At 32.9% G+C, this 72,089-nt stretch overlaps 2 long non-coding RNA genes across 3 annotated transcripts; both read left to right on the forward strand.

Annotated features, from left to right (window-relative positions):
• The first annotated feature begins 2,428 nt into the window (after positions 1 to 2,428).
• LOC120354448 lies at positions 2,429 to 10,421 on the forward strand. Its single transcript, XR_005573034.1, has 4 exons — positions 2,429 to 2,707; positions 4,011 to 4,135; positions 5,076 to 5,195; positions 10,291 to 10,421. It is a non-coding gene; the product is annotated as an uncharacterized LOC120354448 (long non-coding RNA).
• Positions 10,422 to 19,688: 9,267 nt separating this feature from the next.
• LOC111051140 lies at positions 19,689 to 38,478 on the forward strand. 2 transcript variants are annotated; one of them, XR_005573035.1, is made up of 3 exons: positions 19,689 to 19,936; positions 34,866 to 35,058; positions 38,173 to 38,478. It is a non-coding gene; the product is annotated as an uncharacterized LOC111051140 (long non-coding RNA). The 2 variants fall into 2 exon arrangements; XR_002606095.2 differs by lacking the exon at positions 19,689 to 19,936 and adding an exon at positions 33,862 to 34,041.
• The last annotated feature ends 33,611 nt before the right edge of the window (positions 38,479 to 72,089 follow it).

The raw sequence follows: 72,089 nt of genomic DNA on the forward strand, positions 1-72,089 counted from the left end.
ATTGGATGGAATACTATCTAAATTTCAAATTAAAGACACTTGTATTTTAATAAATAGAAATTTTATTGAAATAAAAACACTATTCCACAAATGCAATAATTTATCCATATTTTCAGATTGATAGACATAGGCCTACTCAATTCAGTGATAGAGCTATTGATAAATTCATCTCAACCAAAAATACTTAATAATAGCCTGTATCAGAGTCGAAGGAGAGGTAAATCAAAGATAAACCAAATTTCCTAACTCTTTTTAGGAAAGAGGCTCCCACAAACTTGATCACAATTGATCTGTAGTACAAAGAAACTCATCAGGAGATGTTTTTCAGTTAGGTAAAACCTTCAATATTTTGATGTTATGGGCAGTTCCAACACTTTGCATTTACTTTTTAATTTATTAATTCAAAAGTTCTTTCACACACTTTATTCACACTGTTCTTCCACACTCTAATTACACTGTTATTTCACATTTTATTTACACTGTTCTTCCACACTTTAATTAAATTTTCCACTCACACTTTATTTACACTGTTCTTCTAAACTTCATGTAAACCGTTGTTTTGTAGAATTGAAGCTCTTTCTTCTTATCGCTCGTATCCATTTTCATTTCAAAGTATCATCTTTCGAAAAAGTAAAAAAACTGTTTTAAACTTTAAAACCGTACGGAAACTTTTGGAATCTTGTTATAATTCCCGCAACAATTAGGTACCGGTACACAGCAGTATCCCAATGATTTAAAACCCCAAATTCATTATTACTTTTCACAAACAAATATTAGAAGAATGATAAACAAACCATATTCATTGAAATGGAACACCGTTAAAATTGAATTTGTAATTCCAATTTTGTTGATTACCATATCAGATGTGATAACAAGCATCAGCGCCCTTATTCAATACCTACTATTACTTACTCGCTTGCTTACCGCCAGTAGATCATCGATGATCTACATGTGATGACGTCATAGTTTGTTAGAGATCAGTTGTGGGGCCTGAAGTAATAGTAGGTATTGGTTAAAGCCGATTTGAATCAATCTTGAATATAGCTTGCTACGCATTCCCTTGAATATTGTTTCTATTGTGAGTGTTGAACAATCCTCGAGTAGCCTATTTTACATTGTCTTCTTTACATTGTCTATTTCTCATTGTCACTTGGAGAAGAGATCAACCTGTAGTGTTCATCCCACACAGCACAAAAAGTTTAAAAAACGTTTAATAAATTAATAAATGTTTAAAATGTATAAGTCCGATAAACGTTATGAAAACAACGTTCAATAAACGTTAGGGAATTTTACTAAAATGAACGTTTACTCTATAAACGTTTAATAAACGTCTAGAATGTATATTGCTGATAAACGTTATGAAAACAACGTTTGATAAACTTAGAAATGTTTACTAAAATAAACGTTAGAAAGGTTGGTACAGTATGGAATTTCTACAGTACCTACCCAGTCAACACACTAAGTGAAAATGTTATAAGTGAAAATCAAACATTTTTTTCAGAAGGTGTCTCCTCCCCCCTCACCAGTGTATCTTAATCCCTAAAAATGTCTCAATTTAGGCTTTCTGACCAATATTCCTAAGTGGAATTGAATTCCAATCCCTTTCTATCTTCTTCAAAAATCGTCTCCAACTCACCGTTATCGAGATAAAGAAAATGTTTTACACAAATTAAGACTGAAATTTTTTTGAGTTTTCCAAAAAGTCTCATTTTAAGCTTTTTGTTAATCAATTCAGGTGCAGAATTGCAATTCAAATACTTTTTGTCTTCTGCGAAAATCGTCTAAAATGCACTGTTAACGATATAATTGACCTTTTGCACTAAATCCAGAGGGACTTAATAAATTTGCCAGATGTTCAAGTTTCCCAAAAAAGTCGAAAAATTGTATTTTTAATCAATAGTTCGGATGCAGAATTGAATTTCAAACACTTTTTGTCTCTTGCGAAAATTGTCTACAACGTACTGTTGATAGACCTTTTGCGCTAATTTTAATCCAAATAGGGACTTGGAAAAAATTTGATCGATTTTTAAGTTTCCCAAAAATGTTCAAAAAAGCAGTCTTTTATCACTTATTCGGCTACAGAAGTAGATTTCCAGCACTTCTTCTCAATGCAAAAATCCCGTCAGACGGGCCGTTGACGGGCTACTAACGTTTAAAATTTTAAATAATTGGTAATTGATGATGGAAAATTTTGAAAAAAATAATTAACGATTCTGTTCATGTTATAAACATTGTCCTAGAATTTCAAATGTTTTCATCCAAAATTGAGAAAGTTATATCATTTTTTCAAATTAGATTCCAGTTTGTGCTGAAAATCATGTCACACACCAAGCCTAAGAAATAATTTTCAAGTTTCAAATTCAAATAATAATAATCTAGGTACTATTTTATTGATTCCAACATTCTTTCAGTGGAAGCACAAATGTCCCCATAAAGAAATCATTAATCCATCCCAGAAATATGGACTGTTTTAATGTTAACAATAAAGATTGTCTATATCAATAACTTTGAAACTCCCGGGGTGATTCGTGCTTGTGCACTACTGCGCTTGAGCGACAGCCATTAAAGATGTCCTCGTCCTGTCTTCTTCAGTTTTCAGTAGTTGAAGGTGAAGTATTGCAGTATTGGTTTGTTGTTTGTTTATCCTTTATTTTATCGCGTCATCAAGTTGATGATGATTTTTGATTGCTGAAGGTCTTAAATTAAGGTAAGATCATTCATTTATGTCTAGGATATTTATTGATAAATTTAATAGCATGAAGTTACCTACTAAAAAAACTGTTTAGCCTAGTGATGGCAAAGCGTTCCCCAGACAAATTTGTAAAGCACATGTTGTTTTAAAAAGCACTATGGTAAATAATTATTATGTTAGGCCCTATTAAGAACCCTGATACAACATTAATTGCAATTTTTAGTGTGTATAAGTTAATTTTTCCATTTTTAAACCCAAACAGTTGATTTAACCAACTGTTAACATTGTTGGTACCTTAAACTTGTAAAACAACTATCAAGTGTGGTTTCGATTTTATGATTTAGTTAATAATTTTTAAACTAGTGATTATATGATTCAGTAATATCATAATAGATTGATTTAATTATTATGAATGTTTAAGATATAAGAAGCTATTGTAAAATGTTACAATAATAAAGCTAATAAGAGAATAGGCCTACCCACTAATAATATTAGTTATTTATAGGCATATTAGGGACTATGGTTACATTTGACCTAATTAACTTTTTGAATACAGTATTTTGATTAGATAAAACATTATTTCAATATGACTAGTAGCCTATCAAATCAACCTCTTGAGAAATACTCTAAATAAACTGTAAATAGCAGCAATCATTCTTATTGATAGGCTACAATTTAATAATTAGTTCAGTACTATGTAAGGTCCTTAATACTCCCTTGTATTGGTTTATTGTTTTAATACTATCAATTTATTAAAACCATACTAAATTATTACTTCGAAATTTCGGTGTAAATGCACGTCCAGTGCCAACATACCTGTCATCAAATTTTTGGTTGGGATTGATTATTAAGTATGCTATTTTGAGCACAAAATCACAAAAATTAAACGGCGGTCACTATTGTTTTTGAAATAAACTAAGTTCAAAGTAGCACAATTTTACATGCATTTAACCTATGAGTAGCAGCCATTTTGATTATTGAAATCATCAAATTATGATATTCCTAATCTGAGTTTTCCCAACCCTAAGCTTTTCCTAACCTAAGCTTTATTAACCTAAACTTTTCCTAACCTTAGCTACTTATGGTTGCTACTTATAGCATAGGTTAAATGCATGTAAAGTTGTGCTACTTTGAACTTAGTTTATTTTGAAAACAATAGTGACCTCCGTTTAATTTTTTGATTTTGTGCTCAAAATATCATACTAAATCGATCCCAACCAAAAATTTGATGACAAGTATGTTGGCACTGGACGTGCACTTTAGCCAAAATTTCTTTCAACTAGATAATTGCTTTCATACATGTTCCATTTGATTTCAGACGAAGGTGGGAATAGAACTGCAGATACATATTATACTAAAATCCACCATGACAGATGAATATGATGCCAAGGATTAGATTTGAAAAAAGTTCTTCTCCTTTACATTTGATGAAAGCCATTTTCAGTAAGTTGCACTCTATCTCGTTCAATGATCAAATTTTTCAACATAGCCTACATAAACAAACTTACTTGTAACCTTAACAAACAAACTTAGGCTACCTACAATAGTCTATATTCAAGAATTACTGGAGCAGTTTTAAGATTTTATGTCAAGCCCTATTAATAACCCTAATATAACAGTAATTGCAATTTTTAGTGTTTATAAATTGAATGTTTATCATTTTCAAACACTAAGGCCCGGTTGCACAAAAGCCGGTTAAATTTTAACCGTGATTAATTCCGCGAGAGCCAATCAGAGAAGCCGTTTTATCAAAAACGCATTCTCTGATTGGTTCTCATGAAGTTAATCACGGTTAAAATTCAACCGGCTTTTGTGCAACCGGGTCTAACAGTTGATTAAACTGTTACCATTGTTGGTTAACTTCAAACTTGTAAAAAACTATTAAGTTAGTGGTTTTAATTTCATGATTCAATACATTTTAAGCTAGTGATTATATGATTCAGTAATATTATAATAGATTGATTTAATATCATGGATGGTTATGATATAAAATAAGCTATTGTAAAATGTTACAATAAGAGAACTATTCATAACACCATTATAGGCCTACCTACTAATTATTAGTTATATTTATTAGGGACTATAGTTACATTTTTGTTAGGGACATGAACTAAATTTTTTTTAATATTTTGATTAGATTAAACCATATTTATTCCAATATGACCAGTATAAAATAACCCCCTTGAGAAATACTTTAAATAAATTGTAAATAAAAGCAATCATTCTCATTGATAGGCTACAATTTGATAATTAGTTCAGTACTATGTAAGGTCCTTGAAAACTCTCTTGTATTGGTTTATTGTTATATCATTCACTATCACTTATAAAATTCCTTTCAATTAGAAAATTGCTTTCATACATTTAATGTATCATTTGATTTCAGGCAAAGGTGGGAATAGAACTGCAGACGCATATACCAAAATCCACCATGACAGACGAATATGCTGCCAACTACAGTTTTAGATTTAAAACTCCTTTCTACATCTGATGGAAACCATTTTCAGTAAGTTGCACTATACTATTTCCTAATCACTAAAGCAGTTTTAAAATTTTAAAATGATAACTTTATAATTGAATAGGCTCAGATTTTTAATTTCATATGAAGCAAAAATTTATTGTAAAACAAGCTGCAAATTAGTATAGTAATTTCCAAAGAACCATATTGGAGACTTAAGTCACAATAAATCTCAATAATGTTGGATATGTTACAAGAAGTTTGACGAATGAGTGAACTGGCAGAAGTGTGAACCGCGGCTAGAGTCGGTTTAAGGTTGTGCAAAGGCTAAAAATAAAATTTATACTGGTGATATTTTTCAAAGTTTTTCGGTTTGTATATCATCAACCTATCAAAATGAAAAGGTATCCTCAGAAAAACATTTTTTCCGATCATTACTTTTTGAGATATGAGAGCCTAAAGTTTGAATTTTTCGGACAGAACATTTAAAATTCGGTTAAAGATAAATCCTTGAGATTTAGAGGATAGATTCTTCATAGTATTGTTGAACTATTAAAAAAATATTTTCTGAAAATATCCATTTTATCGAAAATACAAGGTTTTTGGGCCACTCTGTATCTATATAGAACAAGACAATTATTTATCATGCAAATATTGATTGGTTCTGAATTTATTTATCCTTTTGTGGATACAATCACAAATCATAAAAATATAATTTTGAAAGAATAGCAGGCTTTGCCCAAAACTATTTTATTCCCAAATTTTGATAATGAATAATATGTCCCAAAATGTTTTTATAATATTTTACTGCTGAAAGTTCTAGTTTAATTTTCATTGATGTTTAAAAAAATATAGGTATAAAAATCAGAAATAAAATATAAATTACTAGCAGGCCCTCTTTTTCATGTCTATATTGACTGGACTAATATGGTTGCAACTTTGAGTGAGTTAGTGTGAACGCATTACTGGGATAAAACATACCTATAGTCTTTTTTCTTTAGGGCTACTCTTGAATAATACTTGAGAATAGAAATCAAAGAAAAATAAAAATAATATTATTCTAATATTTTTATTTCTAAAAAGAAATATGCCAATTTTAAAATGGGTACTTGAATTTCTGTTTTTATTTACATACCTACAGGTATGGTTTGAAAAACAAATACGGCTATCTACTACAGTGCAGTGTAAATATTGCCTAAAACGCTAACCTTGCTAACATATAAAAATTAACATACAATAAAAATAAGTAACATCCATATTTACATAACCAAAAATGTCATATATTCGACTAAAAAGGAATAGCACATTCGCTCCTGGGTGGCACATATATGTGCGACATGACTAATCAACTCCTCCCAATAAAAAATTAGGTTTACTTCATATATACCAGTCAATTAATACAGAATACTCCACACATTCCAAATCATATCACCTGTTGAAATGAATATTTCCTTAACAGTAATTTGAATTACTCTGGAAGATCGTTAAATTCCTCAAGTTTCTCAAATTTCAGGGTTTTTTCACTCGTGACACATATATGTGCCACTCGGTCTTTATATAGAATGGGAGTGTAAACCAAGGATAGTGTATAGCAGGTTGCCTCAATCGCGTTTACATACGCGGATGAGATGGCATGAGCCTACGTGGCAAACGCCGGCTTCCCATAAGAATTACATACAAAACACCGCGTCAAATATCACTTCCTCACATAAAAACCGCTGTATTGATAAAAAATATGAATATGCTATTCAATTCGGAAAGAAACAAGCTCCACATCAATGTGTATTTTGAAAACATTAATTCATTTCGAAAAGTGTAGAAAGTCCTTGAATCTATCACTATATTCAATCGGTAAAACCTATTCATATTTGTGAAAAGGCTGGTAACTTATTTGTTTTGGACTTATTTTAAACAATAATATGACAAAATGAAGCGAACTCATTTAATTTTATGCTGGTCGTCCAATAATATTTAAAAATGATTGTTCCTTATTTGACAATTGTTTGTGAAAATTGATAGTTGTATCGTCGCCTGGAATGCTAGTTGCAAGCATTTGTATTAATGATATTTGTTTAAGACTTTATTAATTGACATATACCTAGAACCAATTTAGCGAAATCATGGAACTGTTCACCATGGTTACAAGTTATTTTTAGAACGTTGAACTGTCTGGTTACTAATAATTATTTCAGTTGTCTACTGGAAAGCGTAGTGCCAACACATTGCTCTTGTATTGTGTTTTTGTTTCTGCTCAGTGCAGTATTATTATTATTGACGATTATTAGTATATTTTATCGATTATTTTCATGGGACACAAATTTACAAAGGAAATACCATATATTATTCACGGTAGTATGATATTTTTTATTTCAATGTGTCCATGGGATACTTATGAATGCAAAAAACACTTGTGTAAAGCAAGAATAGATCTTAATTATAATTTAAATAGCTCATCAAATTATGACTTCAAATAATATAACATTAATTATTCATGAAATTATTCAACTACTTTACAGTACAGTAGTGTAATGCGTTTTATTTTTTGATAAAATAACAGCATTAAAGTCATTAAAAGTCATGATTATCTATTTTTTTATCATAATTGGGATAAATAAAAATCTTTATAATGTTTAAATGATGTTCATATATTCTTAGGGCTTATCTAGACTGTTTATTTTTGTGATAAAGCTAGGCAACCGTTGATGGGTTCGCATTGCTATGTTTCAGGAGTTGTTGATAAAATAACGTTAATATCCTGAAATTCCTAAAGAAGCTGTTAGTTCTTTCCACAGACTTCATAAGGATAAAATTTCTAAATGAGAATAGAATCTGTTTAAGAGAAAGAACTAAAACGATGCAGAAAAAACTAAAAGAAAGTACAAAAACGTATTTGAAATGGTATTATCAAATCAAATTGTGTGTTCAAACGATTTGCTTTAGACTCGCCGGTAACATTTATAGGATTTTTACTGAAAATTAGTTTGATATTGTTTCAAAGGGGATAAAATGCTGAACATTTTGATGTCAATCACTCCTATGTAAAGTTGATGGTTGATTTGCTATGAGGGCTCAAAGTTTGGCATTTTTACATTTGAATGCATGTTAAGCCGGGGCGAGAGGTCGCAGCATGACGTCACACCATAGCAGGCTGCGTTCTCCACGCGTCTTATGTGATCAAGGCAACCTACTATTATACTATTCTTGAGTGTAAACCACCTGAACCAACCCATTTTTTTTCAATTATAAGGAAATAGCAGTATCATCAAAGGCCAATGACATACATATACGCACACAAAATTCATCATTAGTAAATTATTATTATTGATCATGTTTTCAAAGTATAAAAATAAAAATCCAAGAAAATATTTGACTTACAGATAGAAAATTGAATTGTCCAATATGTTGTGAAATGAAAATAGTTCATTCAATAAACTTATTTGTGAATAGAACAATCATGTCAAAAAGGCTTTCTTTTATGAAAGTATGGAATAATCATAAATTAGTAGTCCCAATACATGTGGAGAAATTGCAAATCAGTTACTTGAATCAAAGAAGAACTCATCGTTTCGTACACTTCACCGCTTGCTCCCAATACTCTTTTCAAATTTCTTCTACATGTTTGCCTTTTTGCAACCAATGTCCAATCACTGCTACCCAAAGACGGAACCTCCTTCAAACAGTTTTTGGCGGCTGATTGAAGTTTTAGTTTTTGAAGAAATGAGGGTTTGTAACTCAAATATTTAAAATGTAAACACCCATTGTGTGGTACATAATTTTAAAGGCCTTTTTAAAACAAGAATGACGACATCAATAAAAATGTTCTATGATACTTTTATCAAAAATGGCGGCTGATTGAAGTTTTAGTTTTTATAGAAATGATTGATAAAAGTAATAAAACTTAAAACATCACTTTTTTGATGAATAACGAAACACATTGAAAAACTGATTATTTATTTAGTAATCTGTTTGGTACTTTTTACTTTCCTTGCCCTATTACCATAGGTAAGGAAAGTATTGCTTTCCGAAAAAAATTAAGGTACCCCAATTTCTAAATTTCTATACGTTTGAAGGTCCCCTGAGTCCAAAAAACTGGTTTTTGGGTATTGGTCTGTGTGTGTGTGTGTGTGTGTTGTGTGTGTGTGTGTGTGTGTGTGTGTGTATGTGCGTCTGTGTACACGATATCTCATCTCCCAATTAACGGAATGACTTGACATTTGGAACTTAAGGTCCTTTCACTATAAGGATCCGACACGAACAATTTCGATCAAATGCAATTCAAGATGGCGGCTAAAATGGCGAAAATGTTGTCAAAAACAAGGTTTTCCGTGATTTCTCGGAAACCGCTCCAACGATTTTGATCAAATTCATACCTAAAATAGTCATTGATAAGCTCTATCAACTGTCACAAGTCCCATATCTGTAAAAATTTCAGGAGCTCCGCCCCATCAATGCAGATAGAATCCCAATTATCAGGCTTCAGATACAATTGAAACAAAAAAATCAAGTGGAGTAGATTGACCATGAAAATCTCTTCAATTAATGTTCAGTAACATTTTCACCTAAAATTGAAAATAAGCTTTAAATTCGAGAAAATGTGATTATTCAATTGCAAATTATTGTTGATTCTATTAAATTATTCACTATGAAGAGATAGCAGACCTCATGTGTGTCTCCAGCGTTATTACCCTGTCACCAGCTGGCTCAAATCACTGAATAGTAGACTTGAGATGCGCGGGAACAATAGCGTCAGGTGATCAATTTTCATAACGGCAAGGAAAGTTGTGTGAGTGCGCCACACCAGATTTTTACATTTCATTTCAAAAGATGCTCCCGAAATGCTCGAGACCCTTTATTCTCTCGTTTGACAGTGTGCCAAACTGTCATAAATGTAAATGAGATGTCCTTATGAAGGTCTAAGTCAACCACTTATGAGGGGTTGAAATTCATTTATGTATGTCAAAAGGTAGAGTATTCGACCAATAACTTATCCTGAAAGTTACAATATGTATATCAGTCTCCAACTTATAAAAGTTTTTAAGCTACATAATCAGCATTCTGAGAATTGATTACCGAGAAATTTTATATTTTACTCATAATAACCTATTAAGTTATCCCACTAAACTGTACATTTCATATTTTACAGGACCAAGAGCAGAGAGACTACGCCTCATGAAGCTCAAATCGAGGACGATAGCAGTTCAAAGTAAAAATATATAATTAGTAATAAATTGAAAGTTCAATTTTTGTAATATTTAATAAAAATCATTGCATTTTTTTGAAAATAATGCTTTCTTATTTACATTTTTTGCTCATATAGATATACTCTGAAGTTAAGCTTTAAAGAAAATAAACTAATATAGATATTAATATATAATATATAATATTTAATATTTTAATAGATATTCAAAGTAATAATTGATGTGTTACTCAGATGTATATAAACTGTATTCCATTTGAGGTGTTGCAAGCATAGAGGGCTGTTGAACTAGAGCAGATTTGATTTAATTAATTCATCGAATGGCGAGTGACTCATGCACTGCTCCCTCTCAGGACAGTCTGCAAGCTGTTATTGGTTAGCAGAGGTCGATCTCGACTCAATCAATACAACTACAGAGACAGTTACAGACTGCCCTGACAGGAGAGAATGAATAAGTAATTTGCCATTCACAGGAGAATTTTAAAGAATAATTCAATTTGAATAATATTAAAAATATAAAATATATATTAATAATCTGATTCAGTGCAATCCAATATAAATGCTTAATCATAATTCAAATTTCATCCCGAATTTGAAATAAATCTGTAATTCTTATTATTCATGATTCAATTATTCTTCCAAACTAATGCTCCAATCTTACTATTGCCTCAATACTCTATTTCTATACTCAGTGGACATCCATAGATTCTATATATAGATGAAATCTATATAATATATATATATATTATATAGTCTATATATATTATATAATCTATATATTATATAGATTTCATCCATATAATCTATATATTAATGAAATCTATATAATATATATATTATATAATCTATATATTATATATAGATTTCATCTATAATTATATAGAATGTATGGATGTCCACTGAGTATAGAAATAGAGTATTAAGGCAATAGTAAGATTGGAGCATTAGTTTGGAAGAATAATTGAATCATGAATAATAAGAATTACAGATTTATTTCAAATTCTGGATGAAATTTGAATTATGATTAAGCATTAATATTGGATTGCACTGGCCTTGAATCAGGATTGATTCACTCTAAACATCCAGCTTGAATCCGACTCTAATTGATCTAGAATCACAATAGAATCGAGCTTGAATTTCGTGAAAGGTGTGCCAGGTGGCCTTGAATGGACGGATTGCATCCAGCATGCGTTTCAAGCCTGAGTCAAGACTGCATCTCAATCCTGATTCGACCGTGCATCTCGGGCCTGAATCGAGCTCGCAACGCGACCTTGATTTTAGCTCGCAGCACCAGCCTGATTAGAGCCTGCATTTCGAGCTCGAAACTGGATTGAACGATGTATAAACGGGCTCTTGAATTTAACTCATTTCGAGCAAAACGCATGCGAATGAAATCTTGAATCAAGCCCTCACGTTTGACAAAACGAGCTTGTTTTGATTTCGATTCAAGTTGATTTTGCTGATTGGGTTATTGTGAGCTCCTCACAGAGCTCAGATTGCAACGATCTCTGAACGGCGACAAGTACTCCTCCTCCCCTCCGAAGACCATCACCACTACCCCTATCACTTCGATAAACAGCATATCGTTCATCAAATATTTCAGAACTTTTTATGCCATCATGTAACCATGTTTCAGTCAAAATTATCAAATCATAGTTGCTGCCCAATAACGATGCGTACAGACTTGAAGTTTTAGTACGAAGTCCTCTAACATTCTGATGATAAATGGATAAATTAGAATTCAATGACATAAGATACAATAATAAAAAATAATGAGAATAAATATAAAGCCTAAACAAGAAAAAGAGAATAGAAATTTGAAGTTGAAAAAGAAAAAAAAGTATAAACATAATAAAAATTTTTAATAACTTTAAGCTATGCCTCAAAAAGATTACACACTACTTCGCACTTTAATTAATCTGTGAAATTGAATGGCTGCTAACAGAAACCGCATCATTCATCACCATTCAATACAAGAACCATAGACTGCGAAAAGGGCAAGAGCATTATCACCCAAACGCAAAGCACCAATAGAGGAGCGAAAAATCTAGATTAACTCAATATATAAAGAATAAAATAAATGATTACTCGACAAACTAGTCGACTCAATAATATTATCAATCGATACTTTCAAAACGACTAGGTACCGTACTGTAAACTGTTGCTGTAAATTATCTACGGAAAACATGGGAGAATACAAAGCAGGAGCGGTAACTAAAGCTCGATAAGATAGCCTGGTACCTAGTTGGAGATGCACACGGCACTAGAGAAATATAAAAACGAAGAATGATTGAAAGGGAAACCGAGAATGAATGCTTTAAAAGGAAACCGATAATGAAAGGAGATGACAATAACCCGTAGCGAGCTCTAACTTCTCCTCAGATAAGATTATTTGAATTGTTATTCACCATGCTAGGCTCACCCAACAAAGATTCCCGAAAAACGGTAGATAATAAAAAGATTAGGTTCAGCAAAGCTACAGAGTTCGCATTGATGAGACTATTGCATGGAAGAATCAAATCGTAGTAAGAAAATGTAAACTTTAACACGAATCGTGTTAACATCAATGCATGCGGTGAAAATGACACTCCCCTCAGTCCATCCCCCCTGAACATAATTGTGTCAATAATAATAATATTGTACAATATCGCGAAAAGTAGTAGAAGTATGTGCTAAGTAGGTCAGTATTCAAGCAAGTGTATAGTGTACTGTAGCATTGTAATAGAAGAAAAAAACTTCTACAATAATTAAATTCAACAGGAATAAAAAATAAATGATACGATTGAATACTATTAAAATTAGGATTCAATGTTATTAGTTGCGATTTAAACCGAAATATATGTCAAAAGAAGCGTAAATTTGAATTGAAAATTCATTATTGAAACATGAAAGTTAGTGAATAATATAATCATAAAAATTAATCATGATTCCCAATCATAGCCCAAGCAATACCTCATTCTCACCGCATACACTTCAGTATAACAATTTACAAGAATACATATTGATAGAAACAATCAATAGAAGAAAAAAAACTGTCCTCTCCGAGAATGTAAAAGATAAACAAAATAATTCAGCTTATTACATAAATTGAACTGCTTAAAATAAATCACGAACTGCTTACTATTAAATCACTTTTTTGTTATTAAATAGAACGACTAGTAGTCAAATTTCTTCAATAAATGAATTCATTCACCATGAGATTTTTCTGCAGGTCCACCATATCTCGTTATTTTCACAATACGTGAATAAATTAATTTGACTGCTAGTAGTTATATTTAATAACAAAAAGTGAAAATTACCTTGATCTCTGCACTTAATTATGGCTTTTCTGATGGTCATATAATGAGTTTGTATAGATATCATCGCATTCTTCTAAGCTTTTCAAGGCGGTATAAAAGTATGATTGAAAAATATATGTCCAAATTTATCTGGGGTTTTCAACCTCTTATTTTTTCAGCGAATAAGATAGCCTATATATAGCTTAAATAAACTGTACCCTACTGCTTATCTCAGAGTCTCTCAATGATAAGACATTTTTTATGATCTAAAATTTTGTAGCTGTTTTGTGTTGGAAGGTTTTCTTGTGTTGTTTTTCTCAAGGTTTGACACGTTCGTTGAAATGAAAGAAACAATTAGAGTTCAAATTTCGTTTTCTGAAACTCCATCTCTGAAATGGTAATAATATAGCTACTATACCCATTCATTGGGAAAGTTGCAATTATTTAAAAAAAAAAACATTCAAATCATTCTAATTTTTTGGTAAAATAATATATTTGGAAAATTAGAAATGAAGATGACTTGTGGAAAAAATGTCCCTCATCCAAGGGAAATGTTTCCCTTTATCACTGCATGGATAAGATCAGCATTTTTAAGTTTCATCCAATTGAAACATTCATTTTCATCAATCAAAATGATCAAAAGCCTCTGAATAAAAATTGAAACAAGATGAAAAGATCTATTTGAGGTCAAATTTTGAATAATTTAATCTAATAGAAGCTTGGTTGTTGTATATCATTCATCTCCAAACTTTTTTCAATCATAAATTCATCAGGTAATTTATCAGATTGATTTTCAAGTATCTGCTACATCAAATTTATTTGTTCAACATAAGTTAGGTGGATTAAAAATTGAGCAATTATTCAAATAGTTCAGATTTCCAAAAATTAACCTTATATTTACAATGAGCTTAAATTCATAGATTGTCTACTCGTCAAGCTGAGATAAATTCAAGCGAGCAATAGTTGAAAAAATGTATTTTTCTTCCCTCAATCGTGTGGATACCAATCTATCTGACAAGGCGTTGGTGAGTGAAACAAAGAGGACAAGCTGCCGTTCATACTTTAAAACGCTAGAAATCCTACTATTTCCAAGCCTTTTCATGTTAGAATATTTGTCTTATTAAAAATAACGAGAATAGAATGATTAGGGGCTCTGCGATACACTCTTATGATACATGGAGACGTCACCATCTTAGAGATGAACAGCATAGAACCACATTATATGCTAAGGGGGTTGAAAGTTTAGGTAATTATCTCTATAATGTCTTACCTGATAACATGAAGGAGCTGGAGTCGAAAAGATTTAGAATGGAATTGAAGAGGGAGCTGGTGAAGCATTGCTTCTATTCCATTTCCGAATTCCATATGATCACTTTTCCGGCACCAGACAATCGACTCTAACTCAGATTCATTACTTTTATTGGGAAAACTGAATTTCAGAGGATTTGACAAATCCTCATACCCCTTCCACAGGAGGTCACTGGATTGAATATATATATATATATATATATATATATATATATATATATAATATATATATATATATATATATATATATATATATAATTAAAAGATGAAAACGGTAGAAGGAAGGAGGAGGTTAACTAGAGCTTCCATTTAAAATTCTCCATACATGGCCCCCTATGGTGATTATTACCACTCTATTATTACCCCATATATATTGATATTTCCCCCCCCCCAAAAAAAAACCGTAATACACAAAATATTCTATGTACCGTATCTTTCAAAATTATGGTGGAGACAATATCTTTTATGCGTTCCAATTGTTCTAGTTGGTCATAAAAATGCTACAATAATGATAATAAATAATATTTTTTTTCAAATATCAAGAAGAATTTTTATTTGCAGGTATTTTTAATCTATGCCCCTGATCGTACACTTTCCTTGATTGTGGAAAAATGAAATATGAGTATAAGCGCTACACAACTCAGTAGAAGAATTAATATTAGTGATGGCTGTAAGGCAGTTATAATGTTTGATTCAAAAATATCAACAATAGAAATAATGATTTCAAATTTGATAATTACCAATATTGGTGCCTTCAACACATATATATATAAATATATTTCAATTTTATGAGAAATGCCATGAAAAATGTTGGTATCATTTCAAATATATGCAATTTCTTACAATTACTGTAAACAATATCAGAGCCAATTTTTAATCTATCGATGTTTATCAATTTCAATAATTGCGACCATACTGCGCAGTAAACAGATAGTAGTTGAGGTTGAGTTAGTTTAAATAGTCAACTGGTACAATCATCTATCATGGATCTTCGATGATTTATTAATTATTTATATTTCTTCCCATTATTAAAGTACTATGGAATATGTTATTACATAGAATTATCATAAACATTTCATGATATTGGTTGCTCTAGTAAAAAAGTATCATGCATGTCTAGTATATGTGTAGCTCATAATCCATCACCTAGGCATCCTTAAAGATTTTGAATATTATACAGTATTTGCACTACCAGATTATTCTAATAAGTTCAGTGGAAACTTGATGTGTTTCCCTTTAAGCAATATCAAGGCCCATATGCACCACCTCGGTTTAAATGGAGAAAGGCTAGTATATAAGATGTTGGTTTAAAACTGGAATGAATTGTAATAATTGCGACCACACCTTCCATGGCCGTAGTTTTGCATTGAACGTTGATGGTGCATATGACTTCAAATGTATATTTTAAAATACAACTATACAGTATAGAAACAATTGAAATATAATTTTAAAATAATTTCATATGAAGTATATACAGTATTTTAAAACTAATTACAATAGAATTATCAAATTTGCAGTTCCTTTTTTGATCAATCATGATGCATCATTCTAGCTATGTCATATAAATGTTACATTCATAGGAAGAAAAGAAGCAGTGCATTGATATTCAGACTTTATATACCAGGTTGCTGTTAATTGAAAATAAATAATCGATTGCCAATGGAGACATTCAGGATGTGAGTTACCATATATTTACTGTATTTGCACAATTATTGGTCAAGAGTGAAGTTGAAGTTTTCAATATCTCTGTATCGAAATGGCTCACCAAAGCAGAGTACTTGCCAGATCCCAGATGGATAACATTTTTGTTCATATGTTTTCCAAACACTCAATAATTTTTTATAGAGGTATAATCATTGAAATAAAATACTAATAAAAGATGTAACTTTGAATGAAAAAAAAGTTCCTTTTGATGGTACTTCATGTGCAAACTATTTATTGTACATCAAGTTGTAAGGAGAAATCTGATCCACTGCACATGCTTGTTTCTCTCACTATGAAAAGTCATGATTTGTTTTTATCAGTTGAAGAAGATAAAAAATTAATGGACACCGATTTTTAGAAAATAGTTTCAGCTGTGTTCTTACAGGACTCAGACTCGCTCGGCTGTTCTGAATGGGAAGAGTCCAATCAGGACTCATAAAAATTATATTTTCATTATTTTCCGGTCACTTACTCTGTCTCTGAAATGTGGGAATACAGATTTAGGGCTAGATCATATAATTTATTTATGAATACATGGAAGCAAACAGGATTTTTCCCAAAAATTGCTTCCATAACACAATAATTCATTATGCATATTAAGCGTTTAATAAGTATGTTAGATATTATACATATCAAGCGTTTTTAGAGTCAACAGGGCAGGAAGCTCTTCAATTGGCTCATTGGGTTGACCAACAAAAAATTCAAGAAATATATAATGCCTTTGCAGACGTTGTGGCTTGGCATCGGAGACAATACAGCATATATATTCTATTTGCATGTCAATCAATGGCAGCCACAATAATCAAGAGACAAAATAAAATTGCTGGCATACTGCACCAGGACCTTTTGCTTTGGAGTTTGAGCTGATTGAAGAGAAAGTTCCCTATTATCAATATAATCCCAAACCAGTAAGAGAGAACAACGCCTACAAAATATACAGGGACAGATCAGTGCTGACTGACAGGACAATTCCACACAATAGGCCAGATATAATTGTGATGAATAAGCTGACAAGGTAAACAGTAATAATAGATGTGGGCATTCCATGCTGCCACAATTTGGTATCATACTATAATGAGAAAATTACCAAGTATCTTCCCTTGTTAGCTGAGATAAAGGATATCTGGCACCAAGAGAAAGTTGATGTTGTATCGATTGTATCGAACCCCAACCAATATTTAATATCGATAATGTAATATTCGATAGTTAATGTATCGATGAGATGTACATTCAAGATGGCTACTGTTCGTTCTCCGGGTCAAGGTGACTCCAGTTTGTAATTCAATTTTGTATTTGATTATTATTTAAATGGTGTTAATTAAATAGCCAGTGAGTTTGCAAACATCGTATTTATTTCAATTCCACTTTACAACAATGGCGACGAGGATTGAAAACCTAAGGATGGATGACGGACGGGTTCCTGTATTCAACGGTAGTAACCTATAACTTCACGTGTTCCTGCAAACGGATCGAAGTTTTTCATCATGAATGAATCCACGGCGGGTTCCAATTCTAGTCATGAGACGACTACTATTTTCTCAAATATCGGATCAATGGCCGAATTTGACGTTACCAGTGATTGGAAGTTTTATTCAGAAAAACTTGAGATGTTTTTCGTGGCAAATGGAATCGACAAGGACAGGAAAGTTGCAGTGCTTTCAACAGTCATCGGAGATGCAGCTTTAAAACACTTCGAAACCTGTGTGATCCTGAGTCTCCAACTTCAAAAACGTATGAGGAACTCTGTTCTATTCTTGAAAAACAATTTTCGCCCTTCGTTTCGGTCTATCGGAAACGAATTGATTTCTACAATTTGAAACAGCAGTCTTACTCTAGCTTATGGAGTTCTAGCTTATGGAGGAGGATACAGATCTATTTTGCACCCACTATTCACCACCCAGAAACTTATAATAAAATCTGCACTTGGAAGGCGTCGAGATTACCCATCCAACGCAGTGTTTGAGGATATGAAGGTGCTTGATGTCAGACAATTATATGTTAGAACCTTGGCATCGTACATATTCAAGAATCATGCTAGCATATTCAATACCATTACACATAGTCATGCAACTAGGAGAGCAGTACAGTATAATATTCAAATGCCTAGAGTAAATAGAACTATATTTATTACCAACTCCTACTATATAGCTCACGTTTTGGTGAAACATCTTCCAATAGCTCCAGCGGATTTCGCCAATTATACGATATCTTCATTTAAAATAGCTGTCAAAAGGTGGATTTCGAGTATTGGAAGAGATGAGTGCTGTGAGAGATTGATCACTTCGGAGTACAGATTCTAGATTGTAATCTAGATGAATTCAGTTTAGTCTTAAAAATAATAATTGTTATTAAACAATCTTAAAAAATATTTTAAATATTTTTTTTTTATTCAAAATAATCCTATTGAGGCTTCATGTGTGTGTGTGTGTGTGGTGTGTGTGTGTGTGTGTGTGTGTGTGTGTTTGTGTGAATGTGTCTCGCCGAGTTTTTTCTATGTTTCTTCTTCTGCAATTGGGGTCGGGGTTTGGGGGGTTAATCGGGGACTGGGATAGAGTGGGCAGGTGATTCATTTTTAGTACAGCTTAAATATGAATAATCATTTTATTTATTAATACATATATAATATAATTATTACTGTACCATTTTATATATATTTATATATGTAAAATTACTACATATTTACGAATACAATTTTTGATAGGGAACGGTTAGGGATTGGGGCTTATTTCTTTCCTTCATTTAATTTTTTATCATTTTTGTAGTTATTAGTAAATGAGTAAAAAATAATAAGTTGATAAGTTAATAAGTATATATTGTACAAGAGTAACCAATAAAGATACTACCTTGGACTCATTTTCGCACACAGGCAGCAATGCCTATGCGAAAATTTTATTTCCTATTCATATTAATTTGTATTTAATTTAAGACTCTTTTTAGTGTACCTTATTCATTGTCAAGTGTATGATTATTTTGTACAGCTGGAATTTGTTTTTTATTATGTTTCTTTGAAATAAAATCTTTTTTGAATTGAATTGAATTGAATTGAATTCTTACGAATCTATTGGGAATTGGTTCTTACGTCTCAAACAGCTCGCTATGAACTGCAAATTTGGTGGTGAGTTGAACAACATTTTGAAGGACAAATTTATTGCTGGACTTTTGCCTGGTCCTATTCTAGAATTTGCGAGGAAGATGAATCCAGAACTCTTCAAGAAATTATCGAAATTGCAGCTAAGCGGGAAGGAAGCTTAAGGGAAGCTAGAACGGAAAATCCAATCAATTTGTGAATAAAGTAAGCAAAGGTAAGCATGCTGGTGCACAGCAGGTAAGATCTTTTGTAAAAAATGATTTCAAGTCTAAGAGTATTAGTAACAAGTCTGATAGTGTAAAAAAATATTTTGCCTGTGGTGAAACAAATCATGATTTTGTCAAATGTAAGAATAAAACTTATAAATGTAAGAAATGTAGCAAAGTTGGTCATCTGGCTAAAGTTTGCAAGTCAGAAAACAAGTCTACTAATTTTGTTCAATCAGACTGTGATACAGTGGAATTATTTTCAATAACTGATGTCAAACCACTTATGATGAAGGTCGTAATTGATGATATTCCTATTGAAATGGAATTAGATACTGGCTCGGGTATTTCTATTATTCCAGAAAATATCTATCATGCTTTGTTTTCAAAAATAAAACTGCTTCCATCTAATGTAAAGTTGAAAACTTATGTAGGTGCCAATATTGTTCCTGTTGGAAAGTTTCAAAGTGTAATCAGGTACAATGATGTTGAAAAAGAAGGTACTCTTACTGTAGTGAAACATGGTGTTAGGCCATTATTTGGTAGAGATTTGATTTCCTTGTTCAAGATTAATAGTTTTGAAATTTGTAATATGTCTTTGGAAGAACAGAAAGATAATTTGATCCATGAATTTGGCGATTTATTTAAGAAAGAGTTAGGTCACTACAAGATGAGGAAAGTTAATTTGAATTTGAAAGAAAATGTTAAGCCTATATTTTGTAAACCTAGACAAGTAGCAATCTCATTTAAAGAAAAGGTTGAAAAAGAACTAGATAGATTAGAGAGTGAAGGTTGTATTTCCAAGGTGGATAACTCCGAATGGGGTACACCTCTAGTTCCTGTTCTTAAACCTAATTTTGACATACGATTATGTGCTGACTACAAAGTTACTGTTAATGAATATCTTGAGGATGTAAATCATGTTATGCCCAGAATTGACGAAATATTTCAAGCACTACAAGGTGGTGAAAAGTTTACTAAGTTGGATTTCTCAAATGCATACAATCAATTAGAACTAGGTGATGAAACAAAAATGATGCTTGCTTGGAGTACACATAAAGGATTATTTGTTCCAAATCGTTTACCATTTGGTGTCAAGCCAGCTTGTGCAATATTTCAGAAAGAATTAGAGAGTTTTACAAGGGTTGAGTGGTGTAAAAAATTTTCTTGATGATGTAATTATTACAGGTAAAGATGACAAAGAGCATTTTCATAATTTAAGATGTGTTTTTACTAAGCTGCGAGATGCAGGGTTTCGTTTGAATTTTGATAAATGCAAGTTTTTTGAAAAAGAAATCTCGTATTTAGGTCACATCATAGATTCTGTAGGAATAAGAAAAAATCCTAGTAAGGTTAGCTCTATTGTGGATGCTCCTAGGCCTTCTGACGTAGCGGAGGTACGCTCTTTCATTGGTATGTGTAACCACTATGGTAAATTTGTTCCACAATTGTCAAAAATCTTGAGTCCTTTGTATAGTTTATTGGAAAAGAATGTTAATTTTGTATGGACCAAGGATGGTGAACAATCTTTTATTGAAGTCAAAAACGTAATGTCGTCACATTTAGTTCTGGTTCATTACAATCCAGAATTACCTGTAAAATTGATTTGTGATGCTAGCAGTAAAGGTATTGCTGGGGTTTTAGCCCATGTATTTGACAATGGTGAAGAGAAACCAATATGCTTTGTATCTAGAGTGTTGACTCCTGCCGAAAAGAATTATTCTGTAATACACAAAGAAGCATTAGCAATTTACTGGTCTGTACAGAAATTTTCTCAATATTTATTGGGTAGAAAATTCATTCTAGTAACTGATCATAGACCTTTGTTAGCATTGTTCGGTGAGAATAGAGGTATTCCGCTGATGGGTGCAAACCGTCTACAGAGATGGGCTCTGTATTTGTCTAAATATGATTACGTATGAAATTCAATATGTAAATGGTACTAATAATTTTGCTGATTGTTTTTCTCGTTTACCTATTAATGATGTTGATTTGAATGATGAAACTGAAAAATTTGTCAATGATTATGTAAATTTGGTAAGTGATTGTATTCCTATTGATAGCGACCAGATTCGTATTGCTACTAGAAACGACAAAATTCTAAGTAAAGTTATGCATTGTATACAGTTAGGTTGGTCAGAAAATTGTAATTCACCTGAATTGAAACCTTATTTTGTAAGAAAATCTGAATTGAACATTGAAAATGGAGCTATTATGTGGGGTTACAGAATTGTAATGCCTGAAAAATTTAGATTGCAATTGCTAAATGAACTTCATTCCACCCATATGGGTATGTCGAAAATGAAAAATTTGTAGTGATGATAACGCTAGGGCTGCTTCAACAACACATTACTAACGTTACAGCAGCGATCTTTGCTTAGGCAACTTAGAACCAGCCAACTACGATATAACACGAGGCATTCAAAATTAAAAAAGAAGATAAGGAAGATTATCATCTGTGTTAATGTCATATTGGTAATATAAGAGTGTAGGCCTAAATGATATCGTTTGAAATATTTACATCTATAAGTTTAGTAAAGATAGATTTTATTCAAATATGTAGGTAATATTATAAGTAGATAATATGGATGAAGTAAGATTATACTGAATTATACATTTTCATTTCAAGAAATTATTGCGGTGTGCTAGTAATTTTGAATTTATAGTAAGAACTTGTGTGAAACGATAATAATGATAGATGATAATATTATTATGATTATAGAATATTTTATCGTTGGATAGATTGGAATATATTTCCGAAGATCAAACTGGTAATTTATTATTTTTTATGCTCAGACTTTAAAAATATATGTATATTTTATCATCAGTATCATCAGTTGATAATTTTCCATGAATCAGCTAATTACATAGTTGAAATGAAAGTAGATCTGTTACTTCAAGCTAAAGCATGGTAATATTTAACCCTCAAACATTAGGTAATAGGCAATTTATATTCCTGCCATTCCAGTACTGTACGTCATAGTAACAAGTTCTCAAATATGAATTTTTCTTTTACATTATGTAATTGTTTCCTGGAGTGTATGATCTATAAGCATACACTTATTAATGAGTAAAGGACAGACTGGAAAAAAATAGATAGCGGAAGGAAAATAAATTATAGTATCTTAACAATAAATAGAAGTGAGTTAAGATTAATACACTAATTACGAATAAGTGTGGTATCGGTATTCGCAAGTAATTGTAATTTCCTGATCCTTAATCTAGTTTGCTGAACTATGCCGCATTTCCATCAGTGAGAGTCTGTGATGTTAATTCATTCAATTGGGCCATTGAAGTTATACGAATTACTGGTCCTGCTTCATGTTTTTTAACAAGTACTCTGCAATCGTTGACCAAGACGCTGACTAGTTTTCCAGCCTTGCAGAGAGCTCTTGCATGGTTGAAGATAGCACCCATATGTGGAGACAAGTGCTCATTAATAAATATTGCAGTTTCCGGGAAATTACAGTAACATGAAGATTTCTGGCAGAAAGATTTTCAGTTTGCTTTCGTGCGAACAGCCATTCTGCTTTCACGACCCTTGATACAAAGTTTACAACAGTTGATGGAGGAAAGTTTTTATTTCTATTAGGGAGTCTGTGTGCGGCAGAAATAGCATATCTGTCAAATGGAATATTGAGTTGGTGTTATTATTCAATTGCTGGTAAATCCATACTAATTAAATGATAATTCTTTTGGTGCTGTCTGCCATTCTGGAGAGCCTAGCGCAGGCGACAGTTGAGGCCTCTTTTTCAGGAGTCCTCTACCATCGCAGGTCGCAGGTCTTGACTGTCGGAACTGTACAAAAATTAGAGAGGCATCAACTGTCGCCTAACGCAGGCGACATTTGAGGCCTCTTTTCCAGGAGTCCTCTACCATCGCAGGTCTCGATTGTCGGGGCTGTACAAAAATTAGAAAGGCCTCAACTGTCGCCTAACGCAGGCGACATTTGAGGTCTCTTTTTCAGGGGTCCTCTACCGTCGCTGGTCTCGACTGTCGCAGGACTCTTCTGTCGTTTGCCTCGACCCGGCTGTTGACTAGCGCAGGACAAGCATTACTGTAAATGCTTGGAAGGAAAATTTTTCCTTCTGTAGAATGAATCACTCAGTCAAAATGATGGGTGAGTGGTCCAAATTTAGATCGAAACTAAATGCAAATAATTTACCGATATATTCTTTGTCAGGAAAAAATCTATAAGATCTGGGATTTTCCTCGTATCGGTGGGCCAGTAGGTTGATTTACCAGTTGAAAGAGCTCCACACCCCATCTCTCTCATTGCTTCATAGAGCTCTCTTCCCTTGTGTGTTAAGTGCGATCACAAATGAACGTGCTTTGCATTGAAATCTCCACCAAGAATGAATTTTGCTCCTAACATATCAAGCAATGATAAACATTCATCTTTTCCAATGGAATATCTGGGAGGACAGTAAATAGCTGCAACAACAAAATGATAATTTACTGCTTGCACTGCTACACCTGTCAATTGTATTCTATCACTTTCGAGTTTCACTTGTTCATGTTGTTGTAGATTGTCTCTGATGATGATGGCACTCCCACCCCTTGCGACATTGCTGGGATGTAAAGCATGATAGATCCTATAGCCTTTGAATTTTATAAACGACTGCTTTGTAAAATGAGTCTCAGATATGAGACATATATCTATTTTTTCTATGTTTAGAACTGCTTCCAACTCCTGTTGCCGTTGTAACAATCCATTCGCGTTCCATTCCATTATTTTTAGTGAATGAATCATTTGAATAATTGCAGTAGTTTACTTTGTTCTAACTCCTGAAATTTAGACTGTAGTGAAGTGATTATTAATTTTTTCTTGTCTATCCAGTTTTGCCAAGATGAGCTGCAAAATATTATTATTATCTCCTACTTCACTTTTTGGCTCTCCCAATTTCGGTCTATTTTCTTTTGAGGCAATCTGGGCGAAAGTTAATTTCTTAACCACGATTTCATTGTTTGGATTGTGGGTTTGTGTATTCTCTGTGATTTTTGGTGGAATATTCTTCACTGTGTTCTTCTATAAATCTGAAATATTTTTTGTTTTATTGGAGTTTCTAATCTTTTGCGATTTGATTGTGACAGTGCAGCCTTGATAGCTGGCTAGATGTGCTTCCCCGAAATGAGTACATTTTGGTAAAGCATCACTGGGTTTTGTACAGTCTTTTTTTTTATGTTTGCCTGCACACTTTACACACCTAGGCTCCTTGTTACAGTATTTTTGTGTGTGACCGTATGCTTGGCATCGTTTGCATTGCGGTATCAGGTTGGCCTTCTTCAGTGCTTCCACTTCCACTTTGCAACCAAGTATATTTTCAAGTTCAAAAACTTTTTTTATATTTTCTTCCGCGCTGAATGAGACTATAAACATTTGTAATGGCTCTCTTGTCTTCCACTTTAGCTTATTTACAACTTCTAGAACTTTCAATCCTCATATCTTCAAATCTTCCAGTATCATGTAAGTACAACAACATCGAGTGATGAAGTTTTTTAATCATTACTCTTATTGGTCTCGACTGCTTATCTTCATAGGAATGCCATTTAAATCCATCATTAATCAGTTCTCTGGTAACATTCGGAATTTCGGAGTTGACTGCATTTATTTTGAACGTTTCTCTACTCAAGAGTTTTATTCTAAATTTGTCAGCTGGCAACAATTTTTTCAAACTTTTAAGGACTCCATCTAGATTCTTGATACCATCCACTATGATCAGGGGTGGTGGAATTTCTTTCTTCTCTCTCTTCTCCACGTCAGTGGTTTTAGAATTTAAATTCTGTTGAATTCTTTCTGCAGACACATTTTTGACTTCTGGAGATGGAGTACTAAGCTTCATCTTCTTGGTAGCCTGCTTAGTACTAGTCCTGATCCATTCCGTTTGTTTGGCCAATTCTTCCTCATTTTTTGAGTAGTTCTCGGCTGCTGAGCTGGTAGGCGTCCAAAGGAGACTCCTTTTCCTTTTGTATTATCCTCAAAATGCTGAATTCCAAAAAAAACATTATGTATATGTCGACGCAAAATTCAAGAAGGAACATACCTATTAAATTTCATTAAAATCTATTGCTGCATTTCACTGTAGATGTGGAACATAAATATAAACATAAAAACATAAAGAGAAATGCAAAACCGTCGACTTGAATCATGGACCCCACTTCGCTCGGTTAAAAAAATATGAATAGTATTCGATTCAATTAAGAAAGAAACTAGCTTTACATCAACAGGTCTTTTGAAAACATAAATTTATTTTGAAAAGTATAGAAAGTCCTTGAACTTATCACTATATTCAATCCGTAAGACCAATTCTCAGTTTGTGAACAGGCTGGTAACTTATTTATTTTGAACAATAATACAACTGAATAAAGAGAACAAATATAATTTTATGCTGGTCATCCAATTACATTAAAAAAATTATTGTTTTTATTTGACAATAAACAATAATAACAATGTTACTAATTAACAAATTAAAATAGTTCACTATTTAAATTGGCTAGAACATTCATATGAAATTGATGATTTTAAACCGGTGTTGAAATTTTAAAACACTTGCAATCAATACTTGAGTTTTAACAAATCTTTTGCAATATTTTTTATTGTATTCTTCTATGTTTGAGGAGTATTTTTTATTGTAAAAACTTAATTTTTTTTCTCTACTTTAACAAAGATATGTTTTTTTGAAATTAAGAGACAATATCAACCAGGGGGTTGGGGTGACTTTGTCTCAGTTTGAAAAAATATATAAAAAAGTTAATTTTTAAGAGTTAGACAAAGTGGAACCAACTGTTGATCTTTAAAATGAGTAATTACATTGCAAACAAATGAAATCCACTTCAAAAAATCACAAATTATATTTTGAAAAATATTTGGTTCAGCTGCCTGGAAATCTTTTTTAGCGTTGAGGCATGTTGGCTCCATCTGCAGAATCAGCTAAAAATGAATATTAAGATCGTATTAATCTCAAGCAAGGTGATTATTTCGTTTTATTAGGTAGAAAACATGATAATTATCATATTTTGTATTTTTTTTGCTTCATATCCTGCATAGTATCGCAGTTTTTATACTGAGACAAAGTCACCCCAAGTTTAACCTAAACATGACCTCTTTGTATTTAACTAGTAACAGAACCCTAACCAGTTCAACAATGGATATTATAGATATACCAATTGAAATATAATAAAATGACAAAAATAATATGTATTCACTGATATCATAAGTCTTTTAGAAATAAGTTTTCTAATAGGAAGTTTTCTGACAACGAAATCACAAAATGAAGCAAGCAGTTGGGTTTTATGTCCCAAGGAATATATCGAGATCCGACAAGATATTGATTGTAGAACCTGGATAATGATCAGGGCTACAGCTATCAATGTTGAACATCGATTTCGGATAACATAGATCGGAGATAGACTGATTTGAATATTTTTCCACGAGGTGGGACAAAGTCACCCCGGAGTAGACAAAGTCACCCCCCGGTCGTCAGCAGCTTACAGTTGGAGCATGACCTCACACCATAGCCGGCTGCGTTCTCCACACGTCTGGAGAACCGACTCCACCTCCTGGAGAACCATTCTTCAGGCGTCTGCCTTGATCATATGCGATCAAGGCAACCTTCTATATACTATTCTTGATCAAACACTGCTATCATCACGTGAACCCAAGGAGGATCGTGGAGACGAAACAATAGGCTATCCCATTGGTACACTCTGACGCCACTTTTTTCCCGCGCTAGCCATCTTGGATTGACCATAATTCAAATTATGTCATTCCAATTTATGCATTTTCTCATCATTATTTACGAATGATTAAGTTATTATCTATGGTTCTAGTTGAAAATGAGTATTTGGACAAAACTGATAATACCAATCTTATTATTTATATACTTATAAAACTCAAATACCAATGACTTCTCACTGATAACGATTTGTGGAAAACTACTGTAGGCTACCCTATGGATTGCAGTGATTGGAATATAGCTTCCTTATAAGCCCTAGGTGCCAACTAAGAAATAATATTCTCAGGATATTTTTACTTTACATTATGATAACTCTAAAGGATTCAAAATAGACCATAAGCATTGATGAATTAATACAGTAATGTTGACAAAAGCCATATGATTTTTTTCAAACTAGTTGAATGCTTTGTAATGATAATACGATTTATGTTTGAATTATGATGTAGGATAAAAGAAAAAAAGGATACTCACCAAAACATAAAATATGTTTTCAACTCTGACGAAATTTTTCAAGTGTTATTTATGCTAGGATTTACTAGGTAAATATAGGTGACATATAGGTAATTTTGTTTTGTCGATGGGATTACAAACCCTTGTTTATGTCCTCAATGGATTTGAACCCAAGCCTCTGAATCATAAAGCCAGCATCTAGTCCAATCAACTACGGCCACTGCATATTATGTTTGAAATTCAACATACTTCTGTGCAACTGGGCATATGTGTTATTCAATCAGGAAAATAGGTGTAGTTTGTACTGAAATCTTGTCTTACTTCAAAATTGTTGAACATGTTTCGATTCTGCATGGTACAGTATACATTTAAAACATTGTAATATAAATAAAAAAACACCATAATTATTGCAGATTCACAAAAAAGTATTTGGCTACTATGAATTGATACATTGAAGATGTCATTCTCATCAGAAGTTGTCAAATTTGATTTAAAAGCTTTACTAGAAAAAGGTTTTACAGAATAAATGAGTGAATCAGCTCCCCTATAAAAAATAAGAGGCTATTCAAAATTAGTTACGAATTAATAATCCATTATAATCAAACAAGGCTTGGCCGAGCTATAATGTTGATACATTTGAATTATACTTCTATAGCTCGGCCTTGGTTTAGACATAATTGTTGCAAAGACAGACAGACAAATGCCAAAGGCTCCACTTGAAACAAAGCCTTCACTTCTCAGTCAATTACTGTTTATTCATCCCATATGTTTATTATTCGTTTTCTATAATGCTATAACTAGATACTGAAGCTCTCTGTAATATGAGAATAAACTCATGCACAATGAATAACCTGATTCTCTGAATAGATTATTGATAAAATTATGTCAAAAATGATTCATAAACAGAGAATGGAAATTTAGTAGAAATAATATGACTATGAATAATATAGTATCAATACTGTGACACTGAACTTAATATTGGTTAATGGGATATATATAATAATAGATAAGTTTTGCAATACAATATTTATTCAATTACATGAATACCTATATTTCTGTATATTTAACAAAAAATAACAATTGTTATGGACATTCAATTTTTGGCAGACTATTCTAGAAAAAGTATATTAGTGTTCCTTACTAACCTTTTTTTTGGGAATGGAATTTGTGATCATTATTTTTAAACTGTTTGACAAGTGCCTGCAATAACTTTAAGATATTTTCACCTTAAGATAATAACTATCAACTCTTAGGCCATGCCTAAGAATTTTTTATTGTGTTACTTTTGAATTATTTGGATGGAACTTCTATTTATTGTATTTAATTTGTATTGTATGCTTGAACTGAACAGTAAAATTATTCATCTAGGTATCGATCTAAGTGTAAATAAAAGGCATTTATCGAGGCCTATCTATCCATCTATCTACAGGTTAGATATAGACCTTGTTAACCTTAACAAGAGTGAACAAATAGGTAAATTTATGAATTATTATCTGTGAAAAGTCACTCCTGTAGTCTTCTTTGAACTTCTGTTTGTACATCCAAATGCACAACAGGTTTAATTTTTATAAAAACTTATATTTTTTTAAATCAAAAATCAATCAAATGAACACATTAGCACAGATTTCAATGCTATGACTGCAGTGCAAGTGCAATGTTTTGGTCAAACCAAGATAGCCGAACAGATGCGCAGGCCAGAATGCGCGGAGACAGCCAAACTTTGTTTTGCCTACTCCACGATCCTCCTTGCTTGGACCTCACTATCACTGAATACATACAGAATGGAAACTATCAATCCAACCAATGCATTTTGATTTTACACGACGCCAAAACCACCATGAGTGCTCCATCTTTGTAGAAATTAAATTTCCTGCTCGAATTAAATTTCAAAACACTCAAATCGAAACATTGCTACTTTTGTTCTCATATCATATTGTACTCAAAATAAATCAATACATCGTAATTATCTAATAATCATTGTGGGGTCGCAGAAAACCACCAGCCCTGAAAACCACCACAACAACAAGAAATTGGACAAATTGGACTATTTTGTTAAACTGAGACGACGACAAACAAGGTCTTTTTTCGATCCAGCTTGTCGCTTCATGCACACGACAAGCTTGGTTTACTCGCGGAAAACCACCACCCCCGGCCGAAAAAAATTATTGACCAAACCTAATCTGATGAGCCATATTTTTCTGTTTGAGAGATCTCTATAGTGGCTCTTTAAATGACTCTCAAGAGCTACTTTTGAGAACCAACTCATTTTGGTGAGTGAGCGATCTTGATCTGATCACAAGAATGAGCATCTCTTGCCCATCATTGCCCATCTCTACTCCACATGCACAGTCCCCTTTTTTTTGTACTATTAGTGGAAACTGATTTAAAACTCGCTGGTATATAAATGCTCAATTTATTAAAGTATCCATAATCTTTCAAAAATAATTAATATAAATAATAATTTTATTTCAATATAATATCAACGTTTGCATAAGTAATAAATAGTATTCAATATTAATAGTATTCAATAGTATTTAATTCATCATATTCAACTATCAATTTTGAGTAACTGGTCAAGCAGTCAACGGTTTGGTCAACAGAAGTTTTCTGTTGAGTAGAGCCAGGATAATGATCATTAATAATATTAGAATTACTAACCTTTAAAATAGATAACGCAAATTGACCACCTTCTCTGATCTGAGCATATTATATCTGAGCCTATGATTATCTTAGTCTTGTTTCCAATTTTGTTAGATACTAGAAGGAGATTCATAAAAAAATGATATTAACATTATGTTTTCATGAATTTGATTCCCTGAATATGATGGAATTCCCCGATTCAAGAATAATACTAAAACTAATGATTACTCCTATAATGAACACTTTTAATAGGCCTATTTACTTTTCAGCCTTTTTAATATTACTACAAACTAAGAGGAATACAGCTTCAGTGCTGCCAAAAAATGACAGATGTAGAATAGGAAAAGACCCAGTTTGTCTTTCACTATTCCACTTTGGCAGCGTCCAAAAAAACTGACAATTTTTTTGGTGAGTGGTGGTTTTCAGGGCTGGCGGAATTCCGGCGACCCATAATTGTGATATTATAATGTTAAATGATAATGTATAATTTTTGACAAGCAACACAGTTGAACAGTTGATGGATAGGACCGATAGGACTCCAAAATGCCCGCCAGAGACTCCATCGTGTAGCTGTCTCAATACTCCTGGAATTCTCTTCCTTGGGATGATGATTTGTAGTCGTCTCTGATCACCTGCAGCATTTTCCATCACCCTATTGAAGATTCTCTTCTATGTAGCGTTGATTGTTAATTTGCTATGAGGGCTCAAAGTTGAGCATTTTCACATTCGAATGCATGTTAAGCCGGGCCGAGAGGTCGGAGCATGACATCACACCATATCTGGCTGCGTTCTCCACGTGTCTTATGCGATCAAGGGAACCTTTTATATACTATTCTTGATCAAACACTGCCATTATAACTTGGATCTTACTATCACAGAATACATACAGAATGGAAACTATCAATCCAAAGACATCCTCTTTTGAATTTGGCCAGTAGAACCTCTCTCCTCTCCTCTCTACACCTACCTCTCTCCTCTCCTCTTCATCAGGGTCTTGTGCACTCCAAAATGCCCGCCAGAGACTCCATCATGTAGCTGTCTCAATAGTCTACTTCTGGAATTCTCTTCCTTGTGACGATGCTTTGTAGTCATCTCTGATCACCTGCAGCATTTTTCATTACCCTCTTCAAGATTCCTCTATCTTCCATAATCGAATCCCATTGTGCCCTGAGGTTCTTAAAATGTGGTGACAATGGAGCTACTTCTTGCCAGCTGGGTCTTCCTTGTGTAGAACATTTTCAAGACCACAGGTGCTTTAGATCAGGATCTTCCTCCTGGTCCTTCAGCATTTCATCTCCTCCCCGCTACAGTTATCCTGTTCACAGCTGCTTCCTTTCCCTCCTGGCATGAGCAGTGCTTGCAGTCCTTATCACAATCCAGAATCTCCTGCTTCTTGTCAAACATCGACTTCTTTGGGCACTTGCTTCGAAGATGACCTCTCTCTTCACAACCCCAACACTTTATCTCCTTATTCCCGGTCCTGAACTTCTCCAAGATCTTCTTTATAATTTCCTCCATGAACGCATCATTTTTATCTTCTACCAATACTGCTTGAGAGGCAGCTGGCCTCTCACTGATTGTTTCACAGCTTCATATTTCAAAGCCTGAGTAAGTGCCTCACTGAGGGTCTGAGGACGAGCAAGTTTAACAGCTCATTAGGTCTCTGGCTCACAAAGACCATCCAGGAATTTTTCAACTGCGAAGTTCCCATATGTGAGGCGAGCTATGTTGGTTTCCAATTCTTGGAGTGATTCATTTGGCTTCTGAACTATGTTCTTTGATTGGAAACGGTGATCCATATGTGTCAGTGGCCGAATCTCAATTCCATGCGTCTCAACAGTTCATCAATGTTCTGTCTGTCAGTCATTGGGATCGTCTGAAGTACTGCCAGTTCATCTCCACGAAGCGACAGGCTCAACAGCCTTCAATACCAGTGTCCATCCATGTATATCTGCAGCTGTATTGAACAAGGCGCGGTAATCCTCCCATGGCATTTTTCCAACAAAAGTTGGTAGTCCACTGTGCTGAGTTGGCATACAATAGACCCATTGTAATATTGATTGGGGCATCCTTCTCAAGGTGAATAGCAGAAGTATCATTCACTTTCAAATTTGCACTTGAAGTTTACTTAAAAAAGGCTCATTTGCTCTGTCTGATAGTTTATTTTTTTTTATTTGACTAAAATTTCGGTCAACTGGAATATTTACCATAATCTCCACAATATTTACCAAACACAAACACTAGTGAGGTGCACTAAAAAACCCCACTTGTTGAGTCAATACGGTAACGTAGTGGAATACGTAAGTAATGATGCGACCAATATTATCATGAAGAAGTAAGTTCTGGTTCTACAAATATTCTATGAAATTTATTTTCTGATATTTAATCAAGAATATTTTTTTAAAACACAAATCTATTTTGATAGAATAAAAAAATGTATTGAAAAAAATTGATAATATAAATTTTTTTAAAAAATCTGAGCTCTCAACTGGAGCCACCACTGCAATGAGGCTGTCCACCTTTGCTCGACAAAAATCGGAGGAATGGCTAGCAAAGACAGCCGGACGCGTATAGTTTTAATGTTTGATTTACACTACATGCTTGATTTGATCACATCGGAAATCATATCAAAAACGTGTTTAAACTTTGTTTAGGCGCCAATTGATTACTTGAGATGATACTTCGATTCATTATTATCCGCCCAGAACTCGGAATTAAGTGAATTGTTTAATTTGATTGAATTTAGTGGCCGGTTACAAAAACTGGTAGGTATATTTTAAGCTGGTAATAACTGCTTTGCAGCAACTTGGTTATTCTGTTATTTTTATCTCAAATAATAATGTTGCAAAATTTATTTTTATAGCAGTAATGAATGAGTTTTGAATTGAAGAGCATCGTCAGCTGTTCACTCCTTTGACCTAAAAAGTATTATAATAATTATTATGTGCATCAGCCTATACCAGTTTTCAACCTGGAATGTTTTTATTCCAATTGATGTATCCTATCTTATCTCCACTCATTATTCAATAAACCATCCATTAAAACTAATTTCAGTTGTCAATTTGAACGTTGATTAGTCACAAATTACTTGGGTATTAATACTGCTATAATGTGTTGGTGGGTCATGAGCTTATCTTGATAATTATTTGTGATTCATTATGATATGCAAAATAGTCATTTGAGAAGTGAAACTTCGCTCATAGAAAGTGTGAAATCTGCCTGACACAGCGTAGGTTGTAAAAAATTGTTTTAACTGAGAATTCAGTTGGAATACTACTGTACTCAAGGTAAAAGTGTTTTCCTTCTATTATTGTCTATTACCATTTGAAACAGAAATGCATATTATAAAGAATAATTTATTGTGGATATTTATTGCGTTATAGTCATGAGGTTGATCAGCATGTTTTTGGAAACTTTTTACTGGTGATATTTTTCAAAGTTTTTTATTTGGATACTATCAAGTTATCAAAAACCTTTCTTTGGATTTTTTCATCATTACTTTTTGCGATATGGGCACTTGAAGTTGAACTTTTTGAAACATATAATTTCTAATTTAGTGACAGATGAGTTGTTTAAATTTTAGTTACATTCTTCATAGTATTGTTGATTGAATAAGAAACGGGTTTCTGAATATATTATTTTTTTAGAAATTTATTCAATTTATTAAAAATTACTTTTATTAAAAATTGAATAACATTTCCTCTCAAAAATTTATATTTACAGAAAAAAGTTTTTGTTGTAATTGATATTTAAAAAATTATGAGAGGTGAAAGGACATACATATCACTTACTTTATTGTTGAACCACAGATAAATTGCCAACTCTACTTTCTATTTCTAATCGACAACTCTAGGACTAGAATCGACTAGACGTCCTCTCAGTGTTAAATCCACGCTACGCAATCTGTGCCGTTTACACACCAGCACCCAGCATAGTGTAGCCTAGCTTTCCATATTGGGAAAAAGGACGACTACGTCTTCCGAACACATAGGCCTATTACCCATTCCTAGCTACACGTAGCTGAATGTGTGACGACCTTTAGTCTTTTTAGTACCGAAATATAGCCTAGTTGTAAAATTTTCCCAATGTGATTATGATCTTTGCATTTCAGTTTACGATGAATCGTCTATTGATGACAGTTTTGTTGATGATGTTGTTAGTGGTTTGCATGAGCCATTCGAGAGGAGAATCTGCCAGCTGCTCATGCACAAGAGAGTACAGTCCAGTTTGCGCTGAACAAAATGGAAAGCAACGAACAATTAACAGCTCCTGCCTTCTCAATTGTCAACAAAAGCAGTCTCCAGGTGAAAATTCACTTAGTCAACTGTATTTGGCTTTCTCGATTACCAGGGCAGACCTCAGCTTGAGGCCCCACACCGTACAAATTCATATCGATTGAAACATTCTTTAATGATATCAGCAGTCAGAAATGATTGAAGTTCAATATAGTGAACACATATTAATAAATCAATTCATTTATTTCACAAATAAACATAGTACAAAATAACAAAGAAAGATATAATTATCTTATCACAGGTATAACTCTGCCTGTTTGACAAACATCTTTCAGCCCTTATTTTTCTTGCTTTCTTGAAGATAAAGCCTAATAAGGAGTCTTAGATGTCAAATATTGAAGCTGAACCTGTATATTCACAAAGTGTTATCCTTGTGCTCTCATTCTACCGTCGTCACTCAATTCATAATTTGATAGATAAGTCTAATCATATGATCTTTGAAATCTATAAAAAAGTAATGAGTGATTAAAGTAAACAGTAAAGAGTGTTTCACTCTTTGAAAGAGTGATACTGGAAATATAATAAATATGAACTCTATAATTTTTTTTTATAATTTTCACTTGCAATAATTGATTGAAAATCATTTTTGTAGTCAAAAGCCGTTTTTGTAGTCAGAAGTAGAAGAGCAAAATTGTTCCTTTGAACAATTTCGGACTATGACAACAAACCTCTAATAAAGATGCAACCAATAAAGATTGAAAATCTGTTCTTGTCAGCTTATCAAAACAATAATATAGAGAACCTTAATATGGAGAAATTCCACAGCATACTTGTGCCAAGTGTGAATTCTATCAAAAATATACTGATTTTTTTGTCTTTAAAATGAACTGAAACAAAAATTATTCATTATTATCTCTGTTTTCCAATTTGACTTTATTGGCAAGTAAATTCTTAACTCTAACAGTATAGAGTTGATCATAAAAGTTTCATACAAGTTTAATCACTATAAACAATACATTCAGATGATTAAAATATACGAAAGTACAGTACAAAAAAGGATAAATTAAATGAGCTATGACAACAGTAGGGAGCCTTATTGTGTGTTGGCATTAACTGTTCCCATCATCCTCATGTGAAACATAATAATAATATACTTTAAACATAATTTGTGTTTCGACTCCATGCGCAATTCTTGTTTCTGGGACTTTAGTACATTTCATACTATCCGGTGACTAGATATACCATTTTAATTCCAAAAAAACATTCACTCAAAGTCCAATCAATGGGAAAATATTTTTATCTATCAGATAAATTATAAACCGAATCATCTTCAGTCTTGGTACATCTCATATTTAGCACATCTTGCCAAATACCTTAGCATCCACCAACATTTCCAACTCCTGTAATAAATTGGTTTTATTCATCTCTCCTCCAGTCTTACGAGTAACATGAACATTTTCATAATTGGAATATTTAAAAATTCCATATATAAAGAGACTGTTGCGGCAATCTTCCATTTATAACAAACCATTATAAGACCAATTTTTTGTTATTTTTTTTAATACAGTATTTCCATTTGAATATAATCAAAGCACTCTATATTATATTTCTATTACCGTAGCAACTCAATATGTAAGCCTAACCAACTCTAACCCCACTGTTGAAATGTAGGTATCGTAGGGGAAAGTAGGGTAAAAACGGGTAGTTAAGCTTCAATTACATAGATAACAACAGGCTATCTTACAAAAATGTGTGATACATTTGCACAGTTTACTTTGAGATAATTCAGTTTCAAATTGTCACTCTGGAAATTCAAATCAGTCTCATAGTTTTTTACATGTGAGCTAGGAGTGAGAAAAGTGATTACCCGGTTTTGAAATAATTGCACAGTTTACTTTATGGTAATTGATTTTCAAATTGTCACTATGGGAAATCAAATAACTTGTATAGTTTCTTACTTGTAAGCTATTTAGTGAAAAAAGTGCAACTACTCTGTTTCATCCCAAGCGTCATACCAGTTTTACCCCACCAGTAGGGGCATTAAAAAGTGCACTGTAACCTATTTTGAGTGCTTGAAATAAATTTTATATAGCAGCTATATCAGAGTGAATCTAAAGATATATAGGCTACACACAGGTGTACTAAAAGTCATGTTTATGGATTTCCTATGATAAAATAGGTTGAATAAAACTGGATGGATGATTAGATTTTTTAATGTAGAGATGACAAAATTTTAAACTGAGAAAATATTAAATAAACTGATACAATTAATAAGCAAACTAATGCAAGTTGAAAACAGGTTGTTAATTGCAGGTGGCAAATATCAGATGATTCGCCACATAGTTCATTAGAGATGGTCAAAGTGTCCTCAAGATTGAAAGGAAAATTAATCTGTGAAAAATGCTTTTTCCACAGTCCAAGGTTTTAATCTGAGGTATATGGCGTGATGTACTGAACTTTCCCATTCCACATAGGTACTTGTTAGTATAAATATCCATCCATTGCTAGGTTGCAGCACCCATGGATCACTATCAGACTACCTGGTTTCACCCTACAATTTCTGTAAAAATTTATTTATTATTTCATAGATATAGAATATCAAAGAACATGCAATCTTCAAGTCTCAGGAAGGGAAATTATTCTAATATTATTATTATTATTATTATTAGCCGTCAAGCTCCCAGATGGAAGACGCTGAGCAAAATTTGGTTCATTTTTTGTTTTTCTTGTTCTTTTTATCAATCCACCAGTTTTTCATTTTCAGTGAGAACTCCGCTTTCCTTGCTTCACTCCATTTTGTTCCCACTCTTGGCACAGTATTATTCTAATTATAATATTATTCTAATATTATTATTCAATTTGAGTCTATTTTCATTTGATTGAAAATTACTGGACACAGCACAAATATTCATTTTCTATTATCTAATAATTTTCAAATATTATACATTTCCTCATCGCCGTGCATCAGGAATATACTTATTCTTATTTACTGGTAGCATCTACCAGTAACTTTAATTATGGTACCATATCTGAAATAATGAGTCCATTCAACATTTTGAATCTTTAAATTTCACATGCACTTCAAATCCCTCTCTCGATATACTTTTTGCTCTATTCCAAGACTGTATGATAGAATAAATTAATTTCTATGTTAAACGCAAACTTATATCTTATATTTTACAGGATTGAAAATGAAACATCAAGGAGAATGTAAATAGTACAGAATGTGGAAAAAACTTTATCAGATTTATAACTCAATCTGTATATCAATGAACAATACATATGTTGGGTATTCCAAATTTCAAGTGGTTTTTCAACATAAACAACAGATAATGAACTGATAATTCTCGTGATAAGATAACAACACACAATATTACATAGACAGTTGAGTTTTTTTAAATTTTGGAAAGTGTTGGGTTGAACCTGTTGTTCCTCTTCCAGTCATTGACATGCTGTGTGATTGTATCTATAAATAAATGTTCAATGCTTTACATTGTTTCAATAATCTCATCAACCTGTATCAACTAGTCACTGGATGCTCCGCTTGTATTGTATTTTAGATAATTATCATTTTACAATATTATTGTATTTTCTATACATAATTATAAGTATTGCATTGATTGATTAACTGAGTACTTCATTTATGTAGATTACAATATATACAATGTATATATATATATATATATATATTGTATATATTGTATATATTGTAGATTACAATATATACAATGTATATATATATATATATATATATATATATATATATATATATATATATATATTATATATATATATATATATATATATATATATTGTATATATTGTAATCTACATAAATGAAGTACTCAATTATAAGCCATAAACTATATCAATATATATTGTAATATTACATTTTTCTTGATTAAAATCAAATCTTCAATTCGAGATCTATAAAACTTGATAGTAAATATCAGAGTAATCGATGTGCAGACAACTTTTAACTGAGAATTTATCATAAATAATTGTGTTGCACATTCCATGATATCACTGAAACAGAGTTCTATTCCAAAGTTAAGAGATCATTATAAACAGCATAGAGGATAAATAAATTTAAAATAACAGTTTCGAAATAAAGTTTTATTGAGAACAAATGTGAAATGTAAATTCTAAACTTGTAATTTATAATTTTTTGGAAATTAATATCGATGACGTGTCCATAAGATCACTGTTCTTGGCTTCATCTAAAAGGCAGGTCATTGTTAGCAAGTCTCTTCTCTCTAAAAAAATGGTGGCTGGCTATTGAAAGTGTTTTGTGCTCTCTGAATATTTTTCTGTTCAATTGAAATTTATAATGTTTTAATTTGAGATTTGAACAGTTTTATGGTGTTCTAATTTTGTATAGTTTTATTTGAGTTTTTACAAGCCTATAGCCATTGTTTTCAATTATATAAATGGATAAGTATTTTAGCTTATAATGATGCTATATGTTTAAGCATTGTAAGGTGTTGTTCTGTGGATTTGTGTTGTATATTGCCAGAATTCTTATGAAAATTATAAGTTGGTTTGCTCTGAAAACTGGATTTCTTATTCATTAGCAATAGATATCCATTCATAATTTATCAAGAATTTACCATTTTGGAGCCGATAACTTTCTTTAGGTTAATAGGTGAAAAATGCTTTTCAACCTATTTAGGATAAATTGGTAGCATGGCAAATGGTATGCCCTGGTGTGGGACCAAACTACAAAATATATCCCTGGTTATAAAAAATTATTGGTAGGATAGATATCTTGATAGATTGTGAATGGGAGATGCTGCTGAGTGGGAAATCAGTTCGAGAAAGTTCAGGTTCTAATGAGTAAATATTTTTTACGCAGTAGCAAGATGGAGAACAATAAAAATAATGAAGTTTTATCCAGTGAAAACATTCAAAACTTAGATGAAGAATCTCAAGATTTAGACTTAACCTTAAACAATGACTCAAACGATAGTGTAGCTGTAAGTGAAAACGTTTCAAATGTAACAATTCATGAGGAAGTAGTAGAAATATCAAATGAAACAAGTAGGCTATGGTAGGAGCTAAAAATGATCTAAATCTTATAGCGTTCCTAACACAAAAGTTTGATAGACAAAATGCTAGGTTTGATGAGCAAAATGCTAGGTTTGATGAGCAAAATGCTAAGATTCATAATTTGAAACAAGATCAAAGTGCTAGGTTTGATGATATGAAGCAAGAGTTTGCTAGCATAAGACTAGAGCAGGTTAGTACAATGCAGGAAATGAAAGAGATAAATGATACATTAAGTAAAAATCACAAAGAAATAGGTCATCTACAGCAGAAAACTAATGATCTTGAAATATCAATGTTAGATGTAGAAAATCAATGCAAAACAAAATCATTCAAGTTTCTGATAGGGTCGATGAGGTTAATGAAAGCGTAAATAAAAATAAGATCATAGTTGAGCAACAAAATATGACACAAGATGCTATCAATGTAGAAAATAATGAAAGTATTAAGCATGTTGAAAAATAGGTTGTAGAATTAAACGAAAAAGTAGACAGGGAAATCAAGGTATTATCCTCTTTGAAAATAGATTGTCAAGAAAATACAGCTGCTATAACTGAGGTTAGGAAAAACATAAATAAAATTAACATGTCAACAAAACCGATGTGTAATCATACTGGTAACAATAGTAATTTCGATAGGTTTGAATTCCAAATGCAAATTGACAGAAAGAATCCAATGCATTTCTTAGTAAACTTGACCGAGTATCTTGAGAGAAATGAAATCACAAACTGGATCAAAATTAAAGGTATTTTGGAAAACAATTTTAATTCAAATTTTGCTCATCGTGATTGGTGGATTTTCATCCGTTTTGATGTAAATAACTTTGAAGAATTTAAAGAGAAATTCATTGCTAGAATGTGGTCAGATGACATTCAGTCATCTGCTAGAAATGATTTGAGATTTGGAAAATATAAGCCAAACTTATCTAAGAATCTTACTGAGTATTATATTTCTCGTTTCAAAATTGCTAAGAAATTCAAGGTTGATGATCTAGTTGTAATTCGAAATTACATTTTGTCGAGCAAGCTGAAGAAGTTTTCTGCCAAGCTGTGTCCTAAATATCGTGGACCTTACATAGTAAGAGATGATCTCAATAAAGGGTGTTTCAAACTTGAAGAGATAAGTACAGGTAAAATTATGAGAGTCAATCAATATATGATGAAGAAATACCATCAGAAAGCACATAATGATTAGGAATCCTGTGTTATGCCGGGATCCAGAATAGCATAATCGCTATGCAGTGTGTGGTAAGAGTCCATAATTGTGTCTTTTTTCTTTCCTATAGCCTATTTTCTTGGCCCTAAATTGTTTCAAATTTCGATTCTTTCCTGTCTTTGTGTATTGTTCAGTAAATTTCTTCTATGATGCATATCTTAACCAATCTTGTCCATAGTCATTTAAATTTGTATTTTTCTGAAATAATTTTGGAAGTTAAAATAGTAGCTTATTTTCCTAATCTTTATATTGTTGATAAAACTTAACTTTTCTAAAATCTATCTATTGTAGTGTAAATAATTGTGTGCTTGCGGTATATTTTTTCATCATGTATTACATATTTTAATTATGTCTATTTTTGTCAGGTATCATATTAGGTAACTAGGTTTTTCGGAGCAAATTATGTCCCATTTTCTCATCTTTCATTGCATATCGTACCATAAGCCATATGTAATTAGGTTATAGTTTTCTTCTGGGCTTTTAACCCATTTTGCATTTTTTTTTATTTTTGCTGTCCAATAATTTGGATTTTTGGTAGATGAGTAGGTGTGATTCTTTTACAGGTGTGGGTGTGAACCACATATGGCTGGACTCGATTATCTGACCTATTTGTATGCGATATAAAAACCATAAGACGGCAACATCAAATGTTTGTAAAAACTTTTGCATACTTTTGATTTTGTGGTCCGATACTAGAGTCTGCTATCACATTGCCTTACATTCATCTAGGAACTCTCCACCCAGTCACAGTAGTCAAAATATTTTTCCTCCACCAGTTGTTTCTGTGGGAGTGATAGCTCACAGTTATAACAAATTAGAGTCATACTTGGAATCTACAAAATTCCATAGTAGTATATTTTTATTAAATATACTTCCTTATGAAAGTTTGGAACTGACATGTAGGATAGGCTCTAATTAATCTTTCTCTTCCTTGTATTATTTAGGACATTTATTTACCCAATTTTCTTTTTCTCTTATTTGTATTTTTTTTAGGGAACTTATTTACCCATTATCCATCTTGATCGTCTCTGTATTGTAATCTTGAAATGGTTTGTACTTATTATACAGTCTTCAAATTCTGAAATTATTTAAAAAATAAATGGTTCAATTTAGAACATGCTGAAATTTAATCTTATGTATAAATTCTTTTGTTATATTAATAAAACTTCAAAATTTGAAAGTAGCCTATTAATGAATTGTGTCGCCATAAATATGAAATGTTCAAGATAAATGAAAGTTAACTTGAATAATAATGATTTCATTAAATAAAAACGTCTTGTCATATTATTAATTGAAATGAGTTAAAGGTTTAAATTTCTCTAAAGTTTTTGTAATTGATGTCTTTTTCTAAATTTAAAAACTGTTTGTTCTATAAATTTTGATATGATTGATTATCGTTTGAAATGGATGCTGAAGTGTATGTAGAATTTTTAGTGGGGTTTGTTGATTGGAATTTTGCTGGTATGTGATTGTTTTTCGAGATGGAAACCCATTATTGCCTAAAGAAGGAATAACAGAGGTTATGACTTAGAGAGGCAGTAATGAGATAATATTTTTTGTGTTGATTGCCATAGATGCAGATGATTATTTATGAATATTGATTGCCTTTGAAGCAAAATATTATTGATGTTTTGAATGATTTCTTGTTTAATGATTGATAGTAAAGTTTTGTCATGAAATGTAGTTTGTGCTAAGAACATTGAAAAGTCGAAATAAACTATAGTATCCAACGAACGATGATTAATAATATTGAATGATTTGCTTTTTATAAAATATTTGAACAAAAATTAAAATGAAAATTTGTCCACATAAATAATTTTGAAACCCTGAATGATAAATCATAAATGTGAAATGCTATAATTGAAATGTTATACTAAATAATAAATGTGGAATGCTATAATTGAAATGTTATACTAAATGATAATGAAATGCAGATATATTATGAAATGATTGTGAATGGAAGACCAATTGTCTGAATTTATTGAAACATGTATTGAAATTATTTTTGTTGTGATGATCTGATGTTTTTTACAATTTTGATAATGATACAGAGTGTTATGAAATTTATGAAACATGTATTTGTTTATGTTCTAAATTTTGAAGAATGGATTAAATTTTGTTATTTGAACAGTTCGTTCGTTCGTGTCAGGTGATTATACTTGTATTATATGCCTAAATTAGAATAGTAATCCACTGTTATAGCAGCTTCGTCATTAAAATTAAAGAGGTCTTGTCGATTGCATGCTGGTGCAAGACGGCACTTTAGGAGGTGGTCATCTGACTGGATGTCTCCACAGTCACAATAAGGATCATCAATCTGCCTCCAAGTAGTACGGTTTTCTTTAGTGCAAGCACACTCTGCTCTAAGGCGGTTCAGAGTTTTCCATTTACTGTACGGTAGCTCTGCTCCTGCTGGCAGTTGCTCCTTCAGCACTGAGTCAGTGGCATCTGCACCCTCATGCCAGAGTCGAATTCTTTCTTGTGGTGCTGAGGAGCCCAGCTCCTGTGTCTCTGTTAGAAAGCTGCGACGGGACTTCAAACGGTGAATTGCAGGGGTATGGCCAAACATTGGATGCCTTTCATCATTAGCTTGGCGAGTTCGCTCGGCCCTACCTGCTATCTCTCTCCGGATTGATGGAGGGGCTATCCCACTCAGTTGGTAGAGGTAGTGAGTTTTAGTTGGTTTTAGGCAGCCAGTCACAATCCGGCAGCTTTCGTTGAGAGCCACGTCTACCTTCTTAGCACTACCTTCTTTGAACAGTGAATAAATGGAAATGAAATTATTATTTTATTAAAATTTTTGTAATTGATGTCTCCATTGAGTTTGAGGAAATTTCACAATTTATGTATTGCTGACTGTATAATAAGATGTTAACAATAAATTTCATTTTTTATATTGATTATATACTTGCAAATAATTTTCATGTGTATTAGATTGTATTGGTAGCCTAATCAAAATTTTCTTTTTAGTTTATAAGCATTTTAAAATAACAGGTACAGCGTGGACATTAACATCGAAATAATTATCACGTGAATCTCGAAATCAACAACAAGTGAATGCCATGAAGAGTGTTAAGAGCATTTGGGTGATTTTTGAACTAGTGTGACTCATTAATTGACTATCAATGCCAATATCTATGCTGATATCTACACCAATGCCTACGCCAATATCAATGCCAATATCTATGCTGATGCCTACACCAATGCCAATGCCAATATCTATGCTGATGCCTATGCCAATATCAACACCAATATCTATGCTGATGCCTACACCAATGCCAATGCCAATATCTACACTGATGTCTACGCCGATGCCTGCGCTGATGCCAATGCCTACACCAATGTTGATGCCAATGCCTATGACAATGCCAACGCCAATGCCGACACCAATGCATACACCAATGACAATGCCAACGCTTATTGCTGACCATGTAACTCAAACTTCAACACTACCACATTACCTGGAGGTAATTGCCATCCATGTTCACGTTCACAACTTTGAATTTAGAATAACAGTCACAGTATCATGAAAAAAATTGATTTAAAAAATCCTCTCCTAGATTATTCCTGTATGCAGAACTCTAAACCTTGAAAGCTGAAAATATAAAAAAACCAAACCTACCTAAATTAATCCTCACCCAAGTTAATCCTGTATGCAGTGTCCATCTCTTTTCCAAAAAACAAATTACATTGTCATTTCAAGCCTGAAATGTACATTGTATAATTATATGATACAAAATTTATGTGACTCTGTATCGAGTTTGGTATGCAGCCGTCTACTACAAGCATGAGGCAATGCTAACTGAGATGTCACCTGTATTGAGTTTGGTATGCAGCCGTCTACTACAAGCATGAGGCAATGCTGACTGAGATGTCACCTATATCAAGTTTGGTATGCATCAGTCGACTACAAGTATCAGCCCAACACTACGTGCATCCAGATCAACCCAACACTACGTGCATCCAGATCAGCCCAACACTACGAGTATTCAGATCAGCCCAACACTGATGTCATCACACTGGAGTCACACTTATCTGAAATTCATACTGAGTGCCTTAACGGACTGTTTTCCAAAATTTGCATCGATAAAATCAACCACATCAATAGTGAAAGAAATGAACATTTTTTGATTTATTGAAATTTTTATGTGAAAATTAAATGTAACAATTCATCAATTCATTTAAAATTTTTTTTTGTTCAACATACTAAATTTTTATGCAATAAAAAATTGAATTTTTCTATCTACTAAATTTATTTGCAATTTTAAGAACTATTCTTCATATATATTAAACTTTCCATTGAGATATTTTCCTTAAATTATAAAGCTAAATCAAAAGTAATTTTGATATTCTATACTTTGAAATATTGTTTGGAAATGTATAACAAATGCTATTGATGAATTTTTATAATAATTTTCAATATTATAGGATGACATGTAATGTTTTTATAGAAAAAATTGTTACTGTTCTCGAATTTAATTTCAACAATTTCCATTTGTTTCAATGTAATTTTCTCTTTAATTTCTCAAACAGTAAAATTTTTTTATGTCAAGAGGGGGGTATTTGTAATATTACATTTTTCTCGATTAAAATCGAATCTTCAATTCGAGATCTATAAAACTTGATAGTAAATATCAGAGTAATCGATATGCAGACAACTTTTTACTGAGAATTTATCATAAATAATTGTGTTGCACATTCCATGGTATCACTGAAACAGAGATCTATTTCAAAGTTAACAGATCATTATAAACAGCATAGAGGATAAATAAATTTAAAATAACAGTTTCGAAATAAAGTTTTATTGAGAACAAATGTAAAATGTAAATTCTTAACTTGTAATTCATAATTTTTTGGAAATTAATATCGATGATGTGTTCATAACGTCACTGTTTTTGGCTTCATCTAAAAGGCGGGTCATTGTTAGCGAGTCTCTTCTCTCTAAAAAAATGGTGGCTGGCTATTGAAAGTGTTTTGTGCTCTCTGAATATTTTTCTGTTCAATTGAAATTTATAATGTTTTAATTTGAGATTTGAACAGTTTTATGGTGTTCTAATTTTGTATAATTTTATTTGAGTGTTTACAAGCCTATAGCCATTGTTTTCAATTATATAAATGGATAAGTATTCTAGCTTATAATGATGCTATATGCTTAAGCGTTGTAAGGTGTTGTTCTGTGGATTTGTGTTGTATATTGCCAAAATTCTTATGAAAATTATAAGTTGGTTTGCTCTGAAAACTGGATTTCTTATTCATTAGCAATAGATCCATTCATAATTTATCAAGAATTTACCATTTTGGAGCCGATAACTTTCTTTAGATTAATAGGTGAAAAATGCTATTCAACCTATTTAGGATAAATTGGTAGCATGGCAATATATATATTATATATATATATATATATATATATATAATATATATATATATATATATATATATATATATATATATAGTGTATGGCTTATACACTTATATACAATAATAGCTTACAATACAGCAAAATTATAGATGAATTTACATAATAAAGACTAAAGAAATAATTATTGAACAGTATATGATATGAAAAAAGCTATTTTGAATAACTATAGATAATACTGTTATGTATCTACATAAATTGGTGGAACTTTGGACTTATCAATGCCCATTCCTCAGAAAGAATATTCAAAATATCCTTCCCACTAACTCCTCTACCAAAGGTATAGGAGAGTTTAGTAGGAGAGAGGGCCGGCTGTCCCCAACTTCGCCCTCCAGGTTAATAAAGGCAGTTTGTCTATCTATCTATCTATCTTGCCTTCAGAGGATTGCACCTCCTGGACCCACATGGGAGCCCAATTCCCAATAGGCGTCATCAGGCTCGCCTGTGTATTTAGATTCAAATTTTGGAATTTGATTTAGCTCTTATGAGAACGTTCCACAGTCCCTCATAATCTTCAAAAATAGACAATATTGTGTATAAATAAATTTCGGGTTTAGATTGGAAACATCTGTCAAACTCATCAAGAACTTAGCTGAAATAATAAGGCTGCGTAAATAATAACACTTTCATAAGAATATAAGAACCCTCAAATTCAATAAAAAAAACTTGAATATCCAGCAATAATATTCAAATATCTGAGTAATTCAAATATCTCTTGCACCTATAGGCTATAAGATGATAACACTTGTATTAACACAATAAAGCTTATTATATTTCCAACTTACACATTTATTGGATGAAAAGAATGATCTCATCAGTAGCCTATATTGATCTGCACCATGAATATTGTCAATGCTGAAAGAACTTTATGAATACTGAATAAGCTCTTTTCCTCCAAGAACATGGCATAAATCACAAATTGAATGTTTTTTTTAATCAATTAATCAATAGAAATGAAAATAAGCCTATATCCATCCTCGGTAAACTAAGAATCTGTATGTTAAATTAATAATTTTTTTTGTTTGGAATAGATCAATTATCAGATCTGTTCATTAGTTATAAAGCGTCAAACATGTATTTCCCATCCCGTATATATAAGTCAATTCCTTCCTTTAGAATATTATAAATGGATAACTATCACAATATCACCTTCACAACTACTCTTAAATTTTATGAATGGTGGAATTCTCAGAATAAACCGTCACTGTATAGGATAAATGAAGGCTCAAGGAATGATTGGATTCCATTCATAGTTCATTGACTCAAGCTATAAAGGAGCAGATATTTTGCTTCCTTTTTTAACCCTTCTGACAAGATTTAGATGATGTGTCAGCTTTCCTCTCCACTCTCGATTTTTTCTCATCATGTTTGCCTAAGCAGACAGATAGGTAAAGACGTTATCTTAAACAATGAGTTGAACAATTATTAGAAGATACAGTCAATTTGAGCCACAACCAAATTCAATTTTTGATTAAATTAATCTTACACAATTAATTTCCTATTTTGGGGGAAAAATATATTATTTGTTTCCCAATTGATAAATAGAGTAGGCTACTGCATCAACATGGGGAATTAATACTTTAAAGAGAATCTGAGAAAATCTTTAAGGAGAATGTGAACACTTTTATCAAAATTCTAATTCATTTATTGCGCAAATAAATTTATTGAGCTTACTACGTTCTTTTTGACACAATTAATTTAACGCTTCAGAAATCATCATAAATATTCAAACTCCGTGAGAGATAATGAATGAAGATAACATAACTTACAAGTATAAACGATCTTCAGGCATATATTGAATAACATTGCCAGATATTTAATAATAGGAGATTATTGAATAAAATATTAATGTATGTAATATTATGTTGCATAATCATGCTATGCAATATTGTATAATTTCATAGTGTATGAATATCATTTGTCCACCATTTTAGGTTCTGATTTATTGGCATATCATACAATTTCAATCATTAGATTTAATAAAGATCTATATGTACACTTTCTTTTTGAAAGTGATATTTAGCCATATCATAAGTGGAATTGTGTAAAATGCATCAAATCATGAAGAACTTTGCACTTTTCCAAAAAAAAAATACCATTCAGATTTCTTGTTAATAATAATTCTATTGAATTGTATAAATATATTTAACTGAATAAAAGGATTGACTTCTTCAGGTATTCAATATCAAAAATATATTTCAGGTTTTTAATCTCAAGTAAAGTATGATAAATTTATGAGATTTTCTACATCCATGAATTGGAATTAGAGATAATTTTATATTTATATGTTACAAATTATTCTATATTATTTGTATGAAAAAATGATAAAAAGTATTATAATAGATTTGTGTAATTATCAATATTTATTTATATGAATTGATAATAAATTATTATAGTGTGCTTATCCTTTATTTATGTACAATATCTTATGTTTTTGCTTCACATCTGCAATTATAAGAGCTCATGTCAAAAATGTATGATTTTTCTGTATTTGTTCTTTCATATTCACCACACTACTTACCTAACAATCGAATTTAGGATCTGTTCATTTCAACTTACTTCAAAACCACAATACATTCCACGTTCAATCCTCCATATCTCCAATGACCAAGCTAAATAGCTTATTATTAAGTTATTATTTATGAAATAATAATGCAATTTTCAAAATAATTATTGACTCAAATACGAGTTGTATTTGATATTGAAGGGCTAATGATGAAATAAAATTGACAATAACAATATTATTTTAGTTTTTAAATAAAAACTGAATATAAAGAGAAAACTTTATGTTCCAGTTTTAATACTAAATACTTGTGTAGCTCCAATTTGATGAGTTCTAGGATAAGTAATTTGTTATAATGATAAAACCTGTGATGTATAGTTGTAGAATGTATAGGCATTATAGAGGAAATGAATTACATTATAAGAAATAGTGGTAGTATTTTTAAAATGCGAGTCAGAGTAAGAGCAGGTGAAATTGATTCATTGCTAGGGAAACCATTCCCTTGCTTCTCCTATAATAATTATAGATTTAAGAGACACGGATATTTATGGAAAATCTTTTTAGAGGTAAACAATTGGTAGAAAATTCGGAAAATATTACAAACATCTACTATTTCATGTATGCGTCTCATTCCACAACTACAAATGGGAGATACTCTCAAATAATTGCTACATAAAAATAAAATATTCACTGGAGAGTTTCACAAATTCAACTCACAACGCCTTTCTATAGCATAAGTTAATTTCGGTATACAGATCATTAGCTCAAAAAATTGTCTCTTTTATTAGATTGCGGAAATCGTACAATAAATAAAGACTATTGACTAAACAGAAAATACCTATTTCATCGGAGATGTTCAATACATTTTTTTGGATATATTGAAAATATACAAGGTAATGCCTGAATTTGAGGAAGGGGTCAAAATAAACTTGTGAATTATAGATCATTCGTAATTTCGCCCATTTTAAGCTAATTTAATCGTGCTTTAATTCGATAGTAATAGCTTACCCTATCCATTACAGTTAGAAATGGTCATCCAGTTAAGCTATGTTCTAATATCAACGTGAAATTGTCAGACATTATGTTAAATTTCAATCCTTATTTGAAATGGTCTTTTAATTAATTTGTTAATTTAAACCTAAAATATTATAACATTATTTCACAATTTAATCTACAACATAATTTCTATTGTATTATGTTTTTAAATATTCAATTGTAACTATGCTTATTGCTTTAATGTAAAGTTTCACAGGAAATAAAACTATTGATCATTGCTTGTTGATTGGAGGCAGAATGTATCAGACACTGTGTGGCTATACAGAGTGGGTGAAAAGTCCGAGAACGGCTTAATATCTCATACACAAAGGTAATTTGACGGTGGGTGTAATTGGGGATCCTACACAAATTAAAAATACTACTCCACTATGACTTTAAAAATTTGGTCCGCCATCTTGGATCCGCCATATTGCATGCAACTTTATTTTTTTAAATGGGAAGGTGGTCATGTGATACATGATTTCGATACGGAATTTTAAAAGAATGGCGAAAACCACATATCGATATCTCAAATAGTTTCAAAGATATTCACATTATTAATTAATACCATACAAAGCAGAAAGGAGAGGAAAAAGTCCGAGAACGGCTTAATATATCATACACAAAGGTAATTTGATGGTGAGTGTGATTGGGGATTCTACTCAAGTTTAAAATACTACTTTACTATAACTTTAAAAATCTAGTCTGCAATATTGAATGCAACTTTATTTTCTTTTAAATGGGAAGGTGGTCATGTGATACATGATTTCGATACTGGATTTCAGGAAAAAAAGAATGGCCAAAACCGCACATCGATATCTCAAACGGTTTAGAATTTATTCATATTATTAATCAATACCACTTATGCATTTCATTTCTCTGATTTGCATGGTATTGATTAATAATGTATCTTCGAAACGGTTTGAGATATCGATGTACGGCTTTCGCCATTCATTTTGTCTTTAAATTCTGTATTGAAATCATGTATCACATGACCACCTTCCCATTTGAAAAAATAAAGTTGCATGCAATATGGCGGATCCAATATGGCGGACCAGATTTTTAAAGTCATAGTGGAGTAATATTTTTAATTTGTGTAGGATCCCCAATCACACCCACCGTCAAATTACCTTTGTGTATGAGATATTAAGCCGTTCTCGGACTTTTCACCCACCCTGTATGTAGTGTACCAATATGTAATGTATGTAGTCCAATTATTGTTCAAGATAATTAGGCCTACTTCAAATTGCCTGCAATTCTCGAATCATGCTCCATTTCATCAGCAATATTAGAATGTATCACCTAAACCTTAATAATGAATTCTAGTGAGCCCCTGGCTGGATAACTCGCTCAAAATGCCTATGATATTCTGATAGCTGTTCTATTGAAAGCAGTGGAAAGTCGAGAAAAGTTTATTGAGTTATTAATTGCACGCAATTGATAATACAACTGACAGCTCATTTGCGATTTGTAATGATATTCTTCTCATGCACTTCCAATGTTATCCTGTAATTTCTTGAAAAAGAAGGAGTGAGACAATTTGTTTGGCCAACGAATTTAATCTGTTATAATGATTCAAATAATTTGTGTCTAAATTTGAAGTTGATTGGTGGAAGCAATCAAAACTCATCCTAGATCATACAAATAAAGAAACAACCTGAGCGACGGCTCTAGCCGCGTGGTTGGAGTAATTGCACCTTCAAGAGCTATTAATAAATTCATTCTAATATTTTTTATTTTAAATGATCATTTCTACTAATAATAATAATAATAATAATAATAATAATAATAATTATTGTAACTGTAATAATAAATTAATCATTGATCTATGAATATGTTCAACTTTAAAAAACTTTATTCCCAAATAAATAAATAATTTTCAATCATCAAATAAACACATTTTCTCCCCGAACATAATATATGATGAAAATTCAAAGCTTGAAAAAGATATGATGAATCAGGTGATCAAAATTATTTTGTATTATTCTTTTTCCAGTTGATCATATGGTTCAATCAGTGGGTTCACCAAAGTTCAAAGTGATAAATTATTATTATAAAAAAATCAGTATTATTGAGGACCATTTTCCTATTTCAGTGATTTTCATAATAATTCTATCATCATAAAAAATTAATCCCACTTGAAATAAATCAGTCTTTTACAACTAACATAAACAATTTTTTTTCTCAACCATACAAAAATTAAAAGCTAAAATAATTTCTATAATCAGCCGATCATATCTATTCATCATTTATTATTTTCTTGACTGAGAAAATCTCGCTTTATAATTTTCAAAGCTGATATTCTATCAGCTGTTCTATTGAAATCAATCTACAATACTCCACATGACTCTTGAAATCATTTTTTCACTCGTGATTGTTGGTGCTATCTATAGCTTACACTATACATAGTTACATTGAAGGCCTATATTTTTTTGTCTGAAAAAGGGCGAAGGGGCCGGTAAATTTTGTTGTCCAACTTAGAAACTTGATCTGTAGAAAAGGTTGAAAGATACGTGTTCAAAATTTGAAGCTGATTGATCAATTCATTCAAAAGTAATTGTAGAACATACAAACAAACACTCGATTTCGGCCGTGAGTCAAAAGTAAGAACTCGTTAACGCTCCTTCAATTATGTAAGTTGACTATTCTAAAAATATTATATTTTATCCTGATTGAATTCAAAAACATTGCATGTGGAGATTCTATTTTCTTTCAATCCCTTCCATTTTTTCTCATTTTGTAGTTGGAAAATTCCATTTCAAACGGAGATTGGTCTTTATCTCTGACTCTCAATATTTATCTAATTATTCATAATGTATCATAATTCATTAATAATTCTACTCCAATTTTATTACACTGATACTAGTTTTATAGGAGGCTCACAACTAGATTTAATAACAATTGGAGATAAAAATGAATTATAACATTTTTAATCATATTCATTTATTCTTGTAACTAAGCCTGTATCATCTTATTACCTCTGAACTATAACCTATTATCAGTTTGAACGTTCATAATGCAGTATTAATTTCATCAATGATGTAAATATGATAAAACTAAGATAATTAAATGAATACGAAATAAATTCACCCTTCATCCATTGGAAGATTTTCTCAGAATGAAAGGTAATTACAAAACGTATATTCATGTATTATATAATTTGTTAATATATATAGATTAGAAGAAACATCATTCTTTAAAAGTTTCTATATTGTAAAGACAATGATTTTATGCAGTAGGTCTCATTCCGAGTATGATAGACTATAGCATTAATGAGCCTAATAACCTCTCTGTGTCATCTTAAGCTTTGAATGAATAAGCCTCTCGAAAGAGGAAGTAACTATACGTTACATAGTTACAATAGGCCTACCTGTCAAAATAAATCCATTAAAGACTCCACTTAATTGTTATTTCAAAAACAACTCAATTTTTTTAATTTGCTATCTCGGTAGGTGCAAATTGCCTCTCCTATATTTGAAATATAAAACAAAAGGCATATTATTAATAAGTTTAAATCTGGAGTGAATGCTGACGTTTTTAATGTGGTTCACTCTGCCCATATAAAATCATATCTTATATGGAAAAATATCCTCTGAGAATGTAAGGGATTTAGCGATATTGCACTTTGTTCTTTGAAATACAAAGGAAACTGTCAGACTCAGGCTATATCTTGTTTTTCCACAAAGATTTCAATGTTGGAAAAGTTTCAATAAATGAGGAATTTCAACTATTTTTTTCAATATTCGTGTTTTATTGTGTGATATACCTATGGTATGTAAATAGTTATTTGTATATCAAGAGTGAAAAGTACGACTTTTTCTCCCTGTGGGAAAAAGTTTGAAGCCCGAGACGAAGCCGAGGGCAACAATTTTCCTGAGGGAGAAAAAGTATTTTTCGCTCATGATATACACAAAATTTTTCCTCCATCTACATTTTTTTATAGAAACTGCAAATAAAATCATTTTAAAAACTTACGTATTGGTGACAATGTTTCCTAACAACATAACCTAAAATCTAAAACCTAAAAACCGGTCGGCTGATTGGCACTGCCGATTGCACTATCTATCGGCAAAAGTTGTAACAATTATATCAGCTGAGCGGCTACCAAAAATGGCTGACTCCAGATCAGATTTGAATTGCAGATAAAAAATATTTGTTGGCTGGTAAGTATTTTGAATAGAATAAAATATTTTTAAAATTGTTTAAATTTTTATTGTCTACAAAATAAGAATATAATATCATTCAAACATTTATATTTCATGAGTTGTTCAAATTTCTTGTTGTGGTATTGAATTCAGTTGACTCAATGACAGACACCTCTATTACGCTTTCTCATCTGAGCTTAGACCTTCTAACCTATTACAATGTGAGTTTTTGAATTAGAAATGCTTCCTATGTTATTTAAATGGATTCACTTTTACTCCCTAGGGTGTTTTTCAGTTTTTTACTAACGAGAGCGAAAAAGTGACACTTTAGTATTATGTTTCAGGGAGTAAAGTAAGTACTTTAGACAGTAGCTGGAGGAAAAGAATATTACATATTGCTTTCCCGATTACATTGCTTTGTAGGCCCACGTCTTTGCGACAAAGATATTTCCATTTATTAATCTTAATAAAATGTACTAGTATGTTCCCATTCTTCACAGCGGATTTTTACTTTTTACCAAATAGAAGTACCTATTTAAATGTATTTAACTGCGTTATTAGTTAATTGTTTTGTTCTTCAATTTGGTTACCTATTTCGTTTATTATCAATTTTTTAACAAGTCTTCTTATAAGTAGTACATTTTTAAAATAATTTATTATACTTTCATTTCAAATTCTTCTTTTCTGACTCGCGCTTCACACTCGGTAGGTAGCTTCACCCCCTGACTCCCCATGCGGTGAAATTATTTTCCAATTTTAATTTCTCTATATCCCCTATTTTACACGAATAATACCAAATCCATTTTTCATTTCAATTTTTCCTGTTTTCCATTTTTCAGATGAAAAGTTCATTATTCAATTTCTTATTATTTGAATATCATGGAAGCAGATAACACAAAATTGTAAAAATATTGTGAAATAAGGTCGCCTGGTTGAGAATCGAACTCGGGCTTTTTGCGTGGCTTATTCTTCCAAAGATCACGAACAGGAGATTTGAAATGTTAACCTCGAGGTCTTTCAAATAAAGAGTTTCAATCTTCTGAAAATTACGAGATTTAGAACAATAATTGAACATTTGAGGCCGCTCTGTTTTGACATCTCCGGAGAGAAACCCTTTAAGAACATCATTACCATCTTTAGCAACCCAAAGATGTGCGCCATGTTGGTGCGGCTGGATAACACTTACTCCCATGAAGGGTACGGAGTAAGTCAACCGAAACGAAACAATCAAGGGTAGACAGCGCTCGTAAGCCGTGGTGAAGGCAAGCTGTCTAGGAGAAGGTAACTCTGAACAAATCCCTGGTCCTCCAGGTTGGGGGTTGGGCGAAGTGTTAACTGCTCTTCACTGTAAAAACTCATTGTTGAGAAACCTACACAGCAGCCTCGGACGGATCGGATTTCAGGAAAAACAAAACGGCAAGCAAAAAAACGTAATGATTTGGTATTTGGAACATGGAATGTGAGGACAATGTTGAGAGCAGGAAAAATGAATGGAATTGCTGAAGAAATATTGAAATATAAGTTTGATTTGGTTGCATTGCAAGAGGTGAGATGGAAAGGCCAAGGAAGAATTGATAAAAGCAACTACTCTCTCATGTATAGTGGTCCAGAGCAACGAACTGGGATGTCCGGAACAGGGTTCATTGTGGCTAAGAAATTGAGAGAAGCCCATAGAGAAAGAAGCTCATAGAGAAAGAAGAGAAGATTAAATAAGAGAATGTGTCGAGTACGCCTTAAGGGAAAATTCAGAAATGTTTCTGTCCTTTCAGTCCATGCTCCCACGAACGAGAAAAATATTGCTGAAAAAGAAGTATTCTATGAACAATTGGAAGAAGTATGTGCTGAAATATCTAAATATGATCAATTGATCATTATGGGAGATTTCAATGCCCAGATTGGAAAGGAGAGTTACTTACAACAAGTGGCAGGGAAGTATACTCTGCATGAAAAAACAAATTAGAATGGGTTTCTTCTTGGTCAGTTTACCATCAGAAATGACATGCAAATTAGGAGCACTCAATTCCCACATAAGAGAATTCATCTTGGAACTTGGAAATCACCAGATGCAACAACAATCAATCAGATTGATCACGTGATAGTTGACTACCGTAATGCATCATCAATCATTGATGTAAGAAGCTGTAGGGGACCTAATTGTGACTCTGACCATTTCATTGTGAAGGTAGTAGTGAGACAGAGGCTCTGAATGGCGGATAAACAAAAGGTTATGCCTATGAGATGGGATGTTGAAAGGCTAAAGAGTGAAAGAGTCCATAGTGAATACCTCAGATCAATACAGGAAAAAACTTTGAGCTCTTCAGAAACAGATGGTGTTGAAGAAGTATGGACAAAGCTAGCCAATGGCCTGAAGGAAGCAGCAAATGAAGCAATTGGTCAGAAAAGATGGAAAAGGAATGAGGGATGGTACGATAATGAGTGCAGGGAAGCAATTAGAGAGAAGAATGAAGCCAGATCTCGAATGATACAACGAGAAACAAGAAGAAATTATGAAGATTACAAGGAAAAACTAAGAATTGCCAATAGAATATGCAGGACAAAGAAAAGAGAAGCTTTGAACAAACAGTTAGAAGAAATTGAAAGCTGATATAAACAGAATGAGACGAAAAAGTTCTATAGAGCGATGGAAAGAATAAATAAAGAATATAGACCAAGAATTATTTCATGCAAGAGGGAGACAAAAGACAAAAGAGGGAGAGTTTTGAATGAAGAGGATAATATCATGGAGAGATGGGCAGAGCATTTCAGAGAACTATTAACAGTAACAGATAACAATGAGGAGAATATACATGAAGGAACAGGGGAGCCACTTAGTATTGAAGCGGAGTTTGTTGCAGGGCCAACATTAGAGGAAACAGAAATGGCTGTAAAGCACCTAAAGAATGGAAAGGCAGGTGGCCAAGATAATATATCGGCAGAAATGATAAAGTATGGTGGTTTACTAAAGACAATTCTTTGAAAATTGTTGCAATCAATGTGCAGTCAATGAGAAATAAGATGGGACTTATTGAAACATTACTATTAGACAATTATGCCGACATTATTTGTGTAAGTGAACATTGGCTGTACAAAGAAGAGCTACCGTTTTATACACCAAACAAATATCTTCTTGCAAGTAGCTTTTGTAGGAGTCGCCCACTCTCACATGGAGGGTCGGCTGTATTTGTCAGAGAGAATCTCAAATATGAGGAAATTGACATATCAAGTCACTGCAGAAATTTTATATCTGAGGCCTCATCAATAATTTTGAAAGATTTTAATTTGATTGTCATGACGTTATATCGCACACCCAACTCCAATGTCCATGATTCTATAGATAAAATGGAAACGCTATTGATTGAGTTAGTGAAATACAAGTACAGTAATCTGTTAGTAGCGGGCGATTTTAATGTAAATATTCTGAATATGTCAAATGAAACTCAGCATTTTTTAAATATGATGAGATCCTTTGACCTATATCCAGTACATGCCAAACCAACAAGAAATCTCTCATGTTTGGACAATATTTTCACGAACATTGATAAGGAGTTTGTTTTCACGTTTCTAACTGAAGAAGGAATAATCTCAGACCATGCAGCCATTTGGGCAGTTATTACATAAAAAAAAACTGAAGAAAATTATGATAGCTCTGGACCCAGTTTTTTCAAAAAACGCCTCCTCTCCACCAATAGGCTTGATAATTTGAACATCTATCTGATGTATTACGACTGGTCACCCCTGTATTTATTGGATGACATAAACACGGCCTTCAATTTTTCCTGGATGTCATTGAGTCCTCGTTCAATATGAATTGTCCCGTAGTGAAAGTATGGAATCGGAATAATGAATCAGCAAGGCCTAAGAAAAATGGCTGGTTCACTCCTAAACTTGCTGTCATGAAAACGTGGTTGTTGTGTCTCTATGACAGATGGAAACTTACCTCGAATATAGAAGATAAAATCAGATTCAGCAAATTCAAAACGAATATAATTTAGCAATCAGACAAGCAAAAATTTGTGCAAATGACAAGGCAATCATTGAGTCATCAAACAGATGTAAGGCAGCCTGGCGAGTTATTAGGGCTGAGACTGGCCAAAGAAAGGTCAGTGCAGATATCCCGATTTCCCCTGATATACTAAAACAGTGCTTTGTTGATGCCACTGATGCCAATTTAGATTTAGACTCTGACACTTTGCATGCTGACTTGCTCGAAAACTTTCCATTCAATGAGCACCATAAAATTGACAGGGCCTTCAAATGGACAGAGGTCAGTGTTCAAACAGTTACTGAAATTGTTACAGAACTTAGTAATTCTCATAGTGAAGATGTCTATGGTCTCAGCAATTATGCAGTGAAAAAACTCTTACTAGCCTTAGTTCTACCTCTGACATACCTGATAAATTTTATCATGAGGAGCAGTACTTTTCCTGAATGTCTTAAACTATCAAAAATCACACCCATTTACAAAAGAGGTGATAAGAGCTGCCCAGAGAATTATCGTCCCATAGCTATTGTGCCTATTTTTAGCAAAATCATTGAAGCATGTCTTTTTGAACAGCTCTATGAATACTTCACATCAAATGGTCTACTCTACCAACATCAATATGGATTCAGACACAAGCACTCTACTGTTATGGCAGTGGAAAAGATAGTTGATGTAATACTAGAAAGTTTTGAAAAGAAACATGTAGTCGGGACCTGTCTAGTAGATTTGAGTAGAGCTTTTGACACTATCTCTCATGACTTTCTCCTAAATAAATTGACTTTTTATGGGATTTGCAATACTGAGCTACAATTGCTGAAGTCATATCTCCAAAACAGAAAACAAATGGTTGTGATCGGTAACTCCTCTTCCGAAATTATGAATGTACCTGCGGGGGTACCACAGGGCTCAGTTTTGGGGCCTTTTCTGTTTCTTGTCTTTGTAAACGACTTCAGCTATAATGTTCCATATTTAAGTGTATTATATGCTGATGACACGACTATTGTTGCTACAGACCCATTGATAGAAAGAGTACAGAATAAACTTGACAATGCTCTGTCTACGGCCAGGACGTGGTATGTGGCCAATGGACTGAAATTGAATGAGGATAAAACTGAGATATTGTTTTTCTCCCTCAAAGACAAGTTGAGTAATGGCCTGATTAAACCGGTCAAACTTCTTGGACTTTATATGGACTATAAGCTGAACTGGGACACACATATTGAGCACCTTTCAAAAAAATTATCTCGTATAGTCTATTTATTGAGAAAACTGAGAGGCTGCGTGAATTTGGATACACTCATATTGACCTATTTTGGGCTTTTCCACTCACATTTGAGTTATGGTGTGCGTCTATGGGGTAATTCCGTCCATGCTAAAACAGTGTTCTTATGGCAGAAAAAGGCTCTTAGAGCTATCCTAGGACTAACACAGCGAGATTCATGCAGGCCACATTTCCCTAATTTGGGTATACTAACCCTTCCATCTCTCTTCATTTATTCAAATTTAATTCACGTCAAGAAAAACTCAGAAAAATTTTCCATTCATGAATATTACCATGCATATAATACCAGGAACAGTAGGAACATTGTAGCACCACAAATAAGACTCACTAAAACTATGAGAAGCCATACTTTCCAACAGTGCATATTGTATAATAAACTGCCTCAAATAACAAGGAATCTGCCTCCAAACAAATTTAAGAAAATTGTATATAGTTATCTGAAAAATAATGCCTTTTACTCACTTGAGGAATACCTGAATACCTGAATTGAATGTATTTTATGTAATGTAGATATGCTTTATCTGTTCAATTTGTATCGATTCTCTGTTCAATTGTGTGTAGACTACTTTTTAAAAGTATGTATTATGACTTGCCTAATGCTATAATTGTAGCCTGATGGTTAATAAAACAAATTTTGAATTTTGAATTTTTTTTGAATTTTGATGACACAGTCAAGAGAATACATGAGCTGATAAGTATGATATGGAGAGATGAAACTATGCCTCAAGATTGGAACATAGGTATTATATGTCTGGTTTATAAAAAGGGCGATAAACTGGACTGTAATAACTATCGTGGAATAACTCTTCTCAGTGTAGCTTATAAAGTCCTATCAAGTATTCTTAACAATAGAATTAAGGCCTACACAGAACAAGTGCTTGGAGAATATCAATGCGGATTCCGGCCAGAAAGGGCAACAGCAGATCAAATCTTTACAATCCGGCAAATCGCGGAAAAGTTTTATGAGCATGACCTGGATTTACATATTTTATTTATTGACTTCAAGCAAGCCTTCGATAGCATAGTGAGAAGTGAGCTATGGAAAACATTGGAGCAATACGCCTTACCAAAAAAGCTCATTAGTCTAGCAAAAATGACAATGAGTAGGACTGCAGCAATGGTCAAAATTGGTAATAGAAGGAGCAGCACTTTTGAATTTAACACAGGTGTCAAACAAGGCGATGGACTATCTGCAATCCTATTCAATATTGCATTGCATAGAGCTATTGAAGGATTAGACAGGGGAAATATTTTCCACCGAATGTATCAGGTACCGTATGTGCATATGCGGACGATGTAGCAATAATTGCAAGAAGGAAAGATGTCCTACAGGAAACGTATTTGTTGCTAGAAAGAGAGGCGAATAAGATTGGCTTGATAGTGAATGAAAGAAGAACGAGGTACATGAAAATATCAAGTAGTCAAGCAAGAAGAGTTCCACAAAACCACCGAATTGGAAATAAAATCGTTCAAGGTGTAAAGAACTTCAGCTACTTGGGGGTTGAACTAAATAACGAGAACAAGATGGGTTACAGCATAAAGCAAAGAGTATTGGCTGGAAATAGAGCATACTTCAGTAACATGAAACTTTTGAAGAACAGGCTCATATGTAGAAACACGAAACTTAAAATATATGAGAGCCTAATTCGACCTGTTGTAACGTACGGCTGTGAATCTTGGACGTTAACAAAAGAAGACAAAAACCATTTAGGCGTTTTTGAAAGGAAAATCCTAAGAAAGATTTATGGTCCAGTTAAAGAAGGAGAGGAGTGGAGGAGAAGAACTAATTCAGAGCTCGAGGCATTGATAAAAGGCCAAAATATTGTAAAATTTATTAAGGCACAGCGGCTTAGATGGTTTGGACATATCTGTAGAATGAACGAAAACAGAATGCCTAAAATAATATTCAAGGAGAGGCTACATTCAAGAAGAAAGATAGGGAGACCGAGAATAAGATGGGAAGATGAAGTGAGAGACGATCTCCAAAAAATGGGATTTAGAGATGGAGACAATTAACAGAGGACCGAGAAGCATGGAGAGCTGTAGTGGAGGCGGCCAAAGCTCATAAAAAAAAATTGAACATTTGAAAAGGGAATTGAAATTCGGGCTTCGAGATGCACAAAATAAATATTTTGAGAAGCTATAGGTTACTATTGAAATTTTAGTGTTTCAAAGTATGAACGTTATCGTGGAATTCGAGTCTCGGATCTTGACTAAAAATTGATATAACAAACAAGAATAAACGTACAAATAACGTGAATATAAATTTACATATAAACTTATAAGCACAGTCCTGCCGTATCTTATTAGCCTATATAGATGCTTATGGTGTAGATTTTATTGGTGGTAAGCTCTGTATGGTCTTCCACCACGCATTGTAACTATAGATTCCAAAAATAGGAAACAGGTCTATTGTAAAGTTCAAAATATGGATTATATGAAAATAATTGGAACAGGGAAACTATGTTAGAGGTACCTTAGGTACGGTAACGTGAATTATTAATATGAATAATGATTTGGCAAGTCAAATATTAATTAAACAATTGATATTTATCAATCTCATCACTGGAAGGAAAAGAGATTAATGCAAATAAGCTTAGGTTTTTTGACACTAGATAGATAAGCTTCTAGGAAGAATTGAAATGTAACAATTGATTTAGGATGATAGTGATGTGATAAGAGTTCAGTGACCAGCCAGCTTGGTTGAAACGAAGGGATTTTGTACCCCTCAGGGCCCCCTCAACACCCGTCTGGATCGGCGCCACCACTGGTGTGGAAGGGGGTGATGTCGACTTGGATCGATGCTTCTGACAAGGAGAGAGTGCGTGAGTGAGAGAGAATTAGAGAGTTGGAGAGACTGAACTAGTGGAAGACAGAGATAAATAGAAGATTAGGCCTATGCTTCAAGGCTCGGCAGTGAGTCGCTTACTCACCATCACCACCGCCATAATTATTTTTGTATTGTGGAATTAGCTCGACTCGATTAAGTTGAAAATTTAATTTTTCAATATTGTGACCCGCGAGATGATTTCCAACTTTGATATATTCTATACATCATCTACCATATTGTTGCTGTACAGGAGAATTCACTGCAGTTGAATTTATGCCGTGCACTAGATTTCAGCATTCTGACTTCAACTTGACAAATTCTGTATCACTGATTATCGCCTTAATGTGAGTAGGGTGGATTTGAGACTTCAAGGAAGCTTTTTTGCTCAAAATCCCCCTCCCCCCTCTCGCCACTCCCCTTTCCCTTCCCCAGTATAGATTAGGGGGGGTGGATATCGAGTGAGGGAAAAAATAATTTCCCTTTGAGGGAAAAATTCTGTCTCTCTCTCTCTACATCTAATGCTATACTGTCAGATTAAAGTGAATTGAGAAATTCCCTCTCTCTCTCTCTCTCTCTCTCTCTCTCTCTCTCTCTCTCTCTCTCTCTCTCTCTCTCTCTCTCTCTCTCTCTCTCTCTCTCTCTCTCTCTCTCTCTCTCTCTCTCTCTCTCTCTCTCTCTCTCTCTCTCTCTCTCTCTCTCTCTCTCTCTCTCTCTACATCTAATGCTATACTGCCAGATTAAAGTAAATTGAGAAATTCCCTATCTCTCTCTCTCTACCTCTAATGCTATACTGTCAGATTAAAGTGAATCCATATCTCTACAGAGAGGTCAATGATCTAAGTTCTTTTACATTTTTTATATGCCCAAAAAAATTCTAAAAAACGAGAATGGCATTGTGAATTTAGCGAGGGAAAGCGAGGATGGCACACATTGGGTTGCATATAAAAAAGTCGGCTCCAATGTTTGGTATTTTGATCCAATTGGAAATTTACAACTGCCATACGAATTGGACAAATATTGGAAAAAAGAAATTGGAGTAAATACATTTTAACCATGCAGCACAGCCAAATTGCGACCAAGGGGTGGGGGAGGGGGGGGTCAGCAGCCCCCCTCCACCAATATAATTTTTATCTAGTCTTGAGCTGCATGTTTTTTCTTGAGGAGTCTATGAATATATAATTGACTTATTCCTGCACAAAAATATTACTCATAAGCTCCATTATGTGAGTAGATACAGCAAAAATAAACCCCCAAAATAGTTATTTTTCATGCATGGATTCAGTATACTTCATAAAAACATACCTTATTCTGCAACCTGCTGTGGTGTGATAAAATGAAGTTATGCACACTAATATTGTAGTCTTTTTTGAGTCAGATTCTCGTACTATAGGCCTATATACACAAAATCTAACTATATATACATCTAATCTATTCTACATGGTTGATCTGCTAAAAATTGAGAAGAGTATGGTACTCCATAAAGCACGAGTACACACACAAAGCTATGTTACAGTCTTTGCAGTAGAACCTGGTGTCCTTCCTCTTTGACTCTCGTTTTTTTGTATGCTTACATACATGGCATTGTCGCTGACTTCTTGACCCTTTCCCTATAGTTTGAGGAACTGGCTCAGGAAAATGACGTTGGGTGAGGCGCAAAGGACTTTCTTGAGAAGAAGGACGACCTCCCCTGCTGTTTGATTTTGGCTCAGCAAACTTCTCAAAAATTTGACTGACTACTCTCTGCCTAAAATCCAACATTTGGGGCTTTTTTCAGTCTTCATCTGGAATAGTACATATGAATTCAACATGCTTACATCCAATAGGTGCATGAAAAATTTTATGTACCATTTCATGGATTTTCTGGCACACTCCAATGAACTGATTTGCATGTCAGATTTGTCAATAGAACCCATCTTCTTTGTATACTCCATTGTTGCTGTGTGCTTCTTTATCACTTCACCTGTCTCCCTGTCAATTTTTTCTGAGGCTTCAATCTTATTCTCATGCACTGTGGACAGTATGTGAACTGGCCTTTTATCAAAAAATTTTATAGCCAACATTGTGTCTGAGTTTCTTGATTCAAGATCTCCTTTCTTCATTTTCTGTGAAAAGTCTTTTGGGAAACCTAATCTATTTGGTCGTACAGTACCGCAAGCTCCAGTTTTTCTGTCATGCAGGTATTGGAATAAATGTGGACTGCTGTACCAATTATCACAAAAAAGTGTATGCCCCTTGTTCAGATATGGTTCCAAAAGAGTTGTTACAACTGAACCTGAAGTACCTAAATTTTCAATTATATTTATTTCAGTCTCACTTCCTGTGTAAACAATAAAATCACTTACATATCCCATTTCAACATCACATAATATGAATAACTTTATTCCAAAACGATGTCTTTTACTGAACACAAGCCTACCTTTCCACAGCATCAAGGACTCATCAATGCACAGATCTTTGAAAGGAGTAAAAGCAAACTTGAATTTCTGGCGTAAATGATCAATGACGAATCTTATTTTGTAGAGTCTTTCGCTAGAAGCAGTGCATGGGTCACTAAAATGTAATGTTCTCAGCAATAAAATAAACCTATCTCGTGACATTATTTTTCCAAAAATTGTTGTCTCAATCAATGGGTTAGTTGACCAATAGTCTCTTATTCGATTTTTTTTTCACATGAGCCATCAAACAAAACACTCCTAAAAAGGTAAATATTTCACGTACTGTAGTATCTTTCCACTTTTGTGTAATATTCCTGGACGTTATTATTCCTTTCTCAACAAGATATTTTTAGTATAAATTTGTCTGATTGACTATGAATTCAATTAGTACCTCATCAAAAAATAACAAAAAATAGTCTAGTTCAAGTGAATCGTCAGTCAAGCCTAAAGTGGGATTTATACCAGAGTCATTGTCAATAAAATCATGAAGTTTTGGCTTATATGTGACATCATTTTTCCAGTTAAAAGTATTATTTTTATCAGTACTGGGACGTTTACGTTTTGTAGGTCTTTTTCCACTGGGAACTGGTTGATCAAATGCAGCTGGAGAATCTGACTCATCTGAAGATTCATCACTTGACACTTGTATAAACTCAGAATCACTTCCACTTACAGCTAGATCTTCAATATCTGAATCTGGGCTAGTAAAAAATTGAATAATATCATCATCATCCATGTGTTTACCTCTACTAGAACTTGCCATTTTCAAGCAGTTAATAAACAACAACATACAACCGCGCGATCACTTGAGTAACTAACATAACCTATTTCCAGAGCCAAAAGTGTAGAATCACATGGTTTTGATGAAAACAAATGCCTACTAGATTTTATCAGTCTGTTATTGGATGTAGTTCATCAAAAATATGCTAGATTGCGCTACTAGTACAATATTGTGACTAAACGTACCAGTACGTTAGCAGTACAACAAAGAGAAAAATGAAAATGTACATGTACGGTCGTAGGCTGTCTCACCACTTGGGGAGTGAACGTACCAGTACGTGCGTAGTAGTTAAAGGGTTAAATAGTGATTTTCATGGTCATCTTACGTTATTGTTTCTTGCAAATCAGTTGTAATTAAGTGTTTGTGCTGAACACACATTACAAGATGGTTGTTATTACATTAAGATCTAACAAAAGTAACCTCTACAAACATTTACAAGAAATTAAAGAATTGGATGAAAATTGTGAATGGGAAATTGGATTGATTAATTTTTGTAGTTACAATAGTATTGCAAACGTTAACAAAGGAACAAATTTCAGCTTCAAATATGGTGATAGATTAATTGAGCTGGATATGGGTGTATATGAAGTTGAGGATATTATAAAATCTTTAAAGAATAAATTGAATATTGATGAGAAGAAGAATAAACTTATTATACGTGCAAACACAAATACTATGAAGATTGAAATTCATTCTGATAAAGCTATTGATTTAACACATACTGATTCGATTGGTAAGATACTTGGTTCTGATAATGTTGTTTTGCAAGCAAATAAATGGCATTATTCCCAGCATTTGGTTAACATAACAAGCATTGATAGTATTGTACTCAAGTGTAATTTAGCATGCGGTAGTTACTCTGACGGAAAACAAAAACATATAATCTATGAATTTTTGCCAAAGGTTCCTAGCAGTTATTTAATAAACGAAGTACCATCACCAATTATTTATGTACCTTTGAATACTCATCGAATTCAAACTATTAATGTAAAGGTAACAGACCAGAATGGATCGTTTATTGATTTCCATGGAGATACAATTACAATTAGGTTGCACATATGTGAAAAACAAAAGTAAATGTAATGGGTTATCTTGTTTTCAATCCACGTTCAAATAAGACATGTACACACAATGTCATTAGAGAGACGAACGTGAAAGCGTCAACACCTAAAAACAAACGTGCTTTGTCAGCTAAAAGTGTGAGAATATTAGAAAAGTTAGGTTTTATAGTTGATTGGCAGAGTGTTAGGAGGAGGAGGCGCAATTACTGAAATTCTGGATGTGGAGACAGAGCTTCAGTTTTATAATGATATAACCAAATTCCAATTTCACACTCATACAGTTTATTCGGGACAAGAAATAGAAAACTCTGATGAGGCATGTATTGGCATAAATTCTTTAGATGTCTATTCTTCACCTTGCAAATCATTTATATTTATTGAGGGAACAGTTAGCTGTACAAAACCGGGAACAGACCCAGCTGGATCACCAGTTGCGGCAGACTATAAATTAAGCAGTATCATAATCGGCAACCTTTTTGACGAAATACAATATGAATTAGCAGGTCAGCAAATTTCTAAATCAAGATTGATTGGATTAACATCCACAATTAAAGCTATACTAGTGAAGAATATGCTCGATAAGAACACATATCACTTGGCTGGTTTTGACAGAGCAGGATATGCACTAACAGATAATAAATTCATTTTCTGTGTACCGCTGAAATTAATCCTCCCGTTTTTTGAAGATTATCAAAGAATAATTTTAAATTTGAAACAGGAACTCGTCTTATTGAGGTCACCGACAGACCTAAATTGCGTTGAGTCTGCAACTGGAACAAGCATTGGTGTGAAAATTACAAAACTGCAATGGAGAATGCTCTACATAACTTTAGAAGATCACGTAAGACTGAAATTTTTGTGACTGCTTGATGCTGACAATCCACTGAAATTAGTTTTCCATCATTAGGAAATTTGTGAATTACCAAATTTGCAAGATTCACTTAACCATTCTTGGGCAGTCCGCACCACATCGATTTTTGATAGTCCAAAATATGTTATAATTGCATTTCAAACCGATCGTAAGAATAAAATTAAAAAATCAATATCTAATTTCGATAGTTGTGGTATTTACAATGTTAAAGTATATTTGAACAGCGAGTATTATCCATATGAAAATCTGCTAGGTAAAAAGGAACTATTATACAGGATGTTTTTGGATTTCGCTCCCTCGTATTATAATCATTCAATCAATAGTGAACTCGGAACAGAAATTGACTTTAAGACGTTTTGTGATTCAACACCGCTGGTTGTTGTGGATTGTTCACACCAAACAAGTCATTTGAAATCTTCGACAGATGTTTGTATCGAAATGGAATTTAACACTGCAGTACCTGCAAATAGTTCCACTTATTGCGTTTTAATTAACAATTGTGTGATGGAGTACACACCTCTGACGAGCATGGTGAAAGAAGTTCAGTAATTTTATTGCTAGAGTGCACTGCGTGCAATATTATATAAGGTGTGCACCCGACAAATTTGGTTCATTATCAGTTTCACCTTTGAACAGGTAACATCTAAAATGTCCTATTCTTTGTGTTCTGATATTTTGGAGAGTAAGAACAAAGTGCAAACTCAGTCTATTGGTATCCAGTGTGATCTTGATTCTGATAGTTTCTATTATGAGCCAAGGTGCAGTACAACGATCCAGAAGCCACAGGAGGTAGAGAAGCAGAAACGGGATGAGGAGGAGAAAGACAGAGAATTTGACGAGTCCTCCGAACAGAAAGAAGTGGACAAGCAAGCGAGTACGAAAATTGCTATGGTTGATCTTCACTGGTTTAAACAAGATTGTAATCAAATTATTGTGCAAGAACTTGCCATAATTGATCAGTTTAATAATTATATTGTATTCCATTTCAAATCGCCATTTGCAAAGACGGAATTGAGTGCAAAATTGTATAATGATGTAACATGGTTAGAACGTCACTATCATAAAATAAAATGGGAAGATGGAGATTTAGAATACACTGACTCATTAATACGTGATGACCTTGTAGGTTATGAAAAAATTCTCTGTGGAATGTCTCTGTTCTATAAATTAACAACGTGCACGCTGTGTACTTGTTAGCATCAACAGATGGTTGAAGGGGGCGTGTCTCACTTGTATAAAAAGATCACGGCACATGTGCTGGTGTTGTCAGGTCTTGCTCTGAGCAGCTACTAAACTAAAAAGTGAGTGGGATATTGGAATGAAAAATCATTTGAACACAGAAAAAGTTTATTTACAAATTTCACTACAACTATTCATAATTTCATCTTCAATTTTAATTAACTTATCTATACACAAATTATGAGGATGATAATAACATAGATAGTCTCTTATGTCATTTAAATTAACCGTGCTTAGAAAAATGTCTTTTAATTTTCTCGCCAAACTATAATTTTTATCCACTTTCTCAGGTCCATGATAAGCAAATGAACAAAACTAAGTATAGGATGGGACTATTATAGAGTAATTAAGTGGCCTTTCTTCATCAATTGTAGACAGGCAACATGTACGAGCTTTATGCAGTCTCAATGCATGCATGCAATAAACACACTGAATCTCTTTTCTGTTGTAGAAGAATCCATAACGAGCAAAGTTTCTTTAATATAACAGTTTCTTTGATATTGTTTCTGCAATATAACAGGCTCTTTGTAAGATAATTATGAAATTCATTTTTTTGTTTGGAAGGCCTATCATTATTTCCATGCATTTGATTACAATATTGTTTAAATGGCTGTCTCAACTCGCTACATGATGGAGTTCCTTATAGTCCAGTTATACATAATTTGGGCTGAATTTTATTGATGAATTGAGTAGGTAATGATTTTAATGCTTCTAGGGTATCGATTATTCACGCTTTATTTGCAGGCACATGCGATGATGTAATTTAACATAATTGCTCAAGAGAAAGTTGCCACATGACATTGCCTTCCAAACCCATGTCCAAAAATCACTTATGCTAACAAGTACACAGCGTGCACGTTGTCAATTTATAGAACAGAGACACACGCCAAACAGCTGGGAGGGCGTTAGTGTTATGGTTTTTCAAAATTCAAAAAATTAACTCATCTCTTGATGGCAATTTCATTTAACAAATTTGATTCAATTGCAAAGAATATTAAATTTTCTTCCCAAGGTGCTGATTTACCATTAACAAAATCAGAAAATGTGCACTTTCCAATTTTATCTGAGATATTTGAATTACTTGATATACTAGACAGTGGACATCTACATTATGATTGTACAAATGATTTGCCATTATCTGTTGTTACAAATTCCGATGAACTTTGGAAATGCTTGTATGATATTGCAGATAAAAAATGTAAAAGAACTTAGATCATTGACCTCTCTGTAGAGATATGGATTCACTTTAATGTGACAGTATAGCATTAGATGTAGAGAGAGTGATAGGGAATTTCTCAATTCACTTTAATCTGGCAGTATAGCATAAGATATATATATATATATATATATATATATATATATATATATATAGGGAGAGAGAGAGAGAGAGAGAGAGAGAGATAGGGAATTTCTCAATTCACTTTACTCAGACAGTATAGCATTAGATGTAGAGAGAGAGAGAGAATTTTTCCCTCAAAGGGAAATTATTTTTTCCCTCACTCGATATCCACCCCCCTTATCTATACTGGGGAAGGGGAAGGGAAAATCTATTTGAGAGAGAGAGATATCTCTCTCTCCCCTTCTTCATCCCCCTCGTCATCACTGGGAGAGGGGGAGAGAGAGAGAGGGAGGGAGATTAGATTAGATTAGATTAGATTAGATTAGATTAGATTAGAGAGAGAGAGGGTGAGGGAGAGGGAGAGAGAGAGAGAGAGAGTGAGAGAGAGAGAGAGAAAGAGAGAGAGGGAGTAGTGGGAGGGGGAAAATCTATTTTTAGAACACCCCCCACCCAGGGGGGTGGGGGGAGGGCATGGGGAGGTGGGATGGGAGAGGGGTTTGATTGATTGATTGATTGATTAGCTGCCTTTATTACAAACCTAAGAGGGCGAAGTTAGGGCGCAGCCGGCCCTCTCTTACACTTAACCCTCCAATACAATTCTAAGTAAAACTAAAAGTAAAACTAATAGGGGTGAGAGTGGGGAGGGGGATTTCGAGCAAAAAAGCTTCCTTGAAGTCTCAAATCCACCCTACTAAGGTGGTCGATATGGACAATAAAAATCTGGTTTCAACAAGATGATGTGACGTGCCATATACAGCACACAAAGCAATCGAGATTCTGTAGCATAAGTGATTTTCGGACATGGGTTTGGAAGGCAATGTCATGTGGCAACTTTCTCTTAAGCATTTATGTTAAATTACATAATCGCATGTGCCTGCAAATAAAGCGTGAATAATCGATACCCTAGAAGCGTTAAAATCATTACCTACTCAATTCATCAATGAAATTCAGCCCAAATTATGTATAACTGGACTATAAGGAACTCCATCATGTGGCAAGTCGAGACAGCCATTTAAACAATATCGTAATCAAATGCATGGAAATAATGATAGGCCTTCCAAACAAAAAAATGAATTTCGTAATTATCTTACAAAGAGCCTGTTATATTGCAAATCTAAAGATGAGGAACGTTTAATGGAAAACCGCTATACCAAAAGGTCCAATTTCTGCATGGACCAATCATTGAATCAGGGGAATTTACAAACTCATCAGACCATCTACATTCTTGGTACCAGAGTTCGAAGAAGAGGATGCAGATATGATTGTCAACCATGGGGAAAATATTTCTGATAGTTCACCAATACAGAATTCTCCTGAAAAGTATTTCAATCCAAGCCAATTAAAATCAACGGTAGAGCAGGTTCTTTACAATGCTGGAAAGAGTCTGAACTGAAGTGGAAGAGAGCAGAAGAAGAGAACATCTCTCTCATTAATAGAATAGAACATCTTGAAGCGGTTCTAGTTAATATTAATAACGAAAAACCAATGGCCTCATCGTTGCAGGTAAACTACGAAACTGATGAAGACAATTTGGTGGAAGAAACCGAGTGGATAAGAACGCTGAATAAACGTTAAACTAAGAAGAGGAAACTTGCCAGTTCTCCACCAATAATCCGTGAAGAGGAGAAAAAGAAAGAAGTACAAATATCCAAGGTAGTAGTTGAAGCCCAGTCAAAAAAAACCTGAGAAAATGTCAAATCCTTCCAAATCATACAAGAAGAAATTTGTAAAATGGCAAGAAAAGAAAAATTCAATTCCAAAGTGTTATTAGGGAACAAATTGAAGATAAATTTCACTGATGAAAAGGATTCTCAGAAATCTGGGAAATGGCTTAATGAAGAAAAATACTCCTGGTTTTCGTATGAGAATGAGCAGACCAGGCCAATAAGAGTGATGGCAAAAAAGCTACACCACTCTTGT

This window comes from Nilaparvata lugens, chromosome X, assembly GCF_014356525.2.
Source record: "Nilaparvata lugens isolate BPH chromosome X, ASM1435652v1, whole genome shotgun sequence".
Taxonomy (NCBI): Eukaryota; Metazoa; Arthropoda; class Insecta; order Hemiptera; family Delphacidae; genus Nilaparvata; species Nilaparvata lugens.